We start from the raw sequence: 66,384 nt of genomic DNA, 5'->3' as shown, positions 1-66,384 counted from the left end.
AAGCCTTGAGATTTGCCAAAAGCTCTTCCTCGTCCGCCTTACCCCTGTTCTTATTCTTGGCGGCCTGGTTCGCCTGCTGCTTCTTGCCAGGCGCACGAGGACGGCGCAAACTCAGAGGGAAGAAACGGTTGCGGTCAGTGTTCCAGGCAAAGAGCGTATCGAAGAACTCGCTGTCAATGCCCTCTTCGGTCAATTCCACGTCGTGCACACCACCGAACATGATGCCACGGCCCTTGTGGTATGCCATGGTAGTACCCACACGCGGCGGGTTTGGCGTGTTAGCGGGCTTCTTTCGTCGCTCCCATCTAATTGCGGGACCTGTTGACGCCGGTGCTTCAGATGCGGGTGGTGTGATTCTCAAGAACCAGGTATCCTGGTGGACCATGGGCCGGAGAGCCATCTTCTGGGGGCCTTTGCCTTGCTTACCGCCCCCTCCTGCTGAAGCCTTCACACGCGAGTAGCCGCCATACAGAACGGCGCCGGTCTCGTGTGGTAACAGTGAGAATGATGAGCGGGGGTCTGGCTTTTGGGAAGTTGTCAATGTGGGGTTGGACCAGGTATACTGCTGGCAATCATAGATCCAGAGATCCTGCAAGTACTTGGTCTGTTGGGAAGTATCCTGGAATCCACCGAACAGGATAATATAGTTCTGATTGGACTGTTAGCCTGGGATTCTCAGAGCCCGAGTCTCTCTGGTCGATTCATACCTTGAAGTAGGTCATGCGGTGACCACTCCTAGCAGGGGGTCCTTTGCCCTTAGTCTCGAGGCGAGTCCATTCTCTCGTGGCAGTGTCCAAATGCCAGAAATCATTGTAGTGATAGAAGGTGCCCTGTTTAGGGGACGAAAACTCTCCTGTTTCAAGTCAGATTCCACGCCTTCTCGGTATATTTAGCACAATAAGCATACCTCCGAACATGTAGACACCTCCGGTGTTTCCACCACGACACCATGCATGTCCACTGCGAGGAAGTGGACTGTTGGGACTATTCACTTCCCTCCATTCGCCACGATCAATCAGATAGACGAAAAGATTGTTGAAGAAAGAGGCATGCGTGCCATCAAAGTATTCTCCACCAAAAAGCAAAATCTCATTCCGGTTAGACGGCGATGCCAGCACTGTTGAAGATGACCGGGGAACAGGAGGCTCAGAGACAACTTCAGTGACCTTCAAGAACTTGGCCTGCTCCTCGGCGTACTGGGCCAGAATGGCATCCAGATCTGCGTCTTCCGCATCGCTGTCTGCATCTTTGCCCTTGGCCTTCGATCTCTTTTCCTTCTTGTCGCCTTTCTTTGTTTGCTTGGCAGCAACACGTGCCTTGTGCTCGGCGGACTTCTTATCCTTTTTGCCCATGGTTGAATGTACAAACGTCGTGAATTTTCGTCGTGGGGCAGAAATTATGCCTTTTTTCCCCACACTGATTTGCCCCCTTCCGATCTATAAGGTTGGGTGCAGCTAGTGGTTGTTTACGCTTAGTTTCAATACATTGTATATAATAGTCAATGGATACAATGCCATATTACATTTCTATCATTACATGTATTACCTTAAACTGTCAATCGTTGCTACTGGTCGTCATAGATCAATCTGCCTGACCGCTCACGTGCCGACGCGTCTATGGTTTCGCGATTGCTGATCTCGAAAAACATCGTCAACGGTCATGAGAGTAACACGCCCCCATGACGAAGAATAACTTGGCCGTTCATCTGAAATGGCTGTTGAAGCAAGCACCACCTACATGTCCTGCTCTCGTCAGCTTGCCTGAACGCAATCAAGCATTGCAATCCGCTCTCCCCGCAGACGAATCAACGACCCTCCATGATATTTCGGAACATGTGGAGGACGACGCGGACGAAGAAATGGCCAGACTTCTATTTGCACCCCAATCTGCGAGCAAGCCTCGAATGCTGAGTCGCCCCGACACGACCTCCGCTAATACGCCATCAACGAAGCAACGGTCTTCGCCGAAGCCAAGCGCTCGAGGTGCGTGACCGAGCATGGGTAATTATTGGGGATCAATCATACTGACGGGAATTGTGTGTTGAGTAGACTCTTTGCGCGAACCTCCGGCGTCATCACATAAGACAGCTCGGCCAAAGTCGTCCCCGCTACAATCTAGGCACGACGCCATCGAAGCTATTGATTTGACAGGAGGGCTTGACCAGTCAATTTTGTCTTCGGGAACGTCAGGGACCATCCAGTTTGGAGAGCCGCGCGGGTTATGGACGGAGGAAGTCACACCACGCGAAAAACGCGGCAAGAAGCGCAAGAGCGACGAGTATACATCCGATCTTCTTTCACCATCGAAACATGTGACCAAAGTGCGAAGCCCCGCGAAAGCCACCCGGCCACCAGCCGCTAGAGAGGAGACAGTTCTGAAGCACCCCACAACGTCACGCCAGACGGCCCAGACCCTTCCACCCAACGCGGCGAGACGATCCGAATATTATTCCCCGGTTGTCCCGCGAAGCCATCGAAATCAGGTGATTGCAGATTCGGACGATGATGACGAGGACCTCTTCGACGACTGGGTCGGTGAGGATACCCATGTTGATGATATGGTGCTAGATACCGAGGAGTCATTGTACCCGATACTCCCTGAAATCAGTCCAGCGGGTGATGAGGAAAAGAATGACATCTGGAATACGCGTTCCGATCTTACTCCCAAAGCACCGGTACAACCTACACAACCCTCGACTCGAACGAAACAAAAGACGCCCTCACAAGACCCTACCCCCTCAACGCCATGGTCAAAGCCATCTAACTCGCAGGAGAGGGATCCAGGTCTTCTAAAGGTCTTGTCCCTTGGATATAATTCTTTCCCGCATGCGGTCTCCAAGTTAAGGGCCACCCTGCAAAAGAACTCGGAGATTGTATACCAGCAGGTCATGGAAGGTCAAATAGACCAAGAACTTGTCGCCGAGAACAAGAATATTGTTGCTCAAATTGGGATGATTGAACAGCTCCAGAAACATCAAGCCATGCATAAGGCTTGCATTTCGCGCAAGCAGAGCTTGAAAGAGAATCTGATACACGCAATCTCCCAAGGTCTAGATCCAACAACCATGCCGGAAGAGCTTGCGCAGAGTCGAGCAGTTGAGGCCGAGTTGGAACAAATCGAAACAAAGATTTCTCAGCTACTTCCTCAGGCTAAGATCTTTGACCTGGTGCATGACTGCCCTCCTGAATCATCCTCTATGAATCATACTGAATCATCGTTTGAAACCCGCACAGCCACACAAGAGCCGTCCTTCTCTTCACGGGCCACTGCCCACCAAGAAGTACAACCAAGCCGGCATGTGCCTGTCATAAACCCTAAAAGACCGCAAGAGACACAACGTCACAATTTCAACGAACTGTCCATCTCCCGAAACATGGGATCTCCGCCGCTTACTTCAATGGACTTCGATGACTTTGATTGGAATGCCAGCGACGATGAGATGCTAGAGGCAGCAGGGAGCTTCAATGAAGGTCACCAAAGTTCTATACCCGATAAAACTAGCCAGAATCGCAAGGTGTTTGCAGAGACATCCGGCAACACCCAGAAGGCACCCGCTCCAAAGAAGTCCCCTGGCCGTAGTGCCTTCTGGTCGAATCATCCGTGGTCTCAAGAGGTGAGAACCGTTCTAAAAGATCGATTTCACCTTCGTGGGTTCCGACCAAACCAGCTAGAGGCCATTGACGCAACGCTTGCCGGAAAAGACACTTTCATTCTCATGCCCACAGGCGGAGGGAAGTCTCTGTGCTATCAGTTGCCTTCAATTGTAACAGGTGGCCACACTAGGGGTGTGACCATTGTGGTATCTCCATTGCTGAGCTTGATGGAGGACCAGGTGTCACACCTGCGCAAATTGGACGTCAAGGCCTTCATGATGAATGGTGACTCTGACAGAGAAGAACGCTCGTGGATTCTAAATCAACTTTCCCACACCGAAGGGGAGGACTTGGAGGTGTTGTACATCACCCCCGAAATGATCAACAAAAACCAAACGTTGGTCAATGCCCTGGAGAAGCTTCACCGGAGAAAAAGACTAGCGCGCCTTGTCATTGACGAGGCTCACTGTGTCAGTCAATGGGGTCATGATTTCCGCCCTGACTACAAAGAACTGGGAGAAGTTCGAAACAGGCTGCCTGGAGTACCCCTCATGGCCCTCACAGCCACAGCCACAGAAAATGTGAAGGTGGACGTCATGCATAACCTCAAAATGTCCGGATGTGAAGTGTTCCTGCAGAGTTTCAACCGTCCCAATCTAACCTACGAGGTGCGGGCAAAAGGAAAGAATGATGAAGTGTTGGCCAGTATGGCAGAGACTATCACAAGCTCCTACCGAAACCAGTGTGGGATCATTTACTGCCTCTCTCGGGCAACTTGTGAGAAAGTTGCAGAAGATCTAGAAAAGAAGTATCGTCTGAAAGCCAAACATTACCATGCCAAAATGACGGCGCAAGAGAAATCGGAGGTGCAGGCCAAGTGGCAGGCGGGTCGATTACACATCATCGTAGCTACCATTGCCTTCGGAATGGGAATCGACAAGCCTGATGTACGCTTCGTCATGCACCACAGCATCCCAAAGAGTCTCGAGGGATACTATCAAGAGACTGGCCGTGCCGGCCGAGATGGAAAGCGTTCCGGCTGTTATCTCTACTACGGCTACAGGGACACCGCAACCTTGAAGCGCATGATTGATTCGGGAGATGGCAGCTATCAACAAAAAGCACGCCAGAAGCAGATGTTGCGGAACGTGGTCCAATTCTGTGAGAACCGCAGCGATTGCAGACGTGTGCAAGTTCTCGCATATTTCAATGAGTACTTTCGCCGTGACGATTGTAACAACACATGTGATAACTGCAAGTCTGACTTGGTGTTTGAGGTTCATGACTTCTCTGAGCAGGCCTCATGGGCTATTAAGATTGTGCGAAACCTACAGATAGAGAAAGCAAAAGTGACTGTTCTGTATTGCGCAGACATACTTCGCGGTGATTGCAAAAGGCCGAAGGATCCATCACACCGCAAAATGGCAGGGTATGGGAAAGGTGCGAGCCTGGATCGGGGAGAAGCCGAACGTCTGTTTTATCGGTTACTGGGCGAAGACGCACTGGCTGAAGACAACGTCATCAACAAAAAGGACTTCGCGGTTCAGTACATCATTCTCGGTCGCCGTGCAGCCGAGTATGAGTCTGGTAAGCGGCGAATGGAACTGGAGGTTCGCGCTTCCCCGAACAGCAAGGCAGCCAAGGCCAAGGCTAAAAGCAAGATGGCTGCTGCTGGGCAGAAATCAAAATCTGGTGCCCAGGGTGCTCCTCATTCCACCATGGTCTCATCGCCAGTGATCGCTGCTCAAGATCGACGCATGGAACGCTTCCAATACACTGGCTCCCTAGGTAATCGTTTTGCGGCCGACGATGAAAGTGACGACGGATTTGAACCAATTCGAACTAACAGCCAACCTCGTCGTGCGAGCACACATCAGTCGGGTCCTCCGATCACCTGCGATCAACGGTTGGAGAGACTTGATCATCTGCATCGTGCAGTCGTGGAAGGCTTTGAGGTGAATGCCAAAGAATATCTCCAAAAGGTGAATGCTCGCTGTTCCCATCAGTGCACTGTGGTGAAACTGACTTTTTTGCCTAGCTTGTTGTGGAGAAGAACCTTCGTTCCCAGCCGTTCTCTGATCAGATGTTGCGTGAAATGGGAATTTCATTCCCCCGAGGTGAGTATCAATATGCAAGGCTATAGGAACCCCAAAGCTCACACCACAATAGATCTTGATGAGCTTGCCAGAATTCCGAACATCGACCAGGACAAAGTGAAGCGCTATGGCCGAGGGATTCTCAAGATCGTTGGACATGCAAAGCGACGCTATGATGAAATGACACAAGAGGCAGAGACCGACGGCATCGTTCCGGACCCCAATCACCACAATGTCATCAATCTCAGCAGCAGTGACGAGTACAGTGACGATGACCTATTTATGGATGACGTTACTGGCTTCGCACTGGACAATCCTGTTCAGCCCGCGGCTACCAATGCCTCTGAAAATATCACAAGCCGCTATTTCCCACAACCATCTCCGGGGTACGACTCTGGTGACGACTACAATGCTGGTACTTCAGCTTCTGGCCCCAAAGGCCGCAAACGCCAGCCTGGCAAACGAGCACCGCGACGAAAGTATGGCTCGACTAGCAGCTCCAAGGGAAAAGGCTCGCGATCGAAAGCGAAGTCAGGAGACCGTCCTACGAGCCAGTCTGGGCCGCGAAAGAATGCGAGAGCCAAGACCCCCAAGTCTACGATTGGAATGATGCCTATTTGATTTCTCTTTTTTCTCTTTCTTGTTTGAGATATTCATGATTATTTGGGCGTTTACGCATAAAGCATCTCTAGGTGTTTGTGTTTATGTTTTATGATACGTCGTCGGTGATGGCATAGACTCGATGCGTGTGTTCATATTTGGCACTATCACAAAGGACTAGGATATAAGATACACCTTAATAACACCATTTGTCACTAAATTGTTCCCCTCAATTTCCTAGCGAGCGACCAAAATCAATCAATCGAAGCCGTCGTGCATCTCGAGGGTGGAATTGGGCAACCTTGGCCCTAACAAGGAACCTCGAAGATGCCGAGTCGCGCTTCAAATTGATATATGAAGTGTTGGCATCCAATAGATCATCAAGAAGCTGATGAAACTCCTTCGCAGCAGCTTCCCTCTTGTTCAGAGAAGTATCATCCCCACTGCGTTGCATAAACTGATCAATCCGCTGCTGCGACCCATTCTCCTCTTCAACCGGCTGCTTCTGCTTCTTGGGCTTGCCATGTGCCGTATACCCAGCCTTCAACGTAGCATCCGACACCTCGAGCGCATCACCAACAGTCGGGCCACCCAAATCCTCAGCAGCAAGCATCGGAGCAAGAGTATCATCTATGAACTTATCCAGATCAACCTTCAGACGCGCAGAAGTACGGTCCAGATCCTTATTCTGCTTCTTCTGCTGAATCACCTGCTCACGCGCAACCTGGGATGGGGTCTGGTCGCTTTTCCTACTTTGCGCATTGCGAATGAACTGGATGCGCTCTCGGAGTCCACTGGCGATTGCTTGAGAATCGCGTAGATTGGCGTCTTCTACGCGGAGGCGATCTCGGTCCGTAGATAGCTGTTCAGCTGTCAATTGGACGGAGGTTTTATTGTCTTTGATGAGCCGGGCTGTTTCTTCTAGGGCGAGAAGTGAGGGCAACACTGAATCTGTTGCTGGAAGCTCATGTTCAGATTTGAGGACTGAATCGTATGCTTTCTTGGCCCGTCGGGCTTGCGAAACGCGGGCCCATGTGTCAGTGCCCGGTTCTGGGAGTTCAATGGAGTTAAGCTCTCGCAACTAGAATCATGTTTAGCTAGGATATTCTCGATCGTAGAGCTTTTGTAATGTACCTTGATCAGATCGTTTTCTTGGCGTTTGACTTGCTCTTGGAGACCTTTCAGGGTTGCGTCCAACCGTCTTGTGTAGGCATGTAATGCAGTGTCACTCAGAGGCTCTCGTGCAGACTCACGCTCTGCTACTTGGCGGTTCTCTGCGAATCTCTCGATCTTCTGCACGGTTTGGTCGGAGATCTCCATGTTTTGTTGGGTGGGGTGGTGTGGATTACAAGATTTGTGGATTGAATGATCCGGTATTAAATGAGACCCCAATTGAACGTTTGCATGTATCGGTTGCTTGCGCAGAGTAAACAAATGGGAAACACGATGTTGCACACCCCATGATCGCCCTCACGTGACCGAGCTGTTCCCTCGACTTCCCACTCGTCACCTCACCTCCCCTTAACCATCTCCCCATCCATTTTCCCGTCAGCAATTCCCCTTGGATTTGACTTATTCAAGTCATTGTCAGCTTTCATCACCAAAGCTACTCCAGTGTAGCCCCTTGACCTCAGATTCGCAGACGTTATCGGTGGTACAGCAGTCAACGGTTTCTGGCCCTTGATATTTCTTTAGCCTGGTTTCATATTTCCCGTCGCATCCATTTCAGGCCCCATTTCCACCTTCCTCGCTACCATACCCTTCTCGAGCATCTCTGCAACCCCGTGAAGCTTCCCCGGTTGAGACTGCACAGCCCTCTCACCACCACTGAGCCCGCACTTATTCCCGTCACTTCGGCACTTCCTCAACTTCCATCTTCCTCCACAACCTCCCAATCTTCTTTCAAAAGCACCAGTCTCCCCTTTCGATCGCCAGCACCAGCACCTTTCGTGGGAACCCCTGGTGTACATAGTCGATCATAAAAGAAGAAAGCAGATTTCGTTCTTGACACCTTTTCGATCTTTCACTCGTAAGTGAAGAAAACAGCAGCACAGACTACCCAAAATGTCCGCTTCTCCTTCCAACCTGCAATCGACCAAGCGTCCTCTTGAGGACCCGTCGTCGCCTTCTGGCCCCAATGATCAGCCCGAGGCCAAGCGCCCAGCTCTCGACAAAGTAGTCAAGGACGAAGCTGAGGCAGAGACCGATGTATCGAGCGCCCAGATTCCTGCCGTCGATGCCGCCAAGGATGTTCAGGGAGATACAGTCGTCCCCGATGCCCCCAACGGCAAGGGACTCCCTGCCGACACCCAGCCTATCCAATCAACAGCTTCCCAGGGTGACCGAGCCGGCGCTGATCAGCAACCCCAGGACGAGTCGAGCTGGGTTCACATCCGGGCTGTGATCTCTAGCCCCGAGGCAGCCACTGTTATTGGAAAGGGAGGTGAGAATGTGTCACAAATCCGTCGTCTGTCAGGTGCCAAGTGCACTGTCAGCGATTACTCTCGGGGTGCCGTGGAGCGTATCCTGACCGTCAGCGGCCCCCAAGATGCTACTGCTAAGGTGAGTCTCCGCCCAGCAAAGTACGGAATTTTTTGATTGCTAAGTATACACCCCAGGCATTTGGTTTAATCATTCGTACTCTCAACAATGAACCCCTTGAGGCTCCATCCACTGCCCAGTCCAAGACGTACCCTTTGCGTTTGCTAATTCCCCACATTCTCATCGGCTCCATCATCGGAAAGGGTGGCAGCCGTATCCGTGAGATCCAGGAGGCCTCCGGTGCCCGTCTGAACGCTTCTGATGCCTGTCTTCCTCTGTCCACCGAGCGTTCCCTCGTCATCCTCGGTGTTGCCGACGCCGTGCATATCGCTACTTACTACGTTGCCGTCACACTGGTTGAGCAGCTTTCCGAGCGTTACGGCGGTCCCGCAGCTTCCGCTTACGCCACTCGCAGCGGTGGTCCTGCCGGTGCTGTCCCCGGTGGCATGCAGGTCGTGCCTTATGTTCCCCAGCCCGCTGGCGGCCAATACGGACACCCCGATACTTTCAAGCGTCACCACCCTCACCCTAACCGCGCCGGTGGCGGTGCTTACGGTGTTCCCTACCTGCACGGCCAGCCCACCCCCGCCCCGGTTGCTCAGTCCCCTATGCACTTCGGCGCTGCTCCCCAAACCCCCTACGGTGGTGCTGGACCCCACCAGCCCGCTGCCCCATACGTTGCCGGCCCCCAGCCAACCCCTGCTCCCCGTGGACCCCCTACTGCCCCCGCCCCCGTGGGTGGTGCCATGCCCGGTCAGCCACTGACTCAACAGATCTACATCCCCAACGACATGGTCGGTGCCATCATTGGAAAGGGTGGCGCCAAGATCAACGAGATCCGTCACCTCAGTGGCAGTGTGATCAAGATCAACGAGCCCCAGGAAAGCAGCAACGAGCGTCTCGTCACCATCACGGGCACTGCAGAGTGCAACCAGATGGCCCTTTACATGCTTTATTCCCGACTTGGTTCGTTTGGCCTCTAGATCCCCACTGATCTCTCTTATTGCGTCATGACCCAACTAACGATCTGACACAGAAAGCGAGAAGCACCGTATTTAAGCATAGCAGCCCTTGCTATGCTTTCCATGAGAAATCCCATTGCGGTGTTCTGCCCAAAAGTCCACGGTGGTTTATGATAACTCTCTCTTTGCCTTCAATATCTCTCGAGGCGTTTTTCCTTTTCACTTTGAACTTGTTGTATCTTATTCCAGGGGGTGTTTGACCTTTCTTTTTTGCCTTGCCTAATAACAATTCCCACAATTATCCCTTGAACCAAGTAGCCCTTTCCTTTCCATTGCCTCTAATTACCACCGATATCCTATCCGCGCCTCGCAACGCAATTACATACACCCACAGCCCTCAACCACCCTAACTAACCCACAGCGCCACCCTTCCTCTCTCTTTTCGTTCTTTCTTTTTTTCTTTCGCTTTTTCATCCACCTGTCTTTCGTCCCCTACTGTCCAACTAAACCATCTGAAAACTAACATGTTTCATCTCCAACCCAGGAATAGGAGGCAACATCTTCTCCCGAATAGGCCGAATCGCCTCTGCGAAATTCTCCGTCTCCTTAGCCCGAACATGCGCATCTACACTATCCCACCCAGCAGCGAGGAAATACACAACAGCCTTTCCATCGGGACTCTTCGCATGTGGCAGCCTACTGGGTCGGTCAACATGACCCATAGCCCACGACTTCGGCCCAGCCTGCTGCGGCAGCTGCTCGACTAGCGCCTTGCGGAAATTAATCAGATCCGTGCTCAGCTGTTTGGTTTCTGGCACGGAGAGCTGGCTCGCAAATGGGAGCGCGCAGAGCTCTGTGACCGGGTTCATGGTTAGGGTTGCTGTGCATCTGATTGGTGGGACTAGGGTTACGTAGATTGATGTTGGGGGTTGGGTGTTCGAGGGGTCGAGGAAGGGGGCTAGCAGGTTTGTATCTGTTGAGCAGCGGGCGTCGGTCCAGTCTGTTGGTTTGTTAGTTGGTGGCTCTCTTGGTTTGTATGATTGTATGAATGTCGGGTTGTAGGGTGTAGTGGGAGTTGTATAAAATGGTGTATATTGGAGCTGGAGGGGTCGGGTATGGAACTTGACTTGTAGAGAAAGCTGGACAGAACTTACCTACGACCCAGACGATCGTGTTTGTATCCTCGACCGTGCGTCCCCAAGACGAGCTCTCATGGCCGTTTTGGTGTTTGGTCGCACGGAGGACCTCCATCAAAGCATAGCCTTCTTCGTTCGACGGGTCTTCCGGTTTGACCGACGGCTTGACCCGGAAGAAGATAAATTGACAGATAGATTGAGACATGTTGGTGATACAGTGGTGTTTACAACTTACACAGAGTGAAAAGGATTGTTCTACGTGGACTGATGTCACAGAATGATGTCATTTATGAGTTTGACTGTAGCTAAGAGGAAATCCCCACAATTCAGCCCTAAGATCTTAGCAAATTCCCAACGCCCAAGTTCATGTCAAAATTAGAGTCAAAGGTCGTCAACGCCGCGCAACTTGGTCTTTTTCCCGTCGATGGCGTTCTTGAGGTTCTGGACCAAGTGCTGTCGACGTGCTGACTTGGTCTTCCAGCGGGTGGCTTCTTCAACCGGAACATCAAGCTCGCCTGCTCCCTCCACACTGCGAAGGCGGCTATGCTTCGCTGAGCCAGCGATACTAGCCCGGAAGTTGAGACCGCGAGTTGCGGACTCGGGGGTGTGGTAGGCGCTTCCATCGAAAGAACCACGCGAGCCGGGAGTCATGGGCACTCGGCCGGCAGTCTTTCGGGGAGTGGTAAAGGGTGATCCTTCACGGCTAGGGGATGCACCTCCGGTAGGTTCCACGCCAAGCCGGCGCATCTGCGATTCAATGACATCGATATCGGTTCGCTTGCTCTCGGTCATGGTCATCATAGTGTTGAGGGTCTTGATAACAGCTTCCACCGTAGGTCGGTTGCCACTGGCTCCATTGGCTCGGGGGACATCGGCAATTTGGGCGCGTAGGAGAGACACGGCCTGCTCGATATCGGCCAGCTTGGCCTGGATGTCCGTGAATGCCGTCCGGAGATCAAGTTGGAGTGTAGACTGCTCGGCGGAAAGTGGCGCTTCAAGGATGGCGCCAATATCAGTGTGGGCATCCAATGTCTTGCGAATCCCAGCGAATTGGCTTCGCAAGGTGATGACTTGCTTGGTGAGAAGGTCGCGGCATTCCTGCAGCTTCTCCTCTACTCCTTGCACACGCTGAGATTCGAGCGAGCGAGAGATGGTGGCAACCATTTTGTGGAAGTTTTCGATGTCCTTAAAGAACAACTTGACATCAAGAATATCGTTAGGGTGTTCACCCTGGAGAATGTAATCCCACTTAGAATCATCGGACTCCTGTGCGGGCTGGTGATAGGCAAGATAGGCCTTCACTGACCGGGCATTGATGCCTGCGGTATCAACCATCGAATTGGAGTCGCGGTAGAGCAGCTCAATCTGTCCAGGAATACCTGGCTTCGCCGTCTCGCCCATGTAGTTTTGGTGGGGCAGGAATGGATCAAGGGTGTCAGCGGGCTCGATAGGTTGAGCGAGCTCGTTACGAAGTCTCTCGTCCTCATCATCGTCAGATAGAGCAAGCTCTTCCTCCTCCAATGCCTGGCGCTGAGCAGCTGCGTGTGCCCGTTCTTGCTCTTCGCGAGCAATGTCACTGGCCTTTCTGAGGTGCCTGTCACGCTGCGCAAGTTGCGTCAGAGAAGTCTTCCGGGAGTGCAGCGCACTTGTAGACACCTTGCGACTTTGTGGTCTCTCTGAGAACATCACTTCCTTGCGGGGGCCGCCTCTAGTCGGGCTAGGTGACCGGTGAGGCTCGCGGCTGCTTTGAGCAGTGGGCCCGGGAGGGGGGAGAAGAGGCTGCTTCGGAATCTCACCAAAGAGCTGTCTCGGCAACGGTCCCTTACTCTGTGTAGTTTTGGCAGAACCACTGAAGAGTCCTCCCGTAAAGCTTTTTTCAGATGGTGCACCAAATGAACTTTCTGCGGATGGTTTGGGACTAGGCGCCTTCGTCTCCTCGTGGGTGATCTCCTCACCACTGTCACTGAAATCAGACTCATCTGCGTCGGAGTCTGCATCAGGTACTGGCACCGCCTCTTCTGCAGGTATACTCTTGGGCTTCGAGGTGACAAAGTCCGGTGGCAACGGCGCGTCCTCGGGGCTAGCAGGAGTCTCAGACTTCTTAGGCTTGCTCATAAAGTCAGGAGGCAGAGGAGCATCGTCCACTTGAGGTACAGATTTCTTCTTGGGGATGAAGTCAGGAGGCAGTGGGGCATCAGTTGATGCTTTGGGAGAGGCATTTTTCTTGGTGAAATCCGGAGGAAGAGGGGCGTCTTCTACCGAGCTCTTTGAAACGTTCGAGGAAGCTGAGGTATCTCCCGGGGCGTAACTAGCCCGGCTAGTAGGATCGGGGGGCAATGGAGCCTCTGACTGATCTTTCTTTGGCGTTTCAGTCTTATCAGAAGGCGCCGACAAGGGACTTGTCACCTGATTCTGGGAGGCAATGTTACCGAATGAGAAAGAGGTCTTGTTGGTTTCAGCCGAAGTCGTGGTCTTAGAAGATTGCTTCGTAGAACCGAATAGCGAGGTGGGAGGCTCCCCAGTGGGTTTGGGTCCACCGAAGATAGAGAATGGCTCGTTACTCGTAGGCGCGGCGTCGTCCGAGTCATCGTCCATAGACTCGCTGTCGGAGTTTCCTTCTTTCGGTGTCGACACCATGTCATCAAATGATCCGCCAAATGAGAATGCCCCTGAGGAAGGAGGCTTGTCTGACTTTGGAAGATCATTAGCGGCGGTGCCGTCACCCTTGAAATTGGATTTAAGCTGGAATCCACCTAACCCGGCACCGAAAGGATTCTTCACTCCATTCGCAGAGGGGGTCGCGAAGGATGTTTCAGACTTGGGCTTTTCGAAAGCCGAGCCCTTGGAGAAAGCATTCTCCCCAGAAGCAGGCTTAGCAAATGGCGACTCGTCTGGCTTGGCCACACCAAAAGCACTCTGCCCGGTAGCAGCCTTTGCAAACGGTGACTCGTCTGGCTTGGCCACACCAAAAGCATTCTGCCCGGTAGCAGCCTTTGCAAACGGTGACTCGTCTGTCTTGGCCGCGCCAAAAGCACTCTGCCCGGTAGAAGCCTTTGCAAATGGTGATTCGACCGGCTTGGAGAACGGCGATTCACTTGATCTAGCCGCAGCAAAAGCACTTTCTCCAGAAGCAGCCTTGGCGAACGGCGATTCGCCTGGTTTCGCTGCCGCAAAACTACTAAAGCCGCCTCCACTTCCAAACTGACTGAAACCTCCCCCAGTAGATGCACCGCTAACACCAAATGGATTCTTTGGGGCGCTGGACTGTCCAAAGCTAGGTTGTCCAAAGCTGGGTTGTCCAAATTGGGCGCCGGGCTGAGAGGGAGTTCCGAACGATGGGGCGGCGGGAGCCGGGGTCGAAGGTGTTCCAAATGCCGGTGCAGGACTTCCGCCGATCTGGGTCGGACTGCCGAATGACGGCTTGCCAAATGCAGTCGCACCCATAGTCGATGCACCAAGGGGCGACGGGCTGCCAAAGGAAGCACCGCCAGCTGGCTTTCCGAAAGAGCCTGAGCCAAAGGTCGAGGTATTGCCAAAGGATGACTGTCCGAAGCCAGATTGGGGTGCAGCTGCCGGGGCTGCGGCCGGGGCTGCGGGCGCTGCAGGCTGAGCCTGTGGTACCTGACCGGCTGAAACCAATCCGGAGTATGGAGTGTTCTGGCGAATGGCTTCGGAGTAGAGAAGCCACCAAGACGAGAGGATGCCATCGTTATTCAAGAGGAACAATCCGGGAAGAGGGCTTGAACTCTCGGAGATATCTGAACCTGGGAGCGGGTCCGGTACAGGTTCAGTGGCTGACAGGTTTGGTGCCAGACCAATGACTGAGGTTTCATCAACGGAGTCCTTCAAAGGGACACTGGCGCGCTTTGTATCATCCGAAACCTCAGTGGTCATGAACTGTCCAACATGGAATTTAGTTCTCTCATCGTTTGCTAGAGGCTGATCCGATCGAGTAATCAGTCCAACATCGGTGGACACGGTCGACGAAACAATCAGGACGTCCTTCAAGTGAGGCTTGTAGTCTCTGATTCTTGTGATGAACTGGTATGCAGGCGCACGCTTCAGGGTGAAACCCATGGTCGAGCAAATCTCAGGCAACTTCTGAATCAAGAACGGGGCCTGCTTGCGTCGAGTAATGATGTAGTAAGAAGATGCTGGGATCATTCCCATATCATCTTCTAAGATGTTGGGTGTGTAGACCATGAAAAAGACGTCGTTTTCCAGCCATGCGACGGATGAAACTATATAGTTGTGAGTGAAAGCGCACTTCAAGATCCGACTAATAGGTTAAAAACATACCATGGCATTCGCCTTCAAGGTCAGATGGCCGGGGGATTTCATCCTTCTTGGTTCCATCTGGGGTCATCTGGTATGCGGTACCGTCGGCCAACCCAGCCACAAGCTGCTTGCCTTTGTTGCTCCACGAAACGCAGCTCACACCAGTCTTGAGGACCGGGCCGTTGAGACCAGGGACCGTATTGCCGGCCTTCAGGTCAGCAATAAGCAGGTCGCCATTAACGGTGACCAGTGCGACAAGTGTGGAAGTAGCATCAGGGTTCGGCACGAGAGCGCGGAGCGATACACCATTCGTGGGGATCTGCAGCGCGGGTTGCGCATTACCCTGGGTGAGGCTTGTGGTTTCAAAAATTGAGATGGAGGGGCCGTTCTCTGTGGCCAGAATCAAGGCATCGTCGGCCGGACTGAATGCGATATGGGTAGGGCGCGCGGGAAGAGGTATTGTAGCATGGGGTTGAAAGGCCTTTGTCTTCTCCATGTCTTCTCCGGCAGGCGCCTCAATGGCCTTGCGTACAGCGTCATTGCTGCTGATTGCGAGCGCATCTGGACCAGCGCCAACAATCAGGCCTTTGGTATGCGCGACTGCGAGAAGGGAAGAGGTGGGAGCTGGAAGGGCGTCGTCGGGCCAGGCAGTCGGGAGGAATCGAACGTTGGCGTCGCCTGAGACACCTTTGAAGCCGATTTCCTACAAATATGTTAGAACAGAGCTGTCAAGGTCAGTGAAAGCTCTAGCGGGGTGGACGTACGTCGGTAAAGACATCAGGTAGCTCTGAGCCAAGCTCCGCGCCGCCCCCAGCGGGGGTGGACGCAGGGAAGCCGAAAGACATCTTGTATTTCTCAAAGTCTGCAGAGACAGAACGAGTAGTATCACCTAGAGGTGAACTTGTCCTGAAAGCATTGGCAGACGGGGAGGTGGGAGGTGTAGGAGAGAAAGAGCGTCGGTGGAGTGATTGGGGACTCCGGTTGAAGAGGTGAAGGGTGCGCGTGAAAATCTTGAGGTCGCGACTTCTCGCAATCGAGAAGAAAAGCAAATGAAACTAAGTAACCCTCGGAGATGAAAAGTGGTAAGAAAGCAGAGAACCCAAAGTCCATCTGAAGCCGAAAATAATGTCCAACAAAAACACCTTTGTTCTGCCTGACGTTTCAGGCCATTAGGCTGCGGGAGCTTCGTCACTCCAAACAGCTCACTTCCTCTTCCTCCCATCTTCAGCTTGCTCCCCTCCATTCTTCATTCTACCATTCACGACCTCCGCCGTATCTGATTTTCTCTCTCTTATACACCTTCGCTTTTCCGCCCTCTACTCAGATATCCCGTTCCGCTGGTCGCGCACCCAGCGTAGTTCACGATGCCGGGCTTCGACTTCTCCAACTACAACCGCAATGCGGCGCTTCATGCCAGGGGCGTTCCCCTCCCCAAGGCTACAAGCACTGGTACAACAATTGTGGGATGTGTCTATGATAAGGGTGTTGTGGTACAGTACCCCATGATTCGAGGGCTTTGGGAAGCTCTTTGATTCCAGGAGCTGACATTCACCGTGATTGCAGATTGCAGCAGACACCCGAGCCACCAGTGGTCCCATTGTAGCAGACAAGGTGGGCAACAGACAGCTTACTCTGATCATCCACTCGGACACCCTCTGACATACCTCTTCTGATAGAACTGTGAGAAACTACACTACATCGCGCCCAAGATCTGGTGTGCCGGCGCCGGTACCGCAGCCGACACCGAATTCACCACCGCCCTCATCAGCTCCAATGTCGAACTGCACTCTCTATCAACAGGCCGCGACCCCCGCGTTATCACCTGCATGACGATGCTGAAGCAGCACCTGTTCCGGTACCAGGGCCACATCGGAGCGTACCTGGTGGTTGCGGGCGTTGACCCGACCGGCACAGGTCTGTACACTGTGCACGCACACGGTTCGACAGACAAGCTGCCGTACGTGACGATGGGATCCGGATCGCTTGCGGCGATGTCGGTGTTCGAGTCGATGTGGCAACCCGACCTGGACCGCCAGGGCGCTATCGACATCTGTGCCGAGGCGATCAAGGCTGGTATCTTCAACGATCTGGGATCTGGTAGCAATGTCGACGTGTGTGTTATCGAGCAGGACAAGCCTACGCAGTTGCTCCGTAACTACATGAAGCCCAACGAACGTGGAGAGAAGGAGCGCAACTACCGCTTCCCTCGTGGTACGACTGCTTGGTTGAACCAGAAGGTTATCAGCAAGGAGGATATGAAGAAATATGTCACCATCGAGACTTTGTCTGGTGTTGATAACCTTGCCACCGGGGAGAGCATGGAGGTTGATAGTTAGATCTTTTTCTCGATACATAGGCCAATGGCCTTCAATTGATTAATGCACGCACGGTGGCTTTCTTCTGTCTCATTATGTTTCCCTACAATTGTACTGATCCAACGTTGTGGACGTACAGTTTTATGCTACAAGCTTAGAATATACGGCCAGAAATGGAAGGTTTCAAAAGCTTGACATATAAATGCCTTGTAGAATTTAAGCTCTCATCAAGCCCGCAGGCAAGTTGAGTATGGGTATCTATAATTTATAGTACAGAACCTCACGCGGTTGAAACCACCAGCACATACATGCACGGATTGCAATCAACAATCATAATCGTCATCAAACGTCATCGACTCCCTGATGGCACCGAAGGAACTGAGCTGCTTAGCAACCTCAGGACCCTCGAACTTGCGAATGATCCACAAGATATACTCGTACCGGGTAGCTGAAACGTAACCACCATCACGACGATACCGAGTCACACCAGCATGATACAATGCCCGGCAGAGCATTGGATCGACGGGGCCACTGTGTCTGCGAAGGAAATCGTAGAGCCAGTGAACCATGTGGTAAGCCTGACACGGGGACAGGGTTTCGCAGCAGGAGAAAGCGATTGCCAGTTTGTTGATCAGGTCAACTGCAGCATGGGGTTCGGGGTACTCGGTTTGAGGCGGGTGGTAGCGGACGAGGACTTTTTCGTCGGGGTGAGGAATGGGGATCCAAGCTTTGTTGAGGCAGAGCTTGAATGCGGTGTTGTTGTTCATTATTCTCAGGACAGACCAGATGCTCTGTGAGTTTCCTGTTCTGGCAAGATGCAAGAATTCATCCACCGTAGCTGGGTTGGTCAGATTCATGCGCTGGAACATGTCCTCGAATGTGCCATGGAAAAGTCTTTGGACTCCCTTGTATATGGACGGGTTTGTCCATACTTCAGCTAGGGAAAGCTGAGCGGTTTCTAACCGCCAGAGAGTGTCGCGGGTGGTTTTGGTGATGGCGTTTTTGCCCTTCGTGTTGAGAGCTAGCGGCAGAAGGCTATTGCATGGGAGGTCGAGAGCATGGATTTCCCGCATCAAGTCTGTGAACAAGGATCCGTTCTTGGATTGGGCCACGAGTTCAAAGAGATTGAGCAATGAGGAAATTGGTCGATCTGTTGTTCGGGCCACTTTGCTGTACATTGGCCCCATAGATCGGCTGATATTGCGTAGAAGCCAGAGGCGCAAGACAATCTGGCGTTGGGTTGAAAGGTTCAAAGGAGCCTGCTCCTGTGGTGCTTGAACCGATGGAAGAGGGAAATCGAACCAGATCTGCGACTCTGCGACAGTCCAGACAGCTGTAATCCTCGAAAGGCAATCCTTCCATCGTTGAATCATACGTTTTCTGGAGAGTCTGTTTGCTGAAGAGGTTAACAATGACTCGGTCACACGGATGAGACAGTCCGCAGCACAATTCACATCCAGTTGGGTAAAAATCTTGTCAGGATAGGGCAGGCTAGTCTCCAACTCGGCCTCGCCCATAGCTTCCAACCAAGTTTGAACCAGAAGGGAGGGCCATTGGCTGCGAGAGCCAGCATCATGGGTTTCGATAATGACTTCTTCAGCAAATTCAAAGCTGCGAATACTGAGGAGCTCTCCAAGCCAAACATCGATAATCTTTCTGTCCAGATCGTGATATCCGAGGATATTGCAAGATCCGATAGCTTTCCACATAGCCTGGTAGTGCTTCAACAGCTTCTTCTGGTTTCCCGATGCCAACGTCCCTTTCCGTGCTATCACGATATTTGGCAGAGCAGTGATAATCTTGCAAATCTCGTCAGTCGAGATCAAACCCAGTTCCAGCGCACGGTTGATCGCATCCAGGACGGCGGTTCGTTTTGCGACCTTTTCTTGCCCCCGGAGAAAGATCTCGACTGCCGCAACATAATTCCCAGAGCCCCGGGTGTTCAAAAACGGATCATCGAGAAAGGCAATTGCTTCCGTAAGGTTCCGGTCCGAACGCGCGAGTAACCGTTCGAATATCTGTCGACTGTATCGTGGTTCCCGTTGAAGGTCAATCCTCAATCGACGAGTGAAATCCCGAGCATCATCAATTCCCCAATCACTGCCACTTAAAAACACCTCCAGTAGCTGCTCATTCGTTTTGTAGTATGTTTTGACGGGCTCCGGCGAAGCATTGGAAACACGGAAATCGCTGGGCTCAGGTACAGGATTCTGATCAGAGAAAGGAAACGGAGTATCAGGACCTAAAGAATGATCGGCCAAGCCTTTTGAAACGATTAGCTCAATCAAAATACCCAATCAACAGCCAATTGCAAAAACATACCCTGGGTCTCAAACTGAGCCCTCTGCCACGGATGGTCCGTCCACTTCATATGCTCCCGTCCATATCGACCAAACAAACACGAGATATCCTCAGCGGAGTTTCCCCCGAATCCAGCAAGTGCAGTATTCCGTCTCTTCGCAAGGCGTCTTCGCGCCTCCAGGGGTCCGGGGACACAGCTCCCATGGCGCCGCTGGCCGTTAGCGAAACGACGGAACGTGGCTGCGAGTAGGTCATCGCTGATCCACAGGTGGTCGAGCGTCGGGGTTGCAGGTGGTTTTAACGCATGCCGGTAGGCATGTCTACCGAAAGGCATGAGCTCTGCTGTGATATGGGGGAGCCAATTGCGTTGGGCTTGTCGCATGCACTCTGGATCAACTTTCAAAGTGGATGGCAGCTTTTTCTTGGCGGATGACTAATCCACACGGCAACCAGCCAATCTGCGGGCTTCTTTTATCAGCGTCTATAGATCCGGGGACTGTGGTGGTTTAGTCTACCATTTGGGATTTTGAGTAGGGCCTTGTTCATGTGTATGTGTCTACAATTTTCAGCTGTATGGTACCCTTTCAAGCGAAACTCTGTGGATCGAGGGCAGATGATTTGAATATCCTCAGATTTATACAATCTCGATCAAATATGAGAAGGCTAACATGTAGAGAAGAATAAAAAAAGAAAGTGAATAATGAATAAAAACGCCAATCCAATGCATGCAGAAGTTTGCCCACCAGTGGTATCACATGCTAATCATCTCAAAGAAGACATAATAGAACGATGGGGTAAACGAAAACATTCACAAGGGGAGAAAGGGAGTTCAAGAGGCTTCGGCTTCACCAGCAAAAGGCTTCCTCCCTGTGACAACATAGTAATCCATGTAGGCATGGACATTCCGGTCTTGGATACTCTTCCTCACATCAACCAGGAACACCTCGATCTCCGGTTTCGACCAGCCAAGAGCAAGAAATGGTTTGTATGACCACCCCGATAAAGCCTCCAGCCAATTTCTCTCACTCCACGCACCGAGCATCTTTAACTTTTCATTCTGGGGCCAGGTATTTAACGGTATCTTGGAGACCCGCTGTTCAACATCCACAAACCCAATCTCTTTCATCCACCGATCGATTCGGTGTGCGATGCGGAATTGCCGTGCTGGATCAGCGTCCCGGCCTGAGCGCACGTTGAGATCTACCCAGTCGTGCAATGCAAACGCGCTGAATCCACCATCAGGGTTCTCGGGGGGCATGGTGTTGTCGTCACATTGTGGCTTCGGGTCCAGCTCTTGACATTCTAACGAGGCACCTGGCTTGAGGTGTTTGAATGCCTGCCGTAAGATACACTTGAAGGACGGCAAGGAACCTGTCATGTGGCCGATGTGGATAAAGTCAAACTGGTCTGCATCCCAGAGCCACTCTTCTTCTGTGGCGTCGTCGATGAGGAAATGCACGTTTGGTGGGACCTCTGTAGGCTGCACGGGCGAGAGATCTGTCCCCGTGATCTCGGCATTTGGAAACAAGGCCGCTGCAGGAAAGTTTGAGATGTGAGACAAGAAGCTTGGAAGTTGGGGGCGGGAACTCATACCCATCTCGATTGGCCATATCCCTGAACCGGTGCCGATATCGAGGATTTTTTGGGGATCTGCAAGTGGGACATGGAACAGTTTTCCATCCATGACCATCTTGAACATGTGATGCTGCATGTCTAGACGATCCAGTTCTTGTTCATCGTTGGGATAGACATAGGCTGGAGGACATTGGGTTAGATATGTTTGTCAGATTACGGCCGGAACTGCGAACATACCTCCCTCGTGGTACTTGTGATACCGTCTGCCATTCTCGACAGGATAGTCCGTCACACTGTCAGTTAGTGACTGTGTGTCACTGTCATATTGTTAGTGACCTTGTTCCAGAGTGTGACAAAGTAAGACGTGGAAAGTGAAAGTGTCCAGGAAGAATTACCATTCTGCGCGAGGTATCTGCATGATCTCACGTTAGCATCCAGACAGAGCTTGAAAGTCAATTCAAACGCATGAGATCAATAGCAAAGTAAGGTGGACATGGGCTGCATGGGTTATAAAACAAGCTTACAGGAGGTCTTGCACCCATGATCTCTGATCTAGCCCAAGCGGGATGAGCAATGTAGACCAGCCCTAACGAGGGTGGGAGAATGGGAGCAGTGAGCACCAAATCGGGATATTATTCACGTCCCAAGTAAGAGGAACCAGGAACCTTTTTATCGGAGATTCCAGCAATGGTCATGCTCTGGGGAAAAGCTAGGATAAAAGAATAATTTCACCCATTCCAGGAAAAAGCCTCAGACCGATGCAAAACCCGGCATGACTGAAATGAGCCCGACAGGTTGGGTTAAGTTATAAACTGGCAGGACGGGAGGACGATCCGGACAACTATAAATCACCGTCGATCAGAAAGCAAGTGGGGGGGTATGTATCGGACGTCAGAGGGGGCGCTTCGGGCGTGATAGGAATTAATACGGTAATCGGTCTGTTTCCCACTTTTACTCAAAGTTTGTAGGAAATGATTGGAGAGATGGTAGGGTGTGATCATTTCTCCAAGTTTTAACACATACAGTAGAGCCGAAATACACATACGGGCCTAAAGTCAAAGCACTAAAAAGCACTAAAATACCGGATTACCTGACTCCTACCCAATTCCTCGGAACCAACCTGCTCAAATCGAACACCTAAATCCTGATCGCCTTTTGATCGACCAATAGTTACCCTTTCCATCCTGCTGGGAATTTGCAACCGGCCCACGGGCCGCTTCCCTTGTGCTGGGACTGAGGGTTATATTCCTTTTTCTATACTTAATGGGGACACTCTTTGTAATTTCAAAGCCGCACCTAACCATTTTTTTTTAATATGCTAGTAAAAGACACTTGGCAACAGAGGCAACAGAGTTCGGCTAAACTCGCAAAGCCCCTTGGCCCCGCAGACGTGGAGCTGTTAGGATGCCCCCTATGTTACGGATATTAATTCCCTTCAACTCGGATCGGCATTCATTTCACGGTCCTTTGTCCTGTTTCAATCTTTTCCAAATCATCACTGTTTTAGCAGGACTTCGGAACATTAACGTCAAAGCAACCGGGCTTATAAACTTTGTTTGATCCTTTGCAAGAGTCGGCCGTAATAGTTACTCTCCTTCTATATCGGGTCCTAGCGGTGGGAAGTGAGGTGATCTGTCAGAAATAGCGTCTCCAAGGAGGAAGCCTAGGCTTTCCCCAAGCATGCTGACACAGTAGCTAATGCGCCAGTGACAGTTCTGGGCTCCTCCAATTTGGGGTAAAGGTACTGGGGAGGAATCTTCCGCCAATCTCATCCCTGAGCGGAGCACATGCGATCTGGAACATGCAGCACGGAATATGCGAAAGGGGTTCCGGAGGCCCGGGTCTCCTTATTCAACGATATTTCTACATTATATTCAGTTCAATGCAATTAATATTCAGAACTACTTAACTAAATGTGCAATCGCTTCCGCATTGTAAATTCCGAACTGGCCAATCCCACACTCGGTCGTCCTGCAGGCAAAATTGAACCTATCGATACAGGGGAACCTTACATGAAAACAAATATACATGTATCTCTTCTCATCTTGTATTCGGATTACTCCGAACCCAGAGACCAAAGAAAAAAGGCAAATCGTAGATATTATAGATGTTGCATGAAAAATGCACTGAACAACCTTGCATACAGACATCCCAAACATACCCCTGCAGCCCGTCCCAAAAACCAGCCGACCTCCCATGGAGCCGGGATTTCAAGGGGAGCCGCCGGGGCTTTATTGGGAATTCGACGAGTCACAACAGTTCGCCCGGACCCGACGACTAGGATCGGGGGATCCCAACACGTCGGTAACGCCCGGCTCCAGAGCCGAATTCTGGGACTACATACTTGGAACCTGGGTTAACGTGTTTTTGTTCCGGAGTCGCATGCCTAGGTACGTAGGTGCGATTTCTTGGTTGGTAACTCCCCTCTAAGGGCAACGTATTGAGACATGCACATACACGGCTCGATGAACACGGAAGCATGCACCGTCTCTTTGTTGCGGAGGGCCACGGTGGTGGGGGGTTTCTTCTTTGGGATCCTTGCTTAGGCTCTAATTAGGCTCCGACATCATTCCGGGCCTTTTGCGCGGTTCAAAATTGGAATGGGCCTGCCACTGACTCGGGGTCGACTCCGAATGCGACCTACGACTCACGTCAGACAAAATGGTTAAAGTCCTCAACTGATATTCGGCTACACTTGGTTTGAGCCACAGAGGCTGAAATTAGGATGAAGCAACATGTCCATGCAGGAGTGAGCGGGGTTGGTATCCCGGATAATTCAGCCAGTCCCTGTAGACTGGAATTGGGGAAGAAGCCAGCGCATATTGGCAGGTAGGCTAAGCATAAGTACAGGGAAAATCACCCTAAAGATGCACCTTGCTGATAACGTATAGCATGTTGCATCTAGGTGCAATTTTGACAACTCACCGAACTGTCAGATTGTGCAGCCTAAGGAGACTATCGTCGCATCAAGTAAGACATGCAGCTCTCATCTCCTCGTAATCCGTCTGGACTTTCGGTAAACTACGTGTCTTGCATATAGAATGGCTGCAGAGAGACAGTTTACTGCTTGGGATTTTGACAAATACTGTGTTCCCCACAGACGTCAGTAAGTAGCATTGGCTGGGGAACTATACACCTATCCGCAATGTCGACTGCTTGGCGGTCTGGTATCAAGTTCAAGGCTGTACTAGGATGAATTACGAGAATACGGAGAATACAAAGGAGAAAAAGTCCCACAGGAACATCCCTCAACCCAATGGGCCCAATGGGCCATTCACCCTGTTAAAGTGGGTGCGGGGTGAACTACAGGATCATCAAGTTTCAAAAATTCACCGGTTAAGCGACCAGCACGCTCCCACCTGGCCACTTGGGGTAAAAGTCAAAGAGGACCCATAGTTGTCGCTTAACCAAAGTGAAAAAAAAAACTAAAGATTTGGAATTGCGAGCTGCAAAGGGGAATCTAACGGGACTGTGGAGGGCGGGAGGGCTGCCCAATCGGGTCTAAACAACGAGAGAACGAGCGACACACAATTTTCCTCAGATGCAAGCGAAGAGTAGATCATGCTGTCTAGAGTGTCCTAGGTTGGTCTGGAGAGCGAACATCATATCCCTCACCAGCCAATGATATTCGCTTGTGGCCCTTTAGTACACCCCTCGGAGAGCCTCCATAAGCGGGAGTGGCTTCACAGTGACCTGGAATACGTGAATGGCGGCTTTTGGAAAGATTTGTCATTTCTCGAAGTTTAAATAAATCTATATCCACCTCAACTCTTCCTCGTATTTCTCCGTGGAGACTTCACATAGGCTATGGCATCATGAAACATACCCGTCAAAAGGGCGAGGACGGGATTTCGTGGACTCGGGAAATAGCTCCAGTTAAAGCGAACACTCTCCACCGAGGCGTATAGCTTTTTATTGGCTTGCAATTGTATACTATAGAGCTCCTAAAACATGCGGCGCAGAAAAATAAGAGATGAAATGTGCAGTGATACTACCTTACTGGCTGACAGACATCAGTCTGATTCTTTAATGCCCCTTGCAGAATTCACGTATGTGGACAAAGATTTGCTTGAAGTCAATCAAGGCTATCTCGACCTTGCAGTAGGCACATTCTGTGAGTATGTATCAGATCTCATAAATGAGCTATGTGTGATATGTATCTCTTTGCTCATTTTTGTGACGAAGTCTACTCAACTCAAATATATATGAGGAGCTGGATGTTCAATTAAATAAGAACTAGGTAGGGAGAAGGGTGATATACTTCTATTTTTTTATGGCTAATTTCTATCTTCTTGGATGAGTTGATATGGTTGTCAAGCTCGGATAGGATAATCTTCAACGAGATATATAGATAACCATATCTGGCTTCCCAAGAAGTACATCAATAATAATTCGGAGGAGTAGGTGAGGGTAGTTACGGGACAAGAGATATATATATTCGTAGTTCGGGGGATTCTTCAACTATATCTAAAAGATCAGCCGCAAGCAGCTATGTACCTAATCTATATCATAAGTAATTGTAAGAAAGACCACAAAGAGAATCCAATGAGCCAAAAATCCAGTCAGCTAAAGTATGGGATGCTTCTGAAAGCACACTTCCCAAACGGGTTATATTGCACACATGTCGGCACGGATAAACCAATATCCGATATGACGCATCTCCTCATCCAAAGACATAAGATAGAGAGAATCAACAAAGGGCCAAGGTTGACATGTGCTTTTATGCTGACAGTATGTTGAAGCAATAGCATTACACGGCTGACGCTATTCAGTGACTAGCTTAGTGGAATATACCTGGGGGACGGGGTATTCACTACTTTTGCGCTGATGCGACGCGTATAGCCTCGTCAGATCAAAAGATCCTGGAAGCTCCCCCAAGGTCTTCCAACCCAAGGACAAGACCGAAAATGTCGCGTCAAACCCCAGATCATTCCACAAGAAGCCGGGCACCTCGCGGTCGGCAGCCTACTCGCAAGCGACAAAGCGATGAGGATGTTCCGGATGTTTATCAAGAAATGTTGGATGAGGCTGAAGCCCGGGATCCTGGGCAATTTAACTCCGAAAGACCGATCAAAAGGCGAAAAGTTGGGGATATGAAAGCCCTCCCCGTCGAAACCGAGCAGAAACGTCCAGAAACGAGCAAAGATAATGCTCAACCAGTCCAAACTGTCTACGACTCAACATCAGAAGAGGAATCAGATATTGAGTGGGAAGATGTCGAGTTCCAGCAACCATCTGATTCATTGCTCAGAGGACCTGCTGCATCTCGAGGCGGCGACGAAATGCTCGAGATCACCTTGGAACAAGAACCCGATAAGCGAAAAAGGGCCGTTCTAAAAAGGAAGCCTCTGTCTGCAGCGGAGAAGAAAGTGCGACTGGATGTGCACAAGGCCCATGTTCTTTGCCTCCTTGGCCACGTTCATATACGCAATTTGTGGTGTAACGACCAGGAAGTACAGGTATGATTTATGTGCTCGAGTGTTTGTACAGCTGATATCTAATAAATCATAGGATTTCTTGAAGAAGATGCTACCGAAAAAGGTCATTGCTCTCTTGCACCCCGATGAAGATAAACCTAGCTACAACAGATCCACCACTATCATGGATGGTCTCAACCAAGCTGGAGATGCGTTCGCTCGCAGATTCAGAGTCACCAAGCCGGGAATGAAACGGGCTCACTGGTCAGAGGATGAAAGCCAGTTGAGGCAGAAGATGGTACCTTCAGCATTCTTCCACTTTTGAGTATTCGCTGATGATTACCTAGGAGTCGATTATGTCGGACGCAGAGGTCTTTCTATCGAAGGGGGATTTCCGAACGCAAGCCAAAACGTTGCAAGGCTCTCGCGACTTTGGAGCCCAGCTATTTTGTGCTTTATTGCGGGGCGTGGCTATCGAGACCAGGCTTGTCTGCTCATTGCAACCATTGCCATTCTCTGGAACCGTCAAGGATATGACGCCATCCAAACCGAAACCTCAATACATTGTGATATCCTCAGACGATCCTGGTTCATCGACAGATGAACGATCGAAGACCGAAAAGTCGCCTACAGCTTCAAGGTCTCGGCGGATTGGACAGCCTAAGTTCGCTCCTTCGCGCCCTCTCCAACCTCCCATGCGCCTAGGTATGTGCCTTGCAGGCCGTCATTGCATAATATATGAAGTTAACGTTCATAGGCACTCCTCCACAATCCCGAGAGTCATCATACCCGGTATTTTGGGTGGAAGCTTTCAACGAAGCTGCTCAAAAATGGATCGCAATAGACCCTGTAGTAACAAAATCACTCGCAAAACCCTCTAAGTTTGAACCGCCTGCGAGTGATCCATTTAATCTAATGAACTACGTGGTGGCCTTCGAAGACGACACATCTGCAAGAGATGTCACTCGTCGCTATGCAAAGGCATTTAATGCAAAGACGCGAAAGCTGCGAGTGGAGTCTACACGCCATGGAGAGAAATGGTGGAATAAGGCGCTGCTAAATTATGAGAAACCCTTCCTTGAGGACCGAGATGAAGCCGAGATCAGTGAACTCACTTCTAAATCAGCAGCGGAGCCAATGCCACGCAATATCCAAGACTTCAAAGATCATCCCGTCTATGCTCTGGAACGCCACGTCCGTCGAAATGAAGTGATCCACCCGAAACGAGTAATTGGACACGTTGGCTTGGGAAAGACTGCAGCGAGAACCGAGACAACTGAACCCGTCTACCGCCGATCCGACTTGCATGTCGTACGAAGCGCTGATAAATGGTACCGTCTGGGACGGGATGTCAAAGTCGGAGAGCAGCCTCTCAAGCGTGCCCCTGCAAGCCGCAACAAAGTCGCAAGCTTCAGTGATGACGAAGACGAAAATGAACCTGAAGAGACAACATTATATGCCGAGTTTCAAACGGAAGTCTACAAACCACCACCGGTGGTTGATGGAAGAATTCCCAAAAATGTTTACGGGAACCTTGATGTCTATGTACCCAGTATGATTCCGCCTGGGGGTGTTCACATCAACCGACCGGAGGCAATTCGAGCTGCCCGAATCCTCGGCATTGACTATGCAGATGCAGTCACTGGGTTTGATTTCAGAGGTCGCCGTGGAACTGCTGTAGTAAAGGGCATTGTCATTGCAACCGAATACCAGGAGGCACTTGAAGAGGTTCTGACAGGCCTTGAAGACCAGAGACGACTTGCTGTGCTCGAAGCAAGAACCGCGGAAGCTCTTCGGTTCTGGCGACTCTTTTTGGTGAAGCTCAGAATCGCAGAAAGAGTGAAGGGCTATGCATCCGAGGGTGAAGAACAAGTTGATGAAGATGATATCGCAGAGGAAATGGATGTCGAGGAAGGCGGAGGGGGATTCTTTCCAGAACCAGGCCAACTCGCGAATAGCCCGCCTCCAAGAGCTCGAGAAACCCACTTGCTTCCTGAGGGTTATGCAGAGCACGAAAATGGTTCATACGCGGTGGACGAAGAAGATTTCGGAGGAGGATTTATGCCTGAAGAGCCCACCGACAATGATTCAACCTCAGTAACAGCCACAGCTCCTGAGCCTGCGCCTGCCCCAGAGCCCTTGGCTACGCGCTCGACATCGATTCCTCATGTTGCCAATAGAAAAATATCAAATGCACCTCGCTACTCGCTGGTAGTCGTCCCAAATCATGGTTCAGGCGCAGTATCCCAAGAACGGCGAGAATCTCCCGATCCAAGCGCCTCCAAAACCCTCCAGGGGTCCTCCGAGTACGCGCCTATTGCAGTGGATTCGTCCACCAACGCTGGGTCCAAATCAGCAAGCGTGGTCACTATTTCTCGGCCACCATCTCCAGTTCAGGAGCAATCAGCGCAGAATTATGATTCTGATAGTGAGTTGGAGAAGGGATCTCTGCTGTCTGAGGATCCTGACGACGAGGATGCAATTCCTGACTGGCTCATGTCTGACGAAGATTAGCCTCTGTAAACTTACCACATCTATGGAATCTACAACTTTGTGTAAATAAGATCAAAATTGAAGTTGAATCTGGACTGTAGTATATAGTACGCACGGACCAGGTCGATATTAGCGACGCGTCGACGCGTCCCGCCTCAGGCAACCGTTGCCTAACGTCATGAGCAACTTTTGCGGATAACCACAGTCCAGTGTTTCCCTTGGACCCGTTCCTTTGAGCTGCGATGAAAGAACAGCACAAATCCAGCAAGGCACGAGAGAAACCCCCAAACCAGTTCCGTACGCCGAGGAGGCCCAGTCCGGGAGGCCCTTCAACAACAAAGTCAAATCGCACCACCGCGAAACGAGAACGGTCGTCAGAATCGTCGGCATCATCGAGAGCTAATAAACGAATTTCACTGCCGAGCCTAGGGGCTCAACCCACCCTCACGCAGATCGACTTTGTGACGCAGGCCACAGCGTCGTATGACGATCAATTCGACTACGTTGATGAATACCGTGACACTACCCAAACCACAATTAAGCAACCCCAACTAGAGGATGGGTCTGACAAGGATGCCGATTTTCTTCCACCACAACCTGCCCGGTCAGCTCGTATTACGAAATTCAAGATGAGTGAACGAGAACACGATTCAAGTGAACGCCCCCCAAAGCGAAGGACCTCCGGCATGGGTACCCGAGACACAGAACCAAGGCATGGGCCAAGAAGGAGTGCAACGCCAAGGGCGAGTGTCGGTCGTAAAGGCGGCCGAAAATCTGTGGAGAAATCGACAGGGAAGCGGGATAAGACCTTGACTCAGATGGATTTTGTGCGCCGTTACATTACTATCGACGACGACGACGACGATGTGAATATGGGATATATTCAGCCTACAGAGAAGAAGCCCATAATTAGTGAGACAGAAGCAGGACCCGCCGAGGAGAATAGATCACAACGTGCGAAGCTCCTTAACCCCGCGAAACGAAATCGCAGAGTGTTCGAAGAGGAGCTAGATCTCTCAACAGGGGAGCCTATTTCTCAGCCAAAGGATGCACAAGATTCCAATACAGGAAGTGAAAATGCGGGTGATCTGGTATCTGCAGCACCAGTGACGCCACAAAAGCCTCGGAGACGTGAGATTCCTTCTTCGCAGTCCCCCGAGAGCCCTGGTCTAGTCATGATAACATCATCTCAATTTCGAGGGGCCACCCACTCGCCTTCCAAGCAGAGGCCATTGGTCCCGAATCAGCCCATACAACCTATCAAAGAAGAATACCCAGAGCCTCGGCGGATCGACGAGGACTCGCAAGACTCGAGGGATGACTCTTTACAAACAACTACCAACTCGTCGAATACCCAGAAACTTTTAAATAAGCACATACCTCAACCAGCTGAACATTATCCTTCATCCGCACCTCCGACTGACTCGGCATCCGAGTACCAACCCTCCGAAGCAAACGAGGACTCGAAGAACGGAGCTCGAAGAAGAGAACGGACAGTGGTTTACGAAACGGATGCAGATACAGACTACGGGGAGTCCGAGGATGAAAATTCGAACAGAGATTCCCTTACGCCATCTCCGAAGAAAACACGAGCAATCGGTTCGCAGACCACACAAAATATCCCGGAGTCGCCCAAGGATGATTCCCAGGTGCTACCTTTGCCGGATGTGCGATCTAGCCCTGGCTCGGAACATCACCCTAGTGATGACGCTCCTCCATCCGAGCCCCCAATGTCAGATGCCTCAGCATATTATCATAGAATGCATGCAGCGACACAGTTTCCACATGAGCCAATTCCAACTCTCAATACCCAGAAGTTGGCTGAACTTTTCCCCCAGGAGGACAGCACTCAGTCCTCCAAGTTGGGACCATGCAAACCTTCTTCTCAGATGACACGGCCGGGGCCCTTTCAACAAACACAAACACAAAGCCAGGGAGATAAAGAATCAACTGAAATGGTTCCCGAGTCATCTCCCACCCGAGAAAGGGAGTCTCAGACTGGGGCGGGTGAGCCTCCGTTCCAACGACCTCGCCCTCCAGACTCAGTGGTTCAAGTTGAATCATCACAGGCGGCGGATCATAATTGGCCAGGTCGGGTACTATCTCGAAGCCAGCTTCTCACCTCGAGTGTGATGGAGAGTATTCCGCTACCGAACTTCTGGATGGGGAGTCAGGACAGTGTAGGAGAACCGTACAGCTTACCTGAAGGATGATATCGATACCTAATGATTATGAATATGTATTTTAAACATTTATATCGAAGAACTGAAGCGCCAAGACCGAGAGTAGTCTAAATGTTTTAATGTTTTGCAATGTTGATCCCAAGCGGGGCGGTGGACGAACGCGGAGATACTGCAACCCTGTTTGTTTCGAACTTCACTTCTTGCATCCCACCACAACCATGGATATCGCCTACGATCACATTCAAGAAGAGGCCTTCTCCAACAAAGAAGAAACCTCTACCGACTCTAAATCCCAAGAGCCCAATGTCAACCTTAACGACGAGCTACAGGAAACCTTCCGCGCTTTCTCCGCCAGTCCGTGGGGTTCCCGAATCGGCGGGCTCTGGGACAACGTACGCAAGCAGGGCGAAACATACTACGAAGGTGCTCGCCAGGAGTACGCCGCTGCCAGTGAGGAAGCTGTGAAGGGATTTTCAGACCTCAAGGAAACAATCGTCGACCGGACAAAGGGGCTGTCTCTCAGCACAGCTACTCTGACGGGCAGTGGCGAGGGACAGATTGATGAGAACACCACACCCAAGGCTTCGGCGGATGGCGAATCTCAGGAGAAGGGAGCCGAAGGCGCAGGCGCCAGCGGAGAGAGTTTCATCTCCCGGTTCAAGGCCGAAGCCGCCCGGCGGCTAAAGGAGATTGAGAAGGCCGAAGAGGCAGCCGACGAAGCGATTATGCGATTTGGAATGAACATCAGCCAGAAGCTGCGAGAGGCAGTTAGCATTGTCCCGCCCGAAACGGATGAGTCAGGCAAGCTTCTTTTCGAGAGCAAGGATGCCGAAGGCAAGCGGGTCATTCACGCCACCCGGTTTGAGGCTCAACTGCATGTTATCCACTCGAACCTGGAAAGCTTCACCAAGGACCCAGTCAGTGATGAATGGCCTGCTTTCAAAAAGGAATTCAATGTTGAGAGCAAGACCGATGAGATCGCCGCCGACTTGGAGAAATACCCCGAGCTTCGTTCCGCCATGGAGAAGCTCGTGCCGGAACAGGTGGAATACGCGGAGTTCTGGGTTCGTTACTACTTCTTGCGTCTCGTCGTTGAGACCGAGGAGAAGAAGCGCAAGGAGCTTCTGAAAGGTATATTGGCTCTATGATTGTCGCGTCTGTCTTCTAATGCTAATGACCAACTTCTCCATAGGCGCCAACGCCGAAGACGAGGAAGAAGTTGGCTGGGATGATGAGTCTGACTCCGAGTCCCAGTCTCCCTCTACTCCTCAGATTCGCCCCGGCAACCAGACTCTCACCCCAAAGGCGGATACGCCGAAAGCCGAGCCTCGCCGGTCAAACGATCAAAACTCCCAGGCCGACAGCGAATCCAGCTACGACGTTGTCAGCGGCGCCGCTAGCCGGACACCTGGGAGCCCCAAGGAAAAGAGTGCAGCCGATGCGAAGGCAGAGGAGAGTGACGAGGACTGGGAGTAAATTCAGCAAGAGAACACAATTGATCTTGCGGGACGCCTGTCTATACTATATAGCCCCCGAGCGCATTCTTGCTGTCGGCCAACCCGAGTACGGCTAACTACTTGCTCATCACATTTTGCTTTGTTCGGAGTTTAGGAATGTCGGTTTTTATTGTCTTTTATATTTGGCGTTTCGGACTCTTCTCTTCTATTCCCAACTCCGTTATTCGTGACTTGCCTTCAGCGATTGATCTCTGAATATGCACATCATTCCTCTTTACATATTCCGACAACTTACCTAGGTCTCTCCACGTACCATAACTCCTCGGATGGGGTTTTCTACCTTAGCTACCAGCGTTTTTATGAGGGTTATACATATAGTTAGGCGCATTCCGGCCTTAAACCCACTGAGCTCATTAGACCTCTATTAAGCACTTAGTCCACTCTTAGTCCACACTCATAGATAGGACGGCAGCGATCTCCGGCATCAACTGTAAAGGTCCTCATATTCTACGTATGAATGAACGTTAACCCCTAATATCCATACTTTGCCTTCAACTCATTAACCAGCTTAATATATACCTCCCTGGCATCTTCCTGTGACATTCCCTTGACCTGATCCCATGCGAGCCACTTAGATTTTTTCTTTAGCGGATATTTCGGTATTAGTGGAGATTCAACGATAGCGAAATGAGGGCAGTACCTGCAAATTGAAGAATCCTGGCTTAGGTGTAGTGTTGTCACCTTCTGTGGCCTGTTTGCAGAGCCCATAAAGCTTTGTAACCAGTAAACATCAATAATTGCTCCTAGATCCCATGGAGGAATACGGATGATAAATTACCTGTAACAGTTCCTCTTGGCTTGGGTTTGCTTTGATCTTTTTCAAGTCTTCAGCAGCTTGGTTGAATACTTCTTCAACGGTCGTCATGGTGGTAGGGGTAGCTTGATATGGGGAGAGTGTGCACTCAACTGAGGTATTGTCGCTGCTAAATACCGCCGAGGTTCAGCTGACCGCAAGGATGTCCCGCTATTTCGGGGGTATATGACTGATTGTTTAGAAATACGTCTCATTTTGAATTGAGCGAAAAGAAGCGACGGCTGGGCAACGGAAGGTGAGAATTGGCGGAAGTCCAGTACCTGGGTAGTTCTGCCCTAAGGATGATTACGGTAACGTTTGCCAAGCAGACTTGCGAGTTAAGATCTAATGATCATCTGGATAAAGAATGAATTGAGTGATGCGCCCGCTATCTCATGGCCTATCATAATCATTATATGTGCTCCGTACAGGGTCATGTTAACTTAATTCTTAATTCGTAGAGTACAAACACCAATCATTCCGCCGTCCCGGACCCCGGATCTCCCTCCTTCGGTGATCGCTTCTTACCAAGAGGTGACTGGGAATATGCCGGCGTCATACCACGCAGACCACTGGGACGAACGCCAGGCGAACCCTTTCGCACGGGAGTCTCTGGTGTCCCCTCTCTAGAACGAAGATGGAGGCCCTGCTCTCTGCCCATAGGCGAGTAAGGTTCAGCTCCATCACGGGCATAGCCATAGGGACTACCAGCCTCCCAGCCATACTGATAATCTTCACCACGATGCTTGACAGGGCTTTCGTTGTAAGGATCCCAGCCAACGCGGCGGCGGGCTTCATTGCGGAGGCGTTGGCGGTGCTGTTCGTCGCCTCCGGCGCCTGTTGTGGAGGATTCTTCCAGGAAGAAATTGAGGAGTTCGTCGCTGATGGAGAGGTGGGATTGTTGCTGGAATTGCTGGAGGGAGGTCAGGCGGAGGAGAGTTTCCAGGAGGGAGAGGGAGGTGCGGATGTTTTCAAAGTGAGGGTTTGTGACTGTGGTTGTTCCTGTGGCCGATGGCGATGTGTATCTTTGGCGGGAAGGAGAGGGGGATGAGTGGCTCTGGTCATTGATTGATAGCTTGGCCATCATATTTGGGTCGATTGAGGGCCCGTTTGTAGAGTCATTGTTTTCGGCTTCTGATTCGGTATCAGAGGATTCGTCCTCGTTGTAGACTTCGAATGCGATCCATTCTGGATCCAGTCCAGGTGGCAGGCGCCATTCTTCGGGTATGGAGTCTTGATGGAGAGAAGTGAAGCTCTCGTTTGCTGACTCACTTTCTCCATTCAATTGTGCATCGAGTAGGGCTTGCTCCTCGTCCTCTGCTTCTTCATCGAATTCAGCTGGAGGGTACTCGTCCTCTACCTCCTCCCGTTCCATCATGCGGCGCGGGGGAAGAGCATTCAAGTCACGCTTCAGAAGGAGTATTGGGTTGTTCGTCTCGCCTTCGGTGCTGATGTTGAGGATTCTACCAGTATCGGCATAAAATATCTTGGAAATTTGATGAATAGGCAAAATTTCCCGAATTCCAGCTTGGGAAATGCCCTCGTAGTTCTTGGGCTGTGGATCATTCTCGTCAAATGTGTGCACTCTACCATCTTCGAGGTCTTCAATTATGAGGACTTGGTATATGTATTCGTCAGCTCCGGCCGGCCCAGGGAGTTTTGCTCGTTTGCGTTCTTCTGGAGATTGCAATGAATCTATTGGAACACGCCGCAGTTTCAATCGTGCCTTGTGCATGACTTCTTTCCATGTTGCTTCACGGACAGATTCTTCGTCGTGAGGTCGTAAATGGCTGGCAAATAGCATGTACATTGACAGGGTGAATGTCGGCCCAACCTGTACTGCCTGCGATGGAGACATCGAGTATTGTGTGTCTCCTGCGGTGAGGAATGTGCTCGCCTGAAGAAGTCGGGAAGGTGATACTGTTGCCGGCAAGTTTGTCGACAGCTTGGCCCCGGATGTAGTAATTGCCAGATTCATGAGTGGCACCGCATCTTCAATCCGAGCTAACAGCTTTTTGATGTCCTTGACAATGAACTTGATTTCTGCTTCGCTCTGTGCACGATCTTTGGGCTTAGCCCCCTTTCGAATCAATTCTTCCGATGCGGCGGCCTTTGCTAGACGTTGTCCCAGAGCCTGGATGTCCCATCGCAGAGATTTGGTGAGGGCGACTGCAGATTCAAGTGAAGTATTTCCTCGAGCAGCACTAGCAATACTGTGAGCTTTCTTGGAACTTTGGAAAGCGTTGGGCAACCCACATCAACTCAATCATGTCGATAGATGGAGAGATAACCTAGAATAAGTTCAGCCCATAAATTCTGGCTCTCACTGACGGGCTGTACAAACTTGTATTTTGCTCTCTAGACGTTGCTGCAGCGAAAGCAGCTCATCACGCTCTTCGCTACTGACATTCTAGCCAAGCAAAAGCAATTAGCGGATACTTCTCCATAACTGAAAACAAGACTTACCTTCAGCAAGCGCGACGACTGGCGCATCGCATAGCTCGCCGTAATCGCAATTCCCGAGCTGCATAGACATTGTCAGAATTAAGACGCATATTCATCGTGAAGTTCCGGCATACCGAATCGCATAATTCATCGCTTGCCGGGTAAGCTGGAGTGCATGGATCAGCTGCCTGCCTGCGCTTGGTTGGGCAGAATATGACGTACCCCGGTAAGGAATGTATCCATCCTGAGTCACTTCGAAGCCCAACTTTGAGGATTGAATGAGGCTGAGCAGTAGGGGGTCAACTGGAAAGCACCAGGTTATCGATAAGATAGTTGAAAGCCCAAAGAAAGAAGATGAGCGTGAACTCCACAATGACGCGCGCTTAAAGAGTCATGGCTGGGTTGGGCATTCAGGTAATGACAGATCCAAAGGAAATTAAATATCAACACTTGCATTCACTGTCCTTAACATCGGAGGAAAAACAACTTGATATAAACATATCACGTGGAAGCATCGCGGGGTCTTAGTCAGCCGTGCAAAATCAAAAGCCCGTGGACCCCTCAGTCTTTATTGACACAAACTATTTCTAACCCGTTTTGGTTGCGCATTTTCGTGTTTCTGATTCTATCCTGAGTCGTCTACGATGTCGAACCAAACCCCCGAATCCTGGGAGGATGAGCTCGCCAGGCAGGCCGAGGGAGTCAACCTGAACGCACAATCCCGCCCTCAACCCCAAGCGCCCTCCTTCCAGCCCGGCGCTGCCTCTTTCACCCCCGGAGCCTCTGCCTTCGTTCCTGGCCAGCAGTACCAGCAGTATGGTGGCTACCCCTACGGCCAGTATGGTCAACAGCAAGCCTATGGCGGCTACCCTCAGCAGGCCCAGCAGGCCTATGGCCAGTACAACGCCTATGCCCAACAGCCCGGAGGATTCAACCAGTACAACAATGGCCAGCAGCAATATGCTGGCTACCAGCAGCAGCCTCGCCAGAATGCACCTGTAGCCCAGCAGCAACCCCAGCAGGCCGCAGCTCCCGCTCCCAAGCCCGCATCCGCCGCCCCGCCCAAGGCCAAGGTCCTCTCCATTGGTGCCACCTCCTCCAGCTCTGCCCCTAAGACCAAGGTTCTTTCCATTGGTACACCTACTCCTGCTGCCAAGCCCGCCAACGAGACTCAGTCCAAGGGTGACACCAAGGGTCCTGCGGCTGTTGAAGCAGGCGCCAAGGTCGCCGCCACCAAGTCCCTCGATAAGTCCGAAAAGGCTGCTGCTACCGGCGGCAAGTCCTCGCCTACACCCTCCTCCGGCCGCTCCAGCCCTGGACGCTCCAGCCCAGCCCGTGGCGAGTCCGCCAAGCAAGCCCGTGAGGCCAACGCCGTCGCCAAGTCGCAGCTGGCCGATGTTGATGAGGCTACCCTGAAGGAAATCTACGGTGAGAAGAGAGAGCACGTCAATGTCGTGTTCATTGGTCACGTCGATGCTGGCAAGTCCACTCTGGGAGGTTCCCTCTTGGCTGCTACCGGCATGGTCGATGAGCGTACACTGGAGAAGTACAAGAGGGAAGCTAAGGATGCTGGTCGTGAGACCTGGTACCTCTCGTGGGCTTTGGATCTGACCAACGAGGAGCGCGCAAAGGGTAAGACCGTCGAGGTCGGCCGCGCTTTCTTCAAGGTCACAATTCCCTCCGACGATGGCCCCATCGAGCGTCAATTCTCTATTCTCGATGCCCCCGGTCACAAGTCCTACGTTCCCCACATGATTGGTGGAGCTTCCCAGGCCGATCTCGGTTGTCTGGTTATCTCGGCCCGTAAGGGTGAGTACGAGACCGGTTTCGAGAAGGGTGGTCAGACTCGCGAACACGCCCTTCTTGCTCGCAACACTGGTGTTGAGAAGCTTGTGATTGTAGTAAACAAGAGTACGTATTCTTCCTGTCTGCCTTTTTGGGATTTTTGAGGCACATACTAACAACAAGGATAGTGGATGACCCGAGTGTCGAATGGCGCAAGGAGCGTTTCGAAGAGTGCACGGTTAAGGTCATGAAGTTCTTGGAAGCCCTTGGCTATAAGAAGTCCGACATCTTCTGCATGCCCATCTCCGCTCAGCGCACCCTCGGTATCAAGGACCGCATCCCCAAGGACATCTGCCCCTGGTACGATGGTCCTTCTCTCCTCGAATTCCTGACCGACTTCAAACTCCCCGAGCGTAAGATCAACGCTCCCTTCATGATGCCCATCAGTGCGAAGTACCGTGACATGGGTACCATGGCAGAGGGTCGTATTGAATCCGGTATCATTAAGAAGAGCGGCAACTACCTCATGATGCCTAACCGCGAAGAGGTCTACGTTACTGCTCTGTACGGTGAGACCGAAGAGGAAATCCCGACTGCCAAGGTTGGTGATCAGGTTCGCCTCCGTCTCCGCGGTATCGAAGAAGAGGACTTCTTCCCTGGTTTCGTGCTATGCTCTCCGAAGCGCCCTGTCCACTGTGTCTCTGCTTTCGAGGCCAAGATCCGTATCTTGGACTTGAAGAGCATTCTCACCGCCGGTTTCAACTGTGTGCTTCACGTACACTCTGCTGTTGAGGAGGTTACTTTCGCCTCTCTCCTTCACAAGCTCGAGCCCGGTACCGGCCGTAAGAGCAAGCGTCCTCCTCAGTTCGCCAACAAGGGCCAGACTATTATCGCCCGACTCGAAGTTACCAGCACAGCTGGTGCTGTTTGCGTGGAACCTTTCAGTGAATACCCCCAGCTGGGACGCTTTACACTACGTGACCAGGTATGCATTCTCATTTATCCCTTCAAGAGAAAGCGGAAAAAAGAAACAGAAAAAGTGAAACATCAACTAACAATATATTAGGGTCAAACCATTGCCATTGGTATGATCACCAAGCTCATCACCGCCGAGACCGAGGCCGCCGACGCTGCCGCCACCGCCGCCGCCGCCGAGTAAAGGCTTTCTACCGAGAATGCCTGGATTTCCACATTTTCAAAAGTGCTCTGAGCACCTAAAAAAGCGATGCGGTGTTGTGCTTGCGAGAAACCCTGAACAGGGAGGTATGGGTGGGCAGAGGCCGCAATGATACCACAGACAGTCCACCTCAACTGACGATGATGAACATTTCCTTTCTATATTACGCCATAGACTTCGGTTTATCTATGAGTCTAAGCGGTTGAACCGTGTATGAATCCAAGATATACCTGTAATTCCTACCATTATGGATGTAGCTCAAGCAAGCTGTATGACGAGCAATCATGGTTGATCAATGCATCTATGTAAAGGAAAAATAATGTATCAACCTATGCGGGTTTCTCCCAGGAAACAACGAAAGAAATGCAGACATATCTAGTAACAAGCCCAAATTTACCGCCTCTTTCCAACAACCTTAGTAAACCCATCATCATCAATCTCAGGCTCAACCCTCTCCCTAGGAGCCCGCACCAAAGACGGCGCATCATCCATGTCAACATCGCCCCCCTCCTCACTCTCATCATCATCATCAGTCTCCTGATCCTCATCCTGAGCCTCAACCTTCTGGAACTGTCCAGCAGCAGACTTCGACTGACTCTTCGTCTGCCATGCCTCCCACATCTGCTGAACAGGGGCGAAATCGCCACGATCCGTGTGCGTCTTCAACTCCATAATCTGATCTGCAACATTCCCAGCACTCTCATCATCCACAACAACATCAAACTCGTCGTTCATCACTTGGATCAGAACGTCCTCCAGATCCATGGCGTCGGTCTCAGGTCGCTCGGTGAACATCTCTGAGATCGCGCCGCATAGCCAGTCCCGCTTATCGCCTGAGGTTGGGCCGCCCCAGTTCGATTGCACGGCTAGTGAGAGTGCTGGCCAGTTGTTGAGTGAGAGGGTGATGGCGAGGTCGAGGTAGGAGGCGGCGTCTGTGGCCGGGGGTGCTGTAGATGTGGGTTCCATTGTAGATGATGTTTTGTGGTATTTTTGGGCCTTGAGTGGCTTTGCGATTTCTTTTTTGGGGGTTTGCGGTTGGTACCCCGCGGTCGTGGTGGAGGGGTTGTTGTTTAGGTGTGGCTTCCACAAATGGGACTCAGGTGGCACCAAGTTGCAAATTGAAAAATGGATTTTTTTCAATTCTCCACGCTCGGAGTTCGGATTGGAATGTAATTGAGGTATTGCTGTTGAAGTTCTGCTGATGCTATGAAATTTTTATTTTGCGATTAGATATGATAAGGTCATGTGACTGATACTTGGGGGAGTTTGCACCTTAAAGAGACAACGTATTGGATTGTGGCATATTGATTTATCTAAGCTCTGAGTTAGTTTAGGTTCCAAACATTCAAAGTACAGCGACGTGTGTAGAAACAGAACAATACAAAAAAAAGATGAAAATCAAAAAAGAAACTCCGATAGGGGGAATCGAACCCCCGGCTGTCGTGTGAGAGACGACGATGTTAGCCACTACACCATATCGGACTACCATGGTGGAGACTTCTTCCGGTTTAGTTTTATCAAGTACGGTTTAGCGCCATCGGTCGCTATACGTACCCGTGCGTGGCTGTATATAGATCCCTGCTGCCCCCCCTCTCAGCAGCTCCGAATTTCTTTTTCTCCTCTCTTCTGCCCACGCCTCGTAGGTGAGGCATATTTGCCATTGAACCGGATCACCGAGCGCTTTAGCTCCGCCACCCCCTATTACGCGTACGAATCATCACATCTCGGCGACTTTCCCTCGCTCTTATACCTGACGAGTCGCTTTCCCCGACCCTATATGATTATCAGACTCAAGATTTTTTAGGCCAAAAAAAAGAGATTGTGTCTACAGGCACTCAAGCAATAACCACCACAGCCCATGAACGCATTACGCAGATCCCGAAATACGTTGCGCAACAATCGTACCAATGTTTTTCATAACGGTCAGAGCCTAGAGCTTGTCCATGATGACCTCAATGAACTTTGACATATCTTATGTTAGACCAAGGTAAAAGGTATAGGTTGAAGTTGACATACGTGGATATAGATGATCGTCCACTTCTGGACTTGACAGTAGTTTATAAGGCCCTCTGTAGCCTTAGCTTGATATAACGTCGATTTTGTATCCGGGCCGAATTTTCATACTGCTGTAGAAAGCAGTAGGACCATTGATGTTATAATTATATATTGAAATGGGAACAGCTCGATGGCAGTCTGATGCAACAGACAGGTCGATACCAAATGGAGAGAGCATAGGAGAACCTAGCAAAGAGGTCAGGCAGTAGGCGTAGGTAGCAAAATGCCTACTGCAGATAATCTGATGCTATATCATGAATTCTGATAGGTGATCAACTGTCCTTGCATTCCTGTAGATGTTCCAAAACTTCTATCTGATGAAAGCTCTCTTTTCTACAACATGCAAGGTGGCCTCAGGCACTCAGATGGCATCTGATATGTCACAGGATTTCCCACTACAATATATACCAAAATCTTATAAGTAGTAGTACATGTATTTTACGTCGTTAGGGCGAGAGGAACTCTCGAGCCCACTAACCTCCCGTGGGGCATGAAGACGTGCTATGCTAAGGTTCATTAAGTACATGATGGCTCTCGTCCCCCTTAGAAAGGAACTCGTGCATGATGCGTGTGGCGATCCCGCCTTTTGAATAAATCTTGTAAGCACTGGGGGAGATGGACTTTTTCAGTTATTTCTGGAACTCGTGCCCCGAGTTGTTCAACACGATTCTAGTATAATTAGCGTCCATGGGTCCATCTGGTCTGTTTTCATCTACTTGGATGATCGTTCGGTACCCAAGACGCATGAGATTCCCCAAGGCCGGGGTTGTCATTCATCAAACAGGCAATACACATATCCTCCGACCCGTTGAATAGACATCTTCGAGACAGGCCAAATTACTGCAGCAGTCTGATGTCTCCATGCAGGAGGCATATTCTAGATACAAGTCAGTCGATAGACATTCAGGAGCAACTCAAGATCGTGATGCCGCCACTCCAGCTCTGCAAGAAACCTGGGAATGTCAAGACGGCGAGGGCAAGTACGCTGGCAAGAGTTGAAAAGGCGCGTATTATAGTGTAGTTCCGAGAGGATCTGGACTTGACGAGAGCGGATGAATTTGATTTTCAAGCCGAATATACAATTACCCGAGTGAGCAAGATTGTCTAAACTTAGTTCCGCCCCGGGCTCGGTCCTGTGTTAGTTGAAACCGACGGCAACGCCGTACCGCAATATTCATCGCCTCACGATCGGTTGGCACACAGGGCGAGATAGACAGACGGGACAACAGGACTTCTTCCCGGCAACAGCGTCATGCGCACCAAAAATAGCCAGAAGAAACGTGCTAGATCATCCTACACGTTTCGTCTTATCTCTCAGGTCACAGAACGATTGGCAAGCAGGATATGAGCAACCCAGCGAGGGAACCTCCAGGCACAAAAGAAATGCAGACCTATGGCTTCCAAGAATAGGAACGGCATCTTTCGATATGCTCACTGGACTATATGAATGGGCAGACTATGCGGCAGTCCATATTTGATGCATTGCGCATGGAAAAGACTGGCAGAGGGGCCTTGGGGGGCTTGTTTGAATCAAACTGTGCCTTGCGATTTTTTGCTGTCTAAGTTGGAGAACTAGCACAAGGCATAATTGATCGGGCGTGAGGTATAAAGCCACTTGTTTCGCACCAGTCCTTCACTAGAGAAACAGAACAGAAATCAAGTCTTTCATCCACAAACACCTTTTTCAGTACGAGCTCCTTCACAAACAACGGTCATTTGTCATACTGGGCTGCTTGGTGGCCGGAGGAGCAGTCGAGAAGGCATAAAGCTGGCTTCCATGGGAGGTTGTTTGAAAAAGTCCGTGGTCGAGGACGTTACAGTAGAAGGCGGAGGGCTCGAACGAGACACTGGAAACTGTTAAGCAAACAGTACACACAGCTGAAAGAAAAAGAGTTGACGTGGGAGAGAAGTTTCGCCGCAGAACCGGAAAATAAAACTTTCTTGGTCAACATGCGATCACTATCAAGTCACTCTTCTGCCCTCACATCTTTCTTACCCTTTGTCCCCACCTCCAAGCTACCTGCCATGGATTCATCGATCGAATATCTCACCGATCTTGAAGGAACACAGGTCACGTTCGATGCCGTTGCGGAACCACCGTTCAACTTCCCTGCCCAGACATGGATAATACTTGAGAAGCTCGACGAAGACCCGAATCGCCTGACAAAGGAAGACATCGTCGCGGAGCTCGGGCCCTCAGACACCTCCGGGAAATTCCTATGCCGACCTGCCAGTGAGGAAGACGACAACAGGCGCGCATTTTTGCGCATTTACCAACAGGTTCCTATAGCTGGAACTGAAACGAAGAAAGCCACCATACGGGCTAGCCAGGCCGTCGACACCCCTCCTGACCACCCAGAACTGATCGCTTTCCGGACATTCACAAAGCTGGACTGTGACGTTGTTCCTCGACTGCTGGGCTATCAACAGCGCCAGCAAGACCACGACGAAGGTGTTCCTGGGGGATACATTACGTACATTCTATGGGAAAAAGTCCCCGGCGAGTCTCTTGATTTGACCGAGTTCTGGAGGCTCCCCTTTGCCGATCGCCAGGCCATCCGCGATAAATTTCGCCAAGTATATACGTATAATTATCTAGTGACCAAAGTAAAACATTGAGCTAATAAAGAGCAGAACATTTTTGCTGTGCGGGTACATGCCATGTATGGCTGGTCCATCGAAGATTATTCATGACAAGTCCAGTGGTCAAATGTGTGTCTATGCGAAATTATCCATGTGGACTATGATAATTCAACTATCTCTAGGCACATCTGCGGATTCAAACTCGCATCCCCGTTTGATAAACCTCAACAGTGGGGTGATGTTAACTACTTCCAATACGGACTCATCCAACCCTCCGATAGCCGATTCGACTGGGAAGGAACACCACCCGAAACGGCGGATTGGATCGAGGATGTCAACGGCTGGACGTGGTGAATATGGAGAAAGCCACAGCGGGATACAGTGTGAAGTATGATCCGCCATCTTGCTCCATTCTGGCTGGCTTAGTAGAAAAATATGAACCAAGGGATTGCTGCAGGTACAATAAAGGCGTACTATGTCAGATGTTACATGCAAGTTTATTGAATTTTGTCTTCATTGTCAAGTTAAGCTCCAGTTACCGTATGATCATAGACTTAGGCCAATTGTACGCACGCATTGTGTGAGATTCTTGCTTGCATGACTGTATTTGCTATACACGAAAGTATCTGGGCGGCATACTATGATCAATGTCGTCTGATCCATTGACTGCGAGGAGTTGGATTGGCAATCGGCCCCTGGGCTTCAGCAATGGTAGCAATATACAGAAGAGATTGATTGAAGGTCAACACAGGTTCAATAGACTAATTTGCGGGATCTGGAGGCGCATATTTGACGGATGATTTGATCACGGGGGAATGCTCAATTCTCCAAGTTGATCAATTGAGCGGATAGTTTAGAGCTATTAAGGGAGGAAGAAGCAGGATGCTCAGAGATTTACTTGCAAATAGACATTCTTCATACCATCTCGGGACTCGCCAGCATCCAGACGCATTTGAAGCTTCGAATCGTTATCTTTAGCCGGGAGAGGTGCAATCCGCTTTCCTGGAGTTTGCTTCTGAAACAGCTCTTTGTAGAGCCCTTTTTTGAAGATGGCTTCTTCAAATAGCTTGAGCACTTTAGACATTTTGGTAAAGGTAGAATAAGGTAGAAAATAGGGATATAAATAAGGAGCTAGATTACGCACTACCTTAAGCTATAGACGCAGCGGAAACGTATTTATAAGTATTCGCCAGGGTATTATTTGAGTATTGTAGCCTAGAGCGCTAGGGCACCCTTCATTATTAGTGCCACAGAGCTAAAGGCGGCAATACTAAAGTCTTAAGTCCAAGGAACTAGTTGTGCTAGAAATCAGAGGTAACCTTTAGACTTTATAGGGCCGAGTCCTAGCACATATATATACATTTTCCTAAATAAGGGCGTCTTTAAGTTCTTTGTCTATATACTAGAGGAGCGCGAAAAAGTCTGCTTAGCCATTTTAATGCCGCCGTTTAAAGAGTATATCAACGCTAGTATAATAATAATACTCCACACTAACTGTCAGGACCACGATCCTGTCATGCCTCAGGCTCACACTGTGAGGCCTTGGAGCTCACAGGGTGACTCGAGATCGTCACACTGTGCCGCAGTAGATCTCTCACATCCTCGCTTAGCTAGTTAGTAGGCGCACGATGTATTTAATGTGAATGCTGGTCTTCTAGGAGAGACCAGCGATTAGATTTAGACCCAAATATAACACACACTGTTATGGGAGACTCTATTGCCCGAATTACCTACGCTTAGGACATACCGTCCTCACATTTAGGGTCCGTCTCTTGAACAAAGGCATTCCAATCGGTCGCCATCCTAGTCCTTCTCGATTTTTTAATGAGAGAATGATTGAAAGACAAAATTCCTAGAAGGCAGTCTCGGCCCTTTTATGAACGTTCCATCTGCACCTATGATAGAAGCGCTCTATACTTCTGTTAGGACTCTTCGGCCAATCACCTTAAAAGGCTATCTCGATGTGTTGGTAGGCGCCTCCTAATTCTAATTAGGTATAGCGGGAACACTAGGGCCATGCTCAATTAGCCGGACTGTCTTAACCGCGATCCGTGTCGGCCAGTGATTGCTGAATTTGCGAGTGTTTACGAAACGAATACGGTGACAATACGTCCTTGCGCAATGACTGCAAGGTCTCACCTGTGGCCATGTTGAGATTCCGGAACAACCTCCGAACCTCAGAAAACCGCCAGGCGACCTCGTTCCCCTCGAGATGCACCGGCCTTTATGCAGCCGTTTGCATTTCCGGACATATACGCCCCTTCGTCTCCTGTCGTCGAGTGTGCCTTTGTCGCTTCAAGTCTTATATGCTTCATGATCGAGTGGTGTAGAGGATGAGTTGGACGGCCCTTTGGTGATGGAACAACTGGCAGGCAGAGCTCAATTGGCTTGGTAGTGGTCGCACTGGGCGCAGACAATGCGCAGACATGCGGTCCTCCAGAATACATAGGGGGTCAAAATTGTGTTTACATATCTGAAATATATTCCTCTACCTCCATATCTCCAGCACTATGAGGTCTTCCGGCACCGAAATTAGTTGTAATCGACCGCGTGCAGCTGAGATTCCAGAAACCACGCGTGCTGCTATTATTTATACCCTTGAACTTGGTGAAAAGCCTACCCGAATTGCCAAAGACCTGAAGGTTTCGCGCCAGACTATCTATAATCCCAAAAAGCACATCCAAAAGTAAGTAAAAGTCAAAACAAACTCCCGATCAGTAACCAAGGAAACTGAGCTATACAGGCACTCTGGACAACCCTTATATTAACAGATGCTCTAGAAGCCACTAGGCTCCTTGACTCTTAGACTTGAAGTGATTCTACAGTAGCATAACTAGGCGAGAAAGAGGAATATTAAAACTAGTTGAAGAGCTCGGGAACGTATCTAAGTAGGTCTAGAAAACTTGGAGTATCTCATCCACAGAAAAAAGGGCATCTGCCGAGCTACTGTTTGTATAGCTGCAGGTCAAAATAGTCCGAACTTCTCTTTTCGAAGTCTGGAATATGTATCTTAGGAAGAACAATCTGCTGTATTTTAATCAGCAAAGGAATTATCTTTTATGGAGGCCCTTAGACAAACAATTGCTTAGTCTGCTGGCAAAAACAGGCATCTATGCACTAAGTATTAATCTTCATCCCGAAATCCCGAGGCTTTTGTTGCATGAAAAGAGATTAACTCGGAATAAGGCATTTCAAGTCTCTTTAAAGCAGCTGAACATCGACTCACTGATCGACGAGGGTCGAACGATGGAGTTAGAGAAACGAACCAAAAGGCAACTATACAGAACTATGTCAGATGAGTGATGATGAACTTATGGTCTGCTCGCCGACCATGCGTGGTTTCAACTAGATGGAGAAAATCTTCAGTGAATCAGCTTTGGCCGTTGAGGAGGAATCTTCAACGCTGGACTGATCTAGTGCATGTTCTCTTAAGCGAACATTGTCTCAAGCTACATCTTATACGTCTGATATTCTTCGAAGGGATTATATACAGGCTTTAGTCATTTCAAGCTCTCGCCTACCTCTTACCTGTGCCACTTCACGGTTTTTTCTTAAAGGAATGGGTAGATAAGCACTAATCCTTCATACAAGGAAAAGTACGGAGCGTTCCGAAAGCCCGCAGTTGAAGTCCGTTGTACCCATTGAATTCACTTCGTAGATTTGAGCAAAAATCGCTTCCAATGCAAAATAGATACCGTAGCAAAGTTGAAATGGGCTTTCCAATTACAACGAGCAGAATGACAAAGGAGGCGTGATGGTGTGAGACTAGGCTATGGAATAAAGAACAGTAGCTTATCCTCTCTATCAACCAAGTGCTTCGTACTTGTCAAGACTTCAATGCTATCCAAGACTGGGCTAGGAAGTGCCAGGCGCCGGATTTCGATTTTAAGATACATGTTAAGGATTCCATGCACCATCATTGAATTCGCAGATGAATTGTTGAACAAACTGTCTATCAAGTAAATTGACTGGCTGGGACGCAAACCACTTAGAATCAATAGGAAACTATTATATTTTAAAGATTATGGGCCATTATCCCAGGTTTCTGAACTATTTCCGTCATCGAGGCCTCTCATTATGCTGTCAAAGAAAGCCATATCGACACCCTGGAATGCCCAGTCGTCCACCCCGGCAGTTAGCCCAGGATCCTGATAGTTCTGCAGGAGGCTATCAGAAACGGTATCCTGATATCGCGATGTGAGCTGCGCAGGCGGACCATTAACACTACCGACAGAGTTGTAACCCGCTTCGGTCATTGACCTAGGAAATACATTTCCATCGGAGCGACTAGAGCCAAGATCACGCACTGCAGCTTCCGAGCTCTCGGTGTTATGCATACCAATCACCGGAGCGTAGGGTTGGCCATTACTTAAAGGAGGTTGTGCGTTGGCCATTTCCCTGGAAACAACGCCCTGACGGGCAATCCTGACGATGCCAAAGTAAGGTATTTGCACCAGAACAACGCCGTTGTCGTTTTCGCTTGACTGCAACACTGCACTTTCTGGTGTCTGAACGCTGACGCTCTCCGTACTGACGCCATCTGCTGTTTCGGAATCGATGGCCAGCAACTTATGCAATAAGTCCGCACTTTGGGCACTTAAAGTATCTCCGTTAACACGACTGATTTTTTCCATGTTTACCTGCGCCTGCTCTATCATGGCACGATCACTAAGGTATTGGTGCGCTAAGAGGTTGCTGGTCTGTGAAAAACGGTGGCCGTCGAGATGCGCCAGAAGTAGTGTAATGGCGGCCATGAGTGCAAAAAAGTCAACTGTCCGACAGCAGAAATTATTCCTGTTGTAGCCACGAAACATGATAAATCGCAAGAGAACCTCCCTTGAGGCATTCACGTAGGTCATTCTGGAATATTCGTACTTCCGTTCAGGTGATGAACGAAGCATGTAAGGCAGATGGAGCTGAATGAGCAAGTTATAATGATACAACTGGTTGAACAGCCGTCCCATATCCAAAAAGAGAGCCTGCGGATCATCCGTGACACTGTCTAGGTTTGGCATAAGCCACCATTTGCTAGGCATGCTTCTAGCCGCTTTCTGTAGCTCCAAGTCGAGGTTTTGTGTCAGGGCATAGTCATTAGCGCAAGGATCAGACTCGTTGCGCTCCAATATGCGAGACGCGAGAGTACAGTGCATCCGCTCGAGGCGGCCCATAGGGATGTCATCTCTGAATGCTGTGCCAGTGGCCATGCTCCGATCAAAGGAGCCTTGCGTAAGACCCAGCATAAGACACAAATTACGGTCGAGGGAGACAATTCGAAACCACATGAACTGTGGATGAGCTTTCGTCTTGTGGTCAAGAACCTTGTACTTTGCTCGGCTTTGACTTTGGTGGAGGTTCATCATTTGCGCAATAGCCATAGCCCTCCGGTTCGCTATCCAGCTTCGTCGTAGATTTCCACCATTATGGTAGTACATGCTTTCCATCATAACACACTCCAGTCCTTCAATGCTGCCAAAAAACTCGTCGTTTGTCGTGACCAAATTAATAACAGTTCCTGCTAATCGTTCCATCAGGGCGGGGAGTGATTCCGGCAAACCGTTTATCGCCCCAAGAGAATTAGGGTGAACATGCTGCAGGAAAGTGGCAATGTAAAGCATATGTCTTGCGATCAGCACTGGATGCGAACTCGGACTAGGTATTTCGAGTAACCTGTCTGGCGACTTGAGGCCGTTCTGCTTGAGGACAGCATATGGAGCATTTAGCATCTCATGAAAAAGTATGGCTATTCTACCGCGGGCATTGTATATCATCGCGATAACTTGTCGTGAGGGCAAGGACTCGTGCAATCTTTGAGATAGCTTTTCATATCTCCCCCCAGCTTCAGCCGGGCCATGATCCTGATAAAATAAGTGACAGTTCACCATACACTGGACCTCAAAAAATATATACTTACATCCAAAGGCTTGCATAAAGACAAGATACGTGAAGATTCTTGGTCTATTGATGCAACATCTGGAGTAGGGATTCCATGACTAGGTGTCGGGTATCCGCTAGTTGCAGATACTCCTACTCCCCCATGACGGTCCACTTTCGTGATCAGTTGCTCAACCAAGGCCTCAACCCTCGCAACACGATCTTTATCTTTACCGCTCGTGTGGTGTCGTCCCTTCCTCTCGAGATATCCTGCGTTCTCTCTTCCATCAACAAACTCAAACTCCTGGCTCACGCATTTGGACCCTCGCCGCTGGCAGCCAATGCAGATGGCTTCGGCATCGGCTGGAGAGCTGGGGTCTGCATACACACATTTCATCTTGCGCTTTTTGCACTCCCAGCAACTCTTAGTCCCTTTGCGGATCTTCCTCCGCTTCGCCTCTGATTCGGCAATGATCTCGTAGTCCATATCCGTGTCTATGCATAGAGTCAGTTAGTCGGTCCGTCACGGTGTTTTGGCTGCGGAGGGCGTAAAAGATGATGGAAGGTGAACAGAGCGATCGGACCGTCGGCGGGGGAATTCTTGGGGGCAGCTGACTCAGCGGATGCCATTCGACCGCCGCGAAATGCAACATGCGGCGGACAAAAGCCCCTCTGTATTTACATTAATATTACATCTTACATTTAGCGTCAAATATGAAACGGATAAGGATTCCCATTTGGACATAGTGCAAAGAATGACTGGCAACTTAGAAATAGCATCCGCGGTTCGGGCAATTCGGGGCCAAGGAGGATGATCTCGGGGTATATCTCCAACAGTTAAACTACAAATAGCCGTTTAGCACATGGCTAATGTAGTGATCTAGCTATACTACCCTTCCCTAACAAAATCTGTTCGCTAGCTTCAAAATGGGCCTTGTCCATATTGTGATGATCTCGTTTAAAGAAGAGGTGACGGCGGAACAGGTGGAAGGCGTAAGTCTTGTTACGAGCAAGTTGAGTATTTTTTGAAAGCAGATGGTAAATCTTTGGAATTTAGGTAAACCGTCGCTTCCGAGCCCTCAAGGATCAATGTGTACGCGCAGAGTCCAAAACACCATATATCACCAACCAAATGGCAGGCAAAGACATCAGTGTTGAAAACAAAACAGTAAGTAACGTATCCATAAGACTTGGTGATATCAGGTTCATTTGGGAAGTTATAGGGAGGGTTCACTCATGTTTATGTTACGCAATTTGACAACGAGGAGGATAGAGATTATTATCTGAGAAAAGATGCGGCACATGCGGAGTTTGGGAAGATTGTGGGACCTTTGTTCAAGTCGGCGCAGGTGAATGATTTTGTTCCGGAGGGTTTCTGATACTCAGTTATTCAGGAAGCAGTAATACGGGAGGAGGTGTCAATGTTCACAAAGGGTAACTACTACTAGTCAGTAGTTACGTAGGTAACAACTTCATACCGAGTCAGAAATCAGACACTTTAGACACTATACGGACCTGAATCCTACATCCCATAAGATATGTCCCGAGTACGGAGGATTACTTGCCGCTTGGGGCCTCCGTATCCCGAGTCCCACCGTACGGCGGTCGAAACGTGCTGCGGCGGGCCAGTGACTGTTTACTTACTCGTTCCTCCGTCCGGACAAACGTCTGGAAGAAGCTCCGCCGGGGGCAGGCTCAAATTCGGCCGATATTTGTAATACATGCTTTTCAAAATTATTAAACAAGTTCTAAAAAGCCTGGTCTCCATGTGAAGCTATTATTATTTATTTCAATTGTCCTGTCGTGTCAGTACATTATTCCTCTGCAATTATCGACCGGTAACATTCCATTACTATTGGCGGAAATGGTTTCATCATTCGACGTGGAAAAGGAGCGGCAGAACGCAGAATCGAGCGTGCAGTCATCAATAACCAACGCTCCTTCTGCGGACGATTTAGAGAGCAAGAATCACAATGCTCCAAATGACCAAGAGACTTCTTACCTACCGGAAAAGGTAGACGCTGAAGAACCGGACCTGGACAACGAAGCACAGTATCCTCATGGTCTCAAGCTACTCATCATTGTCGTGGCTCTTGGTATGAGCATCTTTTTGGTTGCCCTCGACATGGTATGTCTCACAATCCCTCAGTGAGGAGAGGAGCCTCTCTTCAAATTCCCATAATCATCTAATGTTAACGTTAAATAAATAGACGATTGTAGCGACGGCTATTCCAAAAATCACCGATCAGTTCCACAGCCTCGATGATGCCAGTTGGTATGGTTCGGCTTTCTTAATGACTACTGGAGGCTTCCAGTCAACCTGGGGAAAGGTATACAAATTTTTCCCGCTGAAAATCTCGTTCCTGCTTGCGGTTTTCATTTTCGAGATTGGAAGCTTGATTTGTGGTGTGGCTCCAAATTCCGTGGCACTGATTGTCGGTCGTGCAATTGCTGGAATCGGTGCAGCTGGTATTGGGAGTGGAGTCTTCATTATCATCGCTTTCATTGCCAGTCCCAAAAGGAGGCCACTCTTCACCGGTATCATTGGCATCTCTTACGGTATAGCGTCGGTCGTTGGCCCCCTCATTGGTGGTGCATTCGCTGATAAAGTAACTTGGAGGTGGTGTGAGTACTTCTGCTACTCACTTGATCAACTAAAGTAGTTGTTCTTCACTGGACGCTGGACTTCGCTGACTTTTTCTTTTTCTTCATCTAGGCTTTTACATCAATTTGCCCGTTGGAGGTGTCGCAGCCGCTTCTATTGTTTTCTTCTTCCATACACCTGACAAAGTTTCGATAACCCAGGCTACATTCAAGGAGAAGCTCCTACAGATAGATCCTATCGGGACGATCCTTCTAATCTGTACCATCATTTCATATATCTTGCCACTGCAGTTTGGTGGACAGACGAAGGCGTGGAACTCCAGTACTGTGATCGGTCTTCTTGTCGGCTTCCCTCTCATGATTATTGCATTTGTGGTGTGGGAATGGTTCCAAGGAGAACGGGCTGCCTTTCCACCGCGCTTGATGTCGAACCGTCTCATCCTTGTGAATTCAATCTACGCGTTTCTTTTCGCAGGTTCGTATTTTATCATAGTCTATTACCTTCCTTACTACTTCCAGAGCGTTCAAAACGTCAGCCCTACTATGTCTGGTGTACGAAACCTTCCTTTGATTGTCTCGATGTCGTTGGCTATCATTGTCTCTGGTGGCAGCATCACCAAAACTGGTCATACTGCTCCTCTTATGGTTGTCGGTGGAGTCCTTGCAACCATCGGTTCGGGGCTGTTGTACTCGCTGGACATCGGTACAAGCACAGGCAAGTGGATTGGATACCAAATCGTCGGCGGAGCTGGATGGGGATTGGCCTACCAGGTTCCTATCAATGCAGTGCATGGTGCAGTTGCTCCCAGTGATATTGCATCCGTGACGGGTATTATCGTCTGTGAGTAGTTTTCCTACTACTTCTTGATTATCCGATAAAAACCTGCTAACACACCTCATCTCTCAGTCTTCCAAACTGTCGGGGGTGCGGTTTTCGTGGCTGCAGCACAAGCTGCCTTCGTCAACCAGATTATCATCAAACTTGCCGCAACCGCACCGAGCATCAACTCAGCCTTAGTGGTCTCGACTGGTGCGAGCGAGCTGCGAGACGTCTTTACAGCTGAGCAGATTACTGCTATTTTGCCTGCTTACATGACCGGTCTCAATGTCGCTTACGCCATTTCGATCGCTGCAGCGGGAATCGCTTTCTGTTTCAGCCCCTTGAACAACTTTAAGAAAATTGACGCCCATGTGGCAGCAAAAGGCTCTGAGAATGCACCCATCGGTGCGGCTGTGTAATCTTCTTGGTCTTGTCAAGGTCTTTCTACTTTATGTGGCATATTTAGATCTGTGTTTGAGGTGCTTCGGGTTTGTGTCTGGGGATGGGCTTAGTTGCTCTAGACTTCGCATCCTTTTTTTTTTGTTTGGACTTACCTGTGTGTAATAATATGTAGTAGAATATTTTTTTCTTATGGTTTGTGCGGGCACTATTGTTTTCAATATTAGCTTAACAACATCAATTGATTAGTATAATTTCCCCAAAGCCCTTTCGGTGGAATGAAAATATTACTAGCACAATATACTGCCCCTCTTTTGTCTAAGAACGGCTGAATTATGGTGGAATGCCAAACTAAGTCTTCAAGTATTTAAGGGTCGCGACGAGATAAGATCACACTGTTTCAGGGTATTGTACAGGTTACAGTACAGTCGCGGATCATAATAAGTGACCAATGTATACCTATTTCAATACTTATTGACTAAGGTAAGTACTGCGATATATATCTGTAGAGCTCTGTATACCAATCTCTCTCTCTAATGGGATAATATATGGTCTACTTATGTAGCATTCCAGTGATGTTCTATATACACCTATATGCAGCGCAGCACTCCATCCTAGTCCTCGAGGGCAATATTTGATTTAAGTGGTTTGTGGCTACTATAGCGGACAGTTATTGCATGCTATAATTTAGTGTTGTATAAGAACAGGGATGAACAAGATTTAGTGTCATGGTACATGTGATATTGAATCATAAATTCATGGAGTGCATGTTTAAAGGAAATACATCGGTCAAAAAGGTAGAAGGTAGTTAAAAGCTGTTCTATCCCATATGTAAATGGAGGTGTACATGTACCCGATGATTTGTATGTCCCCATGGCATCCCCGCTACCCTTCTACATGACGTTGATACCTCCGCTCACTGAGATGAATTGACCGGTGATCCAACGGCTCTTCTCGTTGACGAGTAGAAGGACGGCATCAGCAACGTCATCAGTCGTGCCCACACGCTCTTCAGCCCTGGTAAGATTGACAAATGGAGTGATGAATAGATCTTTATGAATTGACGGGTCTGTCACATGCGCAACACCGTCGCCAATTATATCAGTATCAACAGGACCAGGTCCAATACTGTTGATGGTGATCCCGCGGCTGCGTCCGAGCTATGTATAGTAATCCGGTCAGTGCGACCAATATAACCAACAAAAGGGAGAAGTCTTCTGCTGCAATGAACTTACCTCCCAGGCCCATGATGCAGCAAGGTAATCTGTTGCTGCTTTTGTCGCGCCGTACACGCCCATACCATCTCCTACGCCCATCTTTGACGCACACGATCCAACATTGATGATCCGACCACCACGAGGCATCTTTCCCAAAGTAACAACTGCCTGCGTCATATAGAGAGTCCCAAACACATTAATGCCGAAATGGTTCTGGAGATGCTCTGGAGTCATTTCAGTCAGAAAATGGACGCTCCCAACCCCGGCATTGTTCACTATATATACATACATATTAGCAGAAGAAATCATAACATAACGTCTCTGTTTTTTTTTTTCGAGTGCTCATGCAAATAGCTACGTACCTAGGATATCGATATGGTCGACACCAAAAGCCTCCATTGTATCAGACACAATCTTGGAGGCCCCTTCCTGAGTTTCAATGCTACCTCTTATGATAGCAACCCGAGCACCCAGATCACGGATCGATTGAGCAACTTCTTCTGCACGAGAAATTGATTTCTCAGAAACATAGTTTATGGTAACAGCAGCACCATTGAGGGCAAGCGTCTTAGCAATCCTGCCTCCTATGCCATTTTCACGGCCGGAACCCGTGATAATGGCAACCTTGCCAGCAAGAGAAAGAGTGTCTGGTGCCATCGGATTGGTGGTGGTGGTGCCGAGTTGTTGGGACAGATTAAACGATACTCCGCCGGAATCGGCAAGGTTCCAAGTGATGAATTTAAACAAGATAAAAAAAATCAAGAAGTGGGATGTATGTTTAAGTATAAAGTGTCAGTACTACTTATATTTATTAATGGACTAAGTATCACATAATCTCTTGAAATGCCTAAGAGCTACAACTCAAGTCATCGCACCGAAATGCCTTGATGATGGAAGCTAAGCTCATTGAATTGAATAGTCCGATATGAGTCCTTGGCAGACTGTAGAATCGGAACGGGGTATCGGAGTATATCATCGGGCAAATAGACACGTAAATGCTAATTAGAAAATTAAAACACCGAATTTTATGTTGTTCTCATTTCATCCGAGGCATCATAAAAATGGCCGATTCGATTGTCTTCCGAAGCCCGATACCCGATATTGGCAAGCCGAACAGGAGATTGCTAAAGAGCGTTTTCTACTATTCAAATATAACAATGGGTGCATGCTAGCTTTGTAAATACCTGATCTGAATCACAATTCTACTTCTAGGCTTCAGCTTGACTTTCTAGGTAGGCCACAGGATGGGGGAAGCAACTGCACCAGCAGCGCAAAAGTTCTACACGGTGGGTGACAAAGATGAATTTGACCCAGAGAATTGGACGTCCAGTACTCCGAATGAGCTGCCAAAACGTGACCCAGAGACGCATGTCAAAGTGCTGATTGTTGGAGCCGGGTTCGCTGGCCTGATGACGGCGTTGGAGTGCTGGAGAAAAGGGCATAATGTCGTGGGGATTCTAGAGCGGAACGATGGCCCTAATTACAGCGGTTCGTCATGTCCTGATTTGCATGCTCGCCTCGAGGAAAGTAAAAGGCAGAGACAACAGCAGCTTCTAATGATACCTAATTTATAGGAGATCTTATTATTATCCAACCCTCAGCGATCGCCGTCTTCCGTCACTGGCCCGACATGCTTCGTGAGCTCGAAGAAGACAAAGTTACAGCCCCAACCTATTATTATAGGCACACCAGTGAGCTCATTTACGGACCTTCAGAACCCAGCTACAATGATCCCGAGCACTTAGCGGAGCGAGAGAACTTCCCGTATGTGGGACCTGTACAGATCCGAAAGAAGTTCTACAGAATGCTGTTGCGTCAGGTGGCTAAGATAGGCATCAAAGTTGACTACGGGCAACGTGTTGATCAATACTTCGAGGATGAAAAGGCTGGGGTGGGCGGAGTTGTGATAGAAGATGGCTCAGTTCGAGTAGCCGATATAGTTGTTGCAGCTGATGCCTTCAAGTCTCGATCCGAACTTCTAATCGCTGGAAAACACATGCCCACCCGGTCAAGCGGTATGTCCGTCTACCGTGTATCCTTCCCAGGCCACCTTGCCATGCAAGATGAAGAAGTCCGGAAGCGGTGGGAAGGCGTCTCGGCAAATGAGTTCTGGCTTGGAGCTGGCATGCATATCGGATTGTACGTATCACCAGATCTAGTGGCCTTCGGGATCACTCCACGAGACGAGTTCTTGGTGGAGGGGAGTGCCAAGGCCAAGGAGTCGTGGGATCCGGACGTCGACCCTGAAGAGGTAATTCAGTTACTCCGTCGCTTGCCTGGCTGGCATCCGGCAGTTGAGGCACTGATACGTGCTACCCCTAGGGGAAGCTTGATCCACTGGCCACTTCTATGGCGCAATCTGCGTCCGGAGTGGACGTCTAAAGGGGGGCGAGTCGTGCAGGTGGGAGACTGCGCACATTCCACGATTCCAGCATCAGTCAGCGGTGGGACTCTAGCTCTCGAGGACACAATAACTCTGGCATCAAGCTTGCAGTTAGCATCTCATGGGGGTCCCAGTGGTGCACCTCTTGGAGCGAAAGTTTACAATCTTTTACGATACCAACGTGTCAGCTGCACGCAAAAGATGGCCTTTGTAAACTCACAGCTCTTGAACGCCACTAGTGATTGGGATGTCATCATGAAGGATCCGAAGACGGTGCGCCTGCGTTTTCCCAAGTGGGTATTCAAACATGACCCCGAAGCCTATGTGTATGAGAAATATGGGCAGGCTTTTGCGCATCTTGTCACTGGTGCTAAGTTTGAGAATACCAACTTCCCCCCAGGACATAAGTTTGTACCCTGGACAATTGAAGACGTCTATAAGGACATTGGAGAAGGAAAGAAAATTGAGCAGTTGCTGGATGGTGACTGGTCTTGAACCTATTAGTGATGATAACGAGGGTGATAATAAGGTCAATAAGGATAATGCTTTAGTGGTCCTCAATGCTGTTCAACCCCTAGCTGACAGGGCCTAATCGAACCGGCGACAGCGCGCTTTATCGGAGCCAGAAGAAGGAGAGCATGAAGAGGAGGATAAGCCTAATTTACCTAATACGCAGAGTCGGCATTTAGGGAGGGTTCGGAAGCGTTCAAGGCTTCTTGATAGATATAAAGTTAAAATTCTATAGATATGTTATATGTAGTATAGATCCTGAAAATGAATCTAAATCAGATTTAATTTATTATATGAATTTTATCAAAATAGTCCTGCTACTAATTTAGTGACTCCTTAAAGTCCTAAGCTGTAACTCAAATACTCAATAATACAGCTAAAATTTGCATATTTTATGCAATAATGAGATTTTCTATGTTTGTCATGTTTGTCGGCCCTCGGAGGGCGGCTCGCGGGCGGTTATGAGGTCTAGTTATACAACATATATTGTACTAGGGACAGGCGGTCCCCCGGTCCCCCGGGGCCCGGGCGCCTTACTATTGCTTAGTCTGCCCGCGGGTAGGACATGGATGGTTCCGTGCCTTGCTCGTGACCTTCACGTCAGGCGGGACTCTAAAGTTCGGGTGAGTCCGTAACAAGAGGTTGATCAGCGCCAGATTATTTCTACCGTAGATACTACAATTGGCATTTTGTCTCCCCTGAGATAACTACTGAATAATAACAAATCCACACGAACATTTCATCGTGGGCTCAAATATTCTCTTATTTTTCTTCAACTAAATCAGGGGCCAGGATCACGAAAGACTCTTTCTTTGTTCGAGCTCCTGTGCAAACACTTACGTTCTATTTACACCTATGTTAAAAGCGCTTTCACAGTTCCATATATAGTGGTCTTAGCTTCTTCGGCTGATCAACTCTTTTCGATGTGTACGCTAGTATCCACTCACTAACTGACTAAGAGTAGCGTCGATGCCAGCGCTATACCTAGTTGGCTAAAATTTCTAGGTGTAATCACCACGATCCTTCGATTTAAGACCACGCCAAACCGTGGTCATTCCACCATCACTGCCATTTACACCATATCGGATGTTAGATGAAGTTTAGAACAGAATTTGACATTATAAGATTACGCCACCAGTCGGTGTGCGTGCCCGTGTGAGGTTATATATAGACTGTTGAAAATGTATACGATGAATGATGCTAGGAAGTTATAGTCAATGCCAACGAGGTTGTTTATGCCTGATCTCTCCTCCATGAGAGAGAGATCCTATTTAATGAGAAGCATTTCTCCTGAACTATACTTTATATGGTAGGTTTAATGCTGATCATGAGCTTCATGCTTGGCAAAGCAGGCATTTCATGCCTGGAGATGCCTGGAGAGGCCATGAGTCTCAACATAGACCCCTACTTCTTACGTATGAATATCGTACCGAGTGGAAATATAGCAAGATCCAAGCTTTTTACTCATGTCTTTATACGAAAATCATGTTCTGATTAACTGAAGGGTGTGGTCAAGATTGTTCTGCCATAAAAATGACTAAGAAGCAAGTTGGCAGTGAGGTTTAAAGCTGCTTCTTACAGTGGCGGTAGAGTCATTGAAGTGTTCAAGGCGGCTTTAGAGACCACAAGGTACAAGAACAAAAATAGAGGCAAAAACATACAACAGTAAGGATTCGCTAGTGGTCACCCACCTAACTACTAACTACTAACTTACCGGCGTGTGGCTTAAGTACGGCTGAGCGGACAGGAAGCCTTGTTCTCCACACCCTGTGGTCGTATGTATCAGATATACCTTAGAAAGACATGTATAGGGTTAAACGCTATAGACAGGTGAGAATTACCCAAGTCGCGCGACCACTGCACTGACCAACATGAAGATGGCATTGGCCGATACCCTTTCCCCTGGAACGCTCGGCATCTTGACATGCACACAACCATCAAGTAAGACGTAAATGACAATCAGTAACTTATCGTTCTGAGCTTATCAGGTCAAATGGCGACCACAAGCTACTGTGGTATGTTTGATTAATTTTGACCCCACTGCCTTGTCCGTGCATGTGCTTCTGCTAGGTTTGTATGGTTCACATGGTTAACACTATTGCCCTTCCATACCTCTTCGCGACCTTCAGTTCTGGGCGAATATACATTGGACCATTAAGGTAATTCTACATCTCTTCTTCGCAACTATGTCGTCTATAATATGGGGGGTTTTCCCCAGGTCTTTCATATATTCTTAGCAATATACTATTCTTCAAACATTGTATTTTGGCATAATCTCCAACACGAGGTTTGACACAGCTTGTGATTCTGAAGCGCCTTTCTACTTCATTTCCACTGGCTTCAGCAACTGTATTGTAAGTTGCAAGAGCTTATTTCAACTTCGTTGATTGCCTACGAATATAGGGTGGCTATGCTAAAAATGTTGAACATCCAGATGCTATGAGTAAGACAGGCAATACTGACCACAATGAAGCCTATGCGAGGGAAACGATGGTAACAGAGGCCTTTAGAAATTTTCAGCCGTAAATTTTACGAAATTCTTTTTCTTTAAAAAAAGAACCGAGGCAAATTTATCTTGGAGCTGAATTTTAGTAGAATACTGAAAGGGTGGGTTATGACTGGTGTCTTTCTACCTTAAGCGGTCTAGCGCGATCAGGTCAGCTGACAATAAAGCTGCAAGGATACTGCCCCCTCATTCAGTTCAATGGCCTGCAATCCCCTTACCTGGAAGAACGGCGTCCTATGCTACTCTGGTTATGGCACCGACTACTTATATCGGCGTCAACCATGGAATTCAGGTTGGAAATAATCAGGGCTCAATCGAAGCAAGCTTCCATGGTAAGGGCAATTGTGTCTTGGTGAATTGATAAATCAAACTGACGCTCTTCATAGCCTACACTGCTGAAGATATCGATCGGCTTTGTCTTCGTGACCTAGGCTGCCCCGACTCACTGGTTGTGAAAAATCGGCTGAAAGAGACTAAAGACAAGCTTCTCCTTCAATCGTTCGAATGGATCCTTCAAACCCAAGAGTATCAGAGTTGGCGAGATGGAACAGATATCTGTTTGCTTTGGATCAAGGGCGGTGCTGGCAAAGGGAAAACTATGATGTCGATCGGTCTTATCGAGGAGCTCTCACGGACACGCCACGAATCTACTCTTGTGGTTTATTCATTTTGCGATAATGCTGATAATGCGCTAAACACTCTGGAATCAGTCATCAAGGGTTTGGTTTTGCAATTGATAAATCAGCAAACCGGCTTAAAGGAATCTCTTCGCAGCCGTTGGGACACAATGCATAACCGGTTTAATGAGGACATGACCTCGTGGCGAAATCTATGGAATGTTCTCATGGAGATGTTGGACCGGTGCCACTACTCAAAGATATTTATTATTGTGGATGCTCTTGATGAGTGCCAAGATAATGGTATGGCGGACTTCTTCAAACGCCTTGTCCGTAATGGACTAGATCAGCCTGCCAAGATCAAATGGCTCTTAACGAGTCGACCATTAGACAGTGCAGAGCGGGCATTGCTTGTTGGTCGTGATCAGGTCCAAGTCAGTCTCGATCTTAAATCGGAACATATCTCTGAAGCGGTAGAGGCCTACATCTCCTATAAAGTGGATGAGCTCAGTCGTCTTCACAGATATAGAAAGACCTTAAGCACTGAAGTGAAAGCCAAGCTTACTACGAAGGCTGAGGGTACGTTTCTATGGGTGAGCTTGGTTTGTAAGAGACTCGAGGGTGTCGGCCAAGATAAGGTCTTGACCACAATTCGAAATTTGCCTCCAGGCCTGCATTCTCTTTATGATCGGGTATTGAACCAACTGAGCGAAGGCGAGCCAGATGATGTCTTCAAGTGTATGCGGCTGCTGAAGGCCATGATGCTAGCATACCGACCTTTGAAAATGGAGGAAGTTCCGAGTGTAACTGGTCTAACTGACGAAGCTGACGCTATTCAGGCGTTAGTCAATCGCTGTGCTTCATTTGTCAGGATGCAGGAACATAACATCGAGTTTGTTCATCAGTCTGCTCGAGACTACTTAGCTGGGGAGAATGGACAGTCTTTACTCGACTCATATGAACGCTTTGGACATAACGAAATTGTCTTGTGTTGTCTATCTTACTTGTCTAATCGGCTTGAGGTCAATCTTCTAGATTTACCGCGACTTGACTCAATCAGCGAACCATCGAAACCACAGAAAGACAAGAAAGGAAGTTTCCGACTTTCTTGTGTAAACTATGCAGCTACTTTCTGGGTGCACCATCTCAAGAATATAAAGCGAACAGTTATAGCACAGAGCGTGTTGATTGCGAAGGGTGTGGTCGGTACATTCCTCAATAAAAGGTTGTTGGAATGGCTAGAATGCCTAAGCCTATTAGATAGGCTGCCGTGGGCCATCGGATTGCTCAAAACATTGCAGAATATAGTGGAGGTCAGTCTTTCATATCTTTTTATATCTAGAGACTTTGCTGATAAGGTTATAAGGGCGAACCTTCAGCATCAGCACTGGTGCAGGATGCCACACGGTTTTTGTTGCGACACTATTATACTATAGATCATTGGCCATTACAGATCTACATCTCAGCGGTTATCTTTAGTCCTGAACTAAGTATCGTGAAGAGGAAGAATTCAGACAAGATTTCAGGATATCTCAGAAAGGCCCCAGTGGAGGAAGCTTGGGGGTCTCTGATTCAGACCTTAGCAGGTCACACGGACGCTGTCAATACCGTGGCATTTTCACCAGATGGCACGCAGATTGCATCAGGCTCCTGGGACAAAAACATCAAGCTTTGGAATGCTACATCAGGCGTCCTTCAGAAAACTCTGGAAGGACATTCGGACTGGCTCAGCACTTTGTATTTTTCACCAGATGGCGCACAGATTGCATCAGGCTCTAGTGACAAAACGATCAAGCTTTGGGATACCGCAACGGGTGACCTTCAGAAAACACTAGAGGGACACCCGGACTGGGTTTCGACTATAGCTTTTTCACCAGATGGCGCGCGGATTGTATCAGGCTCTGTTGATAAAACTATCAAGCTCTGGGATACCGTAACGGGCGACCTTCAAAAGACACTGCAGGGACACCTAGACCGGGTCAACATTGTGGTCTTTTCGCCAGACGGCACCCAGATCGCATCAGGCTCTAGTGACAAAACGATCAAGCTTTGGGATACCGCAACGGGTGACCTTCAGAAAACACTAGAGGGACACTCGGACTGGGTTTCGACTATAGCTTTCTCACTAGATGGCGCGCGGATTATATCAGGCTCTGTTGATAAAACTATCAAGCTCTGGGATACCGTAACGGGCGACCTTCAAAAGACACTACAGGGACACCTAGACCGGGTCAACATTGTGGTCTTTTCGCCAGACGGCACCCAGATCGCATCAGGCTCTGGTGATGCAACCATCAAGCTCTGGCATACCGTCACGGGCGACCTCCAGAAGACATTAAAGGGCCACTCGAACCTAGTCACAACTATGGCTTTTTCACTAGATAGCAAGCAGATTGCATCATGCTCTATTGACCAAACGATCAAGCTTTGGGATACCACAACGGGTGACCTTCAGAAGACACTTGAGGGACACTCAGACATAGTAACGACTATGGCCTATTCACCAGATGGCACCCAGATCGTAACAGGCTCTAGTGATAAAACCATCAAGCTTTGGGGTACCGCAACAGGTGATATTCAGAAGAAAATAGAAGGCCACCTAGGCGGGGTTAGCATTGTGGTCTTCTCACCAGATAGCACCCAGATTGCATCATGCTGTGGAGACAAAACAGAGTCTGAGGATGAAACCATTATGCTTTGGAATACTGCAACAGGTGAACTTCAGAAGATACTAGAGGGACACTCGGACTGGGTCTTAATTATAGCTTTTTCACCAGATGGCGCGCAGATTGTATCAGGCTCTGTTGATAAAACTATCAAGCTTTGGGATACTACAACGGGTGTTCTTCAGAAGACACTAAAAGGACACTCGAAATCGGTCAGGACTGTGGTCTTTTCACCAGATGGCACCCAGATCGCATCAGGCTCTGATGACAAAACTATCAAGCTTTGGGATACAGCAACGGGCGATCTCCAGAAGACACTAAAAGGACACTCGAAATCGGTTTGGACTGTGGCCTTTTCACCAGATGGCACCCAGATTGTGTCAGGCTCTGATGATAAAACCATTAAGCTTTGGGATACTACAACGGGTGTTCTTCAGAAAACACTAAAAGGACACTCGAAATCGGTCTGGACTGTGGCCTTTTCACCGGATGGCACCCAGATCGCATCAGGCTCTGATGACAAAACCATCAAGCTTTGGGACATTTACAGATCTCTCAATGCCTCAAAATTTCTCCGACGATATTTCAAGAACCGTTTCAAGGTCCAACTACGGGAAGAAATTCAAACATCAGAGCCAGTATATGACCTAAAATATTCGGCGGGTAACTGGTATCTTGCAACAAACATTGGACCTATCAGGAATGAAGGTATTGCTACAGACAGACAGGAAGGCAATCCTCCCTCTTTCCCAAGCCTCTTCGTTAGAGAGCAATGGATATGCTATGAGAGAATTCCCTTCTTTCGGCTACCGTCTGATTTCCATCCGTTATCTTATGATGTGCTTGGCGATAAAGTCGCTATTGGATTCGAAAATGGTCAAGTTCTGAGCTTTAACATCGATCGACGTATCCTGCAGTCAATACGAGGATGTGCTGACGTGACAATTAAGCAGACCACATAGATAGAAGCATGAGGAGGAGCTAAACAGATTGATTGATAGAAGTTTCATGAGGACATATACGGGTTACAGCACCTGCCGTCTCTTCGTATTTAATTTTGATCTCTAGTCAGAATCTAGTTGGTCGTGGGTATCCTATCTCTAATCATCTTCTTCATCGTCATTGAAAAAACAAAACGAATGCGTTTAGATGTGTCATGGAGATATGTTTTGCTGAGTCCTGCGTATTACAAGTCAACGTCGGAAAGCCACTTCGTTAGTTTGTCTTTACTTTCCATCAACTTTTGAAATAATCGCACTTTGATCGGTGATCAGAGAGTAATTTTGTTTGAATTTCAGCACTAGGAATAGGGAAGTGGCGAATGACTTCATTCTTAAGGGCGAACTGCGCCTGATTAAAAATATTCAATGCCCAAAGTGCCACCGCTTTGTATGACAGGAACTTCACGTTGGAAGCAATTCGGACAGCGAAAAGCTTAAGAAGCTGAGCAGTCGCATCAGGCTCTTTAGAAAAGTTGATACCTATGGATTCGTTACAAGGACGCTTCCATCTACTAATTGTTAGGAACGTAAGGTAGGATATGAAATAACATTTAGACTAACAGAGCCTATTAAATGCTGCATTCTTGTATTTCTCTAGCGTAGCAGGCGCTAGCTCGCGATGGCAGATAATATTGTCTTCATTTTCCTTCTCGGTTTGATATTCACATGCAAACCCACGTAATGCGGTACGTGCAATACACTCGTCCGGATGTCTTTTTAGGTAAACATCTTCGCAACTGTTGTTTTTGTTGTTTTTGTTGTTGTTGTTTTGAAAGCAAAAGCAAGTAAATTATAGCAGAGCAAAAAAGGACCCTAGAGCCCGAAATTATGTTTTCGACCTAGCCGCTGTCCCCCCTAGGTGAGAATTATCACCTATTCTCACCCCGTTCTCACACCTCTCACCTACACTCACCCTAAAGTGCCGCTTAGGTGCGAAGGGCACATTGAGAATTGACTGTGCAGACTAATGGGCTTAAGTACGGCTGAGCGGACGGGAAGCCCTGTTCTCCACCCCCTGTGGTCGTATGTACTTCCTTCAGAATGAGCAGGACTTATAGAGGCTGTATAAATTAAACAATATTTAGCGACGCGTGGCTTATGCACGGTATAGTGAGGTGGGTATCGCCCAGGTGAGATCAGAGTGAGCACAGCTTTAGGGTCGCGCGACGGGGGGGTTAGCAGGGCGAGTGTGCAAAAGACAGGGTGGAAATTCGATTGAGAGCAGGTGGGAATCACCCTACGTCGCGCGCTTGCCGCAATGATCCTGCTTAGCTGAACTCTGATACATCCTGTCTACCGGCTACGTACATGTACTTTAATCATTTTTTTTCGGCTTGTTTGGGTGGCTAGAAAAAGGTGTAAAGTTGAAGAAGTAGGATACTTGTAGAATGGCCGAGGATTGCAGAATGGCTGAGACCCCTAACCGAGAAGGCGGGGGGTCCTGTGACACGGCGAGCTCTAAAATCATCACACCTTGCGGCTGGCTATATGGAAACACCACGTTTTTATCTGATATAACCACGCAGAATCGTGGCTTTTCCGTCGTCACCTCGACTTACACCATATCGGATTTTGGATGAATATTTTCATAGAGTTTGACTCTATAACCCAGTTGACTTAGTGCAAGTGGTATAGGCGCCCGTGCGTTGTTCTATTTAGTCCCCTAAGTCAGTACATCCTAAGTGTGGGGGCATCCCGAGCGGGCTGCGTTCCGGGCTTCTGAGACAAGAGAAGTCACCATAGAGAACGAGTCGCTTATCCGAGGTTACCACCCTGCTCTAAAGGATCCACCATTGTCATCAACGACAATGAAAAGAGCGATCAAGTTTGCGGTGCATTCCCAAAAGGGAGCACCGTTCTATCGGCTGTAGATCGTTGTGCTTTTTCAGCCCTATGAGCTGTTCAAAGAGAAGCTGCTTACTGAATATCGAAGGCGGACCTTATA

At 49.2% G+C, this 66,384-nt stretch overlaps 24 protein-coding genes across 24 annotated transcripts in view; 12 read left to right on the top strand and 12 right to left on the bottom strand.

The window, feature by feature from the left end:
* The window catches only part of PENARI_c025G03666 (putative Kelch repeats protein), a gene marked incomplete at both ends in the record, with an annotated part of 2,128 nt that extends 776 nt beyond the window's left edge, over nt 1-1,352 (bottom strand). Inside the window, 3 exons of the mRNA XM_022635793.1 lie at nt 1-649; nt 708-853; nt 908-1,352. The exon at nt 1-649 is cut by the window's left edge and continues 776 nt beyond it. Of these exons, the coding sequence (XP_022484386.1) occupies nt 1-649; nt 708-853; nt 908-1,352 (1,240 nt within the window). The remainder of the gene's footprint in view (nt 650-707; nt 854-907) is intronic.
* A 326-nt stretch (nt 1,353-1,678) lies between these two features.
* Nucleotides 1,679-6,310, top strand: PENARI_c025G07175 (uncharacterized protein; the record flags this gene model as incomplete). The annotated part of the gene is made up of 4 exons (XM_022635835.1): nt 1,679-1,982; nt 2,049-5,575; nt 5,632-5,710; nt 5,763-6,310. 4 exons carry the CDS (start codon nt 1,679-1,681, stop codon nt 6,308-6,310), a joined length of 4,458 nt encoding a protein of 1,485 aa, XP_022484346.1.
* Nucleotides 6,311-6,518: 208 nt separating this feature from the next.
* PENARI_c025G12016 (uncharacterized protein) lies at nt 6,519-7,609 on the bottom strand (the record flags this gene model as incomplete). The annotated part of the gene is made up of 2 exons (XM_022635877.1): nt 6,519-7,370; nt 7,424-7,609. The coding sequence occupies 2 exons, from the start codon at nt 7,607-7,609 to the stop codon at nt 6,519-6,521; spliced, it is 1,038 nt and encodes a 345-aa protein (XP_022484333.1).
* Nucleotides 7,610-8,353: 744 nt separating this feature from the next.
* Nucleotides 8,354-9,813, top strand: PENARI_c025G01464 (telomere maintenance protein PBP2; the record flags this gene model as incomplete). Its single annotated transcript, XM_022635772.1, has 2 exons — nt 8,354-8,851; nt 8,908-9,813. 2 exons carry the CDS (start codon nt 8,354-8,356, stop codon nt 9,811-9,813), a joined length of 1,404 nt encoding a protein of 467 aa, XP_022484318.1.
* A 482-nt stretch (nt 9,814-10,295) lies between these two features.
* On the bottom strand, nt 10,296-11,133 carry PENARI_c025G00156 (uncharacterized protein; the record flags this gene model as incomplete). The annotated part of the gene is made up of 2 exons (XM_022635757.1): nt 10,296-10,792; nt 10,947-11,133. The coding sequence occupies 2 exons, from the start codon at nt 11,131-11,133 to the stop codon at nt 10,296-10,298; spliced, it is 684 nt and encodes a 227-aa protein (XP_022484275.1).
* A 176-nt stretch (nt 11,134-11,309) lies between these two features.
* PENARI_c025G05284 (FG-nucleoporin NUP159) lies at nt 11,310-16,051 on the bottom strand (the record flags this gene model as incomplete). The annotated part of the gene is made up of 3 exons (XM_022635809.1): nt 11,310-15,169; nt 15,228-15,909; nt 15,971-16,051. 3 exons carry the CDS (start codon nt 16,049-16,051, stop codon nt 11,310-11,312), a joined length of 4,623 nt encoding a protein of 1,540 aa, XP_022484384.1.
* A 519-nt stretch (nt 16,052-16,570) lies between these two features.
* Nucleotides 16,571-17,542, top strand: pup1 (proteasome core particle subunit beta 2; the record flags this gene model as incomplete). Its single annotated transcript, XM_022635792.1, has 3 exons — nt 16,571-16,696; nt 16,770-16,817; nt 16,883-17,542. The coding sequence occupies 3 exons, from the start codon at nt 16,571-16,573 to the stop codon at nt 17,540-17,542; spliced, it is 834 nt and encodes a 277-aa protein (XP_022484387.1).
* Nucleotides 17,543-17,844: 302 nt separating this feature from the next.
* PENARI_c025G02991 (uncharacterized protein) lies at nt 17,845-20,156 on the bottom strand (the record flags this gene model as incomplete). Its single annotated transcript, XM_022635787.1, has 2 exons — nt 17,845-19,784; nt 19,844-20,156. 2 exons carry the CDS (start codon nt 20,154-20,156, stop codon nt 17,845-17,847), a joined length of 2,253 nt encoding a protein of 750 aa, XP_022484362.1.
* Nucleotides 20,157-20,651: 495 nt separating this feature from the next.
* Nucleotides 20,652-21,939, bottom strand: PENARI_c025G06296 (class I SAM-dependent methyltransferase; the record flags this gene model as incomplete). The annotated part of the gene is made up of 4 exons (XM_022635821.1): nt 20,652-21,577; nt 21,635-21,714; nt 21,793-21,809; nt 21,922-21,939. 4 exons carry the CDS (start codon nt 21,937-21,939, stop codon nt 20,652-20,654), a joined length of 1,041 nt encoding a protein of 346 aa, XP_022484340.1.
* Nucleotides 21,940-26,304: 4,365 nt separating this feature from the next.
* On the top strand, nt 26,305-29,328 carry PENARI_c025G05700 (uncharacterized protein; the record flags this gene model as incomplete). Its single annotated transcript, XM_022635814.1, has 4 exons — nt 26,305-26,856; nt 26,909-27,112; nt 27,162-27,519; nt 27,572-29,328. The coding sequence occupies 4 exons, from the start codon at nt 26,305-26,307 to the stop codon at nt 29,326-29,328; spliced, it is 2,871 nt and encodes a 956-aa protein (XP_022484321.1).
* Nucleotides 29,329-29,549: 221 nt separating this feature from the next.
* PENARI_c025G09137 (uncharacterized protein) lies at nt 29,550-31,520 on the top strand (the record flags this gene model as incomplete). Its single annotated transcript, XM_022635849.1, has 1 exon — nt 29,550-31,520. One exon carries the CDS (start codon nt 29,550-29,552, stop codon nt 31,518-31,520), a length of 1,971 nt encoding a protein of 656 aa, XP_022484377.1.
* A 188-nt stretch (nt 31,521-31,708) lies between these two features.
* Nucleotides 31,709-32,966, top strand: PENARI_c025G02363 (BSD domain-containing protein; the record flags this gene model as incomplete). The annotated part of the gene is made up of 2 exons (XM_022635778.1): nt 31,709-32,621; nt 32,683-32,966. The coding sequence occupies 2 exons, from the start codon at nt 31,709-31,711 to the stop codon at nt 32,964-32,966; spliced, it is 1,197 nt and encodes a 398-aa protein (XP_022484315.1).
* A 512-nt stretch (nt 32,967-33,478) lies between these two features.
* On the bottom strand, nt 33,479-33,872 carry PENARI_c025G11719 (uncharacterized protein; the record flags this gene model as incomplete). The annotated part of the gene is made up of 3 exons (XM_022635874.1): nt 33,479-33,589; nt 33,648-33,719; nt 33,786-33,872. The coding sequence occupies 3 exons, from the start codon at nt 33,870-33,872 to the stop codon at nt 33,479-33,481; spliced, it is 270 nt and encodes an 89-aa protein (XP_022484370.1).
* Nucleotides 33,873-34,275: 403 nt separating this feature from the next.
* Nucleotides 34,276-36,488, bottom strand: PENARI_c025G07266 (RanGTP-binding protein; the record flags this gene model as incomplete). The annotated part of the gene is made up of 6 exons (XM_022635836.1): nt 34,276-36,004; nt 36,057-36,091; nt 36,145-36,210; nt 36,267-36,324; nt 36,380-36,411; nt 36,468-36,488. The coding sequence occupies 6 exons, from the start codon at nt 36,486-36,488 to the stop codon at nt 34,276-34,278; spliced, it is 1,941 nt and encodes a 646-aa protein (XP_022484271.1).
* Nucleotides 36,489-36,889: 401 nt separating this feature from the next.
* PENARI_c025G10587 (translation termination factor GTPase eRF3) lies at nt 36,890-39,189 on the top strand (the record flags this gene model as incomplete). Its single annotated transcript, XM_022635863.1, has 3 exons — nt 36,890-38,156; nt 38,219-39,015; nt 39,097-39,189. The coding sequence occupies 3 exons, from the start codon at nt 36,890-36,892 to the stop codon at nt 39,187-39,189; spliced, it is 2,157 nt and encodes a 718-aa protein (XP_022484317.1).
* A 411-nt stretch (nt 39,190-39,600) lies between these two features.
* PENARI_c025G07124 (pre-rRNA-processing TSR2 family protein) lies at nt 39,601-40,173 on the bottom strand (the record flags this gene model as incomplete). The annotated part of the gene is made up of 1 exon (XM_022635834.1): nt 39,601-40,173. One exon carries the CDS (start codon nt 40,171-40,173, stop codon nt 39,601-39,603), a length of 573 nt encoding a protein of 190 aa, XP_022484298.1.
* Nucleotides 40,174-43,212: 3,039 nt separating this feature from the next.
* On the top strand, nt 43,213-44,199 carry PENARI_c025G03405 (uncharacterized protein; the record flags this gene model as incomplete). The annotated part of the gene is made up of 3 exons (XM_022635789.1): nt 43,213-43,847; nt 43,897-43,974; nt 44,028-44,199. The coding sequence occupies 3 exons, from the start codon at nt 43,213-43,215 to the stop codon at nt 44,197-44,199; spliced, it is 885 nt and encodes a 294-aa protein (XP_022484380.1).
* Nucleotides 44,200-44,681: 482 nt separating this feature from the next.
* On the bottom strand, nt 44,682-44,929 carry PENARI_c025G02868 (uncharacterized protein; the record flags this gene model as incomplete). Its single annotated transcript, XM_022635785.1, has 2 exons — nt 44,682-44,704; nt 44,767-44,929. 2 exons carry the CDS (start codon nt 44,927-44,929, stop codon nt 44,682-44,684), a joined length of 186 nt encoding a protein of 61 aa, XP_022484297.1.
* A 1,426-nt stretch (nt 44,930-46,355) lies between these two features.
* PENARI_c025G11961 (uncharacterized protein) lies at nt 46,356-46,635 on the top strand (the record flags this gene model as incomplete). Its single annotated transcript, XM_022635876.1, has 2 exons — nt 46,356-46,531; nt 46,629-46,635. The coding sequence occupies 2 exons, from the start codon at nt 46,356-46,358 to the stop codon at nt 46,633-46,635; spliced, it is 183 nt and encodes a 60-aa protein (XP_022484313.1).
* Nucleotides 46,636-47,867: 1,232 nt separating this feature from the next.
* On the bottom strand, nt 47,868-50,461 carry PENARI_c025G08330 (uncharacterized protein; the record flags this gene model as incomplete). The annotated part of the gene is made up of 4 exons (XM_022635845.1): nt 47,868-49,700; nt 49,757-50,211; nt 50,301-50,388; nt 50,417-50,461. The coding sequence occupies 4 exons, from the start codon at nt 50,459-50,461 to the stop codon at nt 47,868-47,870; spliced, it is 2,421 nt and encodes an 806-aa protein (XP_022484287.1).
* Nucleotides 50,462-50,643: 182 nt separating this feature from the next.
* On the top strand, nt 50,644-53,559 carry PENARI_c025G04841 (uncharacterized protein; the record flags this gene model as incomplete). The annotated part of the gene is made up of 6 exons (XM_022635805.1): nt 50,644-50,709; nt 50,774-50,884; nt 51,527-51,844; nt 51,927-52,341; nt 52,433-53,161; nt 53,228-53,559. 6 exons carry the CDS (start codon nt 50,644-50,646, stop codon nt 53,557-53,559), a joined length of 1,971 nt encoding a protein of 656 aa, XP_022484294.1.
* An 873-nt stretch (nt 53,560-54,432) lies between these two features.
* Nucleotides 54,433-55,413, bottom strand: PENARI_c025G01451 (SDR family NAD(P)-dependent oxidoreductase; the record flags this gene model as incomplete). Its single annotated transcript, XM_022635771.1, has 3 exons — nt 54,433-54,699; nt 54,775-54,980; nt 55,119-55,413. The coding sequence occupies 3 exons, from the start codon at nt 55,411-55,413 to the stop codon at nt 54,433-54,435; spliced, it is 768 nt and encodes a 255-aa protein (XP_022484372.1).
* A 587-nt stretch (nt 55,414-56,000) lies between these two features.
* PENARI_c025G01129 (uncharacterized protein) lies at nt 56,001-57,634 on the top strand (the record flags this gene model as incomplete). The annotated part of the gene is made up of 2 exons (XM_022635767.1): nt 56,001-56,244; nt 56,331-57,634. The coding sequence occupies 2 exons, from the start codon at nt 56,001-56,003 to the stop codon at nt 57,632-57,634; spliced, it is 1,548 nt and encodes a 515-aa protein (XP_022484367.1).
* Nucleotides 57,635-60,405: 2,771 nt separating this feature from the next.
* On the top strand, nt 60,406-64,400 carry PENARI_c025G06497 (WD40 repeat domain-containing protein; the record flags this gene model as incomplete). Its single annotated transcript, XM_022635827.1, has 4 exons — nt 60,406-60,487; nt 60,542-61,613; nt 62,037-62,085; nt 62,139-64,400. The coding sequence occupies 4 exons, from the start codon at nt 60,406-60,408 to the stop codon at nt 64,398-64,400; spliced, it is 3,465 nt and encodes a 1,154-aa protein (XP_022484274.1).
* Nucleotides 64,401-66,384: the final 1,984 nt, after the last annotated feature.

Source organism: Penicillium arizonense, assembly GCF_001773325.1.
Source record: "Penicillium arizonense strain CBS 141311 chromosome Unknown PENARI_contig025, whole genome shotgun sequence".
In the NCBI taxonomy this organism is placed as follows: domain Eukaryota; kingdom Fungi; phylum Ascomycota; class Eurotiomycetes; order Eurotiales; family Aspergillaceae; genus Penicillium; species Penicillium arizonense.
Note: the sequence above shows the minus strand (reverse complement) of the source record. Positions and strands in the feature narration are given on the sequence as shown.